The sequence below is a fragment of the Diospyros lotus genome, unplaced genomic scaffold (genome assembly GCF_014633365.1).
Source record: "Diospyros lotus cultivar Yz01 unplaced genomic scaffold, ASM1463336v1 superscaf2, whole genome shotgun sequence".
Classification (NCBI taxonomy): Eukaryota; Viridiplantae; Streptophyta; class Magnoliopsida; order Ericales; family Ebenaceae; genus Diospyros; species Diospyros lotus.
This window is the reverse complement of record NW_026267105.1, coordinates 458,537-529,919: the sequence shown is the minus strand read 5'-3', so window position 1 is coordinate 529,919 and position 71,383 is coordinate 458,537. Positions and strand designations below refer to the sequence as shown.

At 36.1% G+C, this 71,383-nt stretch overlaps 1 protein-coding gene and 1 non-coding gene across 3 annotated transcripts; both read right to left on the bottom strand.

Moving 5' to 3' along the window:
- Positions 1 to 24,410: 24,410 nt before the first annotated feature.
- TRNAT-AGU (transfer RNA threonine (anticodon AGU)) lies at positions 24,411 to 24,484 on the bottom strand. Its single transcript has one exon. It is a non-coding gene; the product is annotated as a tRNA-Thr (tRNA).
- Positions 24,485 to 25,016: 532 nt separating this feature from the next.
- Positions 25,017 to 57,552, bottom strand: LOC127793296 (proteasome subunit alpha type-2-B-like). 2 transcript variants are annotated; one of them, XM_052324146.1, is made up of 12 exons: positions 57,388 to 57,552; positions 45,289 to 45,360; positions 45,075 to 45,151; positions 40,990 to 41,054; positions 39,167 to 39,213; positions 38,217 to 38,292; positions 36,227 to 36,294; positions 34,114 to 34,183; positions 26,789 to 26,874; positions 25,959 to 26,021; positions 25,411 to 25,476; positions 25,017 to 25,313 (listed from the first exon to the last, which is right to left on the bottom strand). In XM_052324146.1, exons 2-12 carry the CDS (start codon positions 45,327 to 45,329, stop codon positions 25,265 to 25,267), a joined length of 708 nt encoding a protein of 235 aa, XP_052180106.1. In that variant the 5' UTR covers positions 45,330 to 45,360; positions 57,388 to 57,552; the 3' UTR covers positions 25,017 to 25,264. The 2 variants fall into 2 exon arrangements, with proteins under 2 accessions (XP_052180106.1, XP_052180107.1); XM_052324147.1 differs by lacking the exon at positions 57,388 to 57,552 and adding an exon at positions 57,251 to 57,305.
- Between the last annotated feature and the right edge of the window lie 13,831 nt (positions 57,553 to 71,383).

The following is a 71,383-nucleotide window of genomic DNA, read 5'->3' as shown; positions in this document are numbered from 1 at the left end:
GTGTAGTGTAGTTGCAGCATTATATGATTGTCATGACATCTTAAACACAAAATATCTAGATATAATTATGTACTATTTATTCATTGGTTATCATGCAACAACAACAAGACCACCACCATACCAGGTCTTAAATCACATTAGAGTATGTTTGTTGATTAGATACTTTTTATATCCCATATACTACACTAGACAGTATGTGTACATAAAAACATATAAGTCTATGTGTTATTCTGTATCTATTCTATTATGCAAACAAATACATCATTTTGATGTTTATGAAACCTTGTTAATAAAATTATTTTTTTTAAATATTATTTGTATATTTTATTTAAAAAACAAAAATTATGTGAACTCGTGGTTTTTAATCAAATATATAGAATTAACTTTAAACTAATTTTATCATTAGTTTATAATGAGCCCCTTTTACCTCTCAATTTAAAATCTTTGCATTCTTTCTACAATTTGAAATGAATTTTAATTGAATTGTCTGGGGGAAGGCATGGGTGGTTTCTGCTTTAGAGCCCAATGGTATGTTCTCCTAATCTTCTTTATCATAATCACGGTTACCGAGTCAACCTTACACTCGAATCTCATCATCGGACACTAACTTTAATAGCTAGATTATTTCGCTTGCCTCAGCTTCCATCAGGCTTCCACTATTTACTGAAAATAGTAGTCGTATACTGGAATCGTGTCTGTTCATGAATAGTATACCAGGTAAGTTCCCAGGAAAGAGAGGTGGGTCACAAACGGACACACTTAAATACCAAGTCTTTCATTCATCAGAACTTTCCTAGACATGCACTTCCACTACATCACACTTAAATCCAGTAACTTTTGAGACTTCGATTATCCATCCCTAAATCTCTAAATAGAGATTTCTAGCTCTAAGTTTTTCTAAACCCCAGGTTCATGGATTCCTGATGATCTTTCCTAAATTTTCTTATAGTTCGCTCTAATATCAATTGTAACGCCCTGTTTTCTGAGCGCGTTATAACTCAGGACAATTCTGGGATAATTTTTTTTTATATATACTACTAAAACTAAGACTAAACCATATCATTGCTCTTATCCATCCCAAAATTTCCATTCATTTATCCATAAGGAGAATCATCATAAACATTAAATGTGGAAGCTAGAATCGAACCTAACATCATAATATTAATCATAAATCAGTTCTTACATCACGGGAACATAAATTTCTCAACATGACTTAATGCATAACATAAATTCTCAACTAACTTTAACCCTAAATAGGGTTCTACATCATCATTTCTCAAAATGTTCAGAATTCGAAATAACAGAACTTAAATACATGAGCAACATAACATACGTTCAACTGATCATACAACTCATCATGCACTTTGCTAAGTGGCATTACATGCCTCATTCATCCTCGTTTCTGCTACTATTTTCATCTAGAACGTTTGAATATTTCAGGGGCAAAGCTCAGGTTAGATGATGAATCATCTAAGTAAGGATACAAAATATTTAATGCTCATATATGTATGTAATGCACATAACATCATAACTCTCATGTTTGGATCGACTGCATCTTAAGATTACCCACTATTTTTCCAGTCTCCCTACCAAACCGAGGTGTATGGGTGCACCCTTGGCAAAGTAACGGAGCCAGTACCTAATCCCAAACCCACTCAACGTATGATCGTGAATCTCATCATGCTCATATGCATATTTCATAAATCAAACATGTAAATGCAATCTATATGACATACTCACATCAAGACATGACAACATGATAAAATCATTTACATAAAATCAGGTTTTGGATCGAACAACTTACAAATCAAACATTTCTATAAAACTAAATCTAGTTAGAAAGTATCACTTACCTTGCAAAAAGATAATTTTGCCCCTGACATAACTTTGCCTCAAAATTTGCGTCGGACTTCCAATCATACTCAATTATGAACCTTGGCGTACCCTGAGCATCATAATTATTTAAGAAAATCAGATTTCTAATTTTCCTAATTTCTCTCATTTCCTCCTATTATTTCCTCAAGATTATGAAATAAATACTTATTCATAAAATTTTCTCAATTTCTCTTCTCAATAATTCCTAAAGCAATATTCCTAAACCCCATAAATTTCCTCATAATTTTCAGAATTCGTGTTCTATTTATTTCTCATTTTCTCTTTGATTTTCAAGCATCTATTACCTTAAAAAATCCATAATAAATACTAATCATGCATTTCTCTTCCAATTTCATCATCAAAAATTCTAAAATATCATTCTCATATTTCTGAAATTTTTGAAGAAATTTTTTAAGATAACTCACCTTTCTGCGGAACGATTCGGTATTCTTTAATATTGCTATGAAACCTCGATTTGCGTATCCAACAACGCCTTTTGTCACAAATTTTCACACAAGCTACTAAACCCAGTCTATAGAATTTTTCTAGAAATTTCTTGGTATTTTTCTCTCTCTATTTTTTTTTTCTTTCTCTTTTCCAAATCTCTCTCTCACTCTCAAATCTTTTTTTCGTACAATCTTTCTTTTTCTAATCTAAGTCCTCAAAGCTTTCAAGTTTTCTCTATTTATAGAAGGTTGAGTTAAGCTTAACATAATTGTAGTGTCCAACTATCTTTAATTATTTTGTCATATTTCTTAATTATTTTTCACTAAATATAACTAAAAATCTTTAATTATTTATCCACACCTTACTTTGTCTCTCACATTTCTCAATTATTTCACCCATTATCTTTGATTATTTGTCCACACCTTACTTTGTCTCCCACATTTCTCAATTATTTCACTCATCTTCTTTAATTAATTTGTCATCTTTCTTAATTATTTTCCACTAAATCTCACTCATAATCTTTAATTATTTGTCCACACTCTATTTTGTCTCCAACATTTCTCAATTATTTCACTCATTATCTTTAATTATTTGTCCATACCTTAATTTGTCTCTCACATTTTTCAATTATTTCACTCATCATCTTTAATTATTTTGTCATCTTTCTTAATTATTTTTCAATAAATCTCACTCATAGTCTTTAATTATTTGTCCACACTCTACTTTGTCTCCAACATTTCTCAATTATTTCACTCATTATCTTTGATTATTTGTCCACACCTTAATTTGTCTTCCACATTTCTCAATTATTTCACCCATCATCTTTAATTATTTTGTCATCTTTCTTAATTATTTTTCACTAAATCTCACTCATAATCTTTAATTATTTGTCCACACTCTACTTTGTCTTCAACATTTCTCAATTATTTCACTCACTATCTTTAATTATTTTGTCACCTTAATTATTTTTCACTAAATCTTCTTCTAAATAGATTGTTCTTTTATTTAATTCATTAATTTTAAACCTATTTTCTTATCCTACTAATTAGCTCATTTACTTAGTCTTTTATTTTTTTCAACTTAGCCCACTAACTCTAAGACCATTTACTTAGTCTTTATTTTTTCAATTTAGTCCACTAACTCTAAACTCATTTACTTAGTCTTTATTTTTCCAACTTAGCTCACTAATTTTAAACCTATTAATTTTTTTTCAATTATAATCTCTAATTGATGTTAAAAATAAAAAAATTAATTATTATTATTCTCAAAATACTAAGATATTACATATACCCAACGAGCTACCCACAACGTTTCTAGCTCACTAGCCTAACCACTCAGCTCGATCGGTCAAACTATTCAGCTAGCCTAGCAACAAGATTGCTGAATAACCGGAGGCAGGGACCCACTTACTTTTGTGATGCAAACTAGATCCCTGGTAATACGGAGCCCCACTCCCGATTTTATGGAGATGATAAGGACATCTTGTCCTCCATGATATCATCTCCACACTTTTGTATTTTATGCAATTACAAACGCCACTCACTATAAATAAGGGTCAATAACACCATTGTAAAAGGGAAGAAACGGATAATATGATACTGTTATTCTATCGGAATACCCAAAGAACAATCATGAAGTAGGCATCGTTCTGGCCAAACCATGTAAAAATTCCTTGCGTCCTTCCTATTTTGTTCTTCCTCCTTGCACTTTGGCTCATTTTCTCATTGCGAGCCTACGAATTACGGTCAGTTGAATTAGAACGTCGACAACTGCCTGTTGATTTTCTGAGCCATGGTGACCTATAAATAAGATCACTTATCACTGATCCCTAATTAAGGTAGTGAGAATAATGGAAACAATTGCACAATTGTATGATACAAAAAAAAAAAAAACAAATTAAATATAAACTCATGTAAATTTTTATCCAACCACTCTAGAAAATCAACTCATCCAAAAGCAAGCAAAATGCAGGACAGAAGCAGCACACAGAATATAGATCTAAGGCAACCAAATCTCACTATTGATCAAACAAAATCTTGTGTTTCAGAGGTTGTATAAATTAAATGGTATATCAAGTTGTAGTTTCTTCTTATTAAATTGTACATTTTTTCTCATCTTCACATTCATTATCTCTTGACTTTTCTCACCCAAAACAGCCATGCCAAGATCAAAAAAGAAAAACCCACCCTAATTAAAGACAATCGAATATGTTGATTAAAGGCTATTTCAATCCAATGAGTACAACATGTTGGAAACTAAAAACAAAATAAGGAAGAAAATGTAGAGAATTAAAGACAATAAAAGCATGACAAGTACAAAGTCAATGCCTAACCCACAGATTGATTAATAACAAGTATAATTTTTGCCCCTCTCATTATATTGGTTAATTCTCTATTCTTTTTCTTTTTTGATAAGCATAAAGTATGTTCATCACAAATTTAGTAATGATCTTCACTTTTTTCTTCTCCATTTCCCTTCCTTGATTTTCTCTTTTTTTTCCCTTTGCACAAAGTATGTTCAGTATCCAATTCCCTAAAAATGTGAACAACAAAACTTAAAATTTATTAAAGAAGTAAAAATTGCTATCAAACAGATGCCACAACATATTCCAAGGTGTGCCCAACAGAGCTCCCATGTTTTAACTATATGCTACAATGCAATGTAACAGAGAAAGGTCTAACGATCAGAATTGAAAAATCAGCACCCCTACCGATGCTCAACTTCTCTATCCCTAACTTCAACACCCCCTAGATGCCTGATGTTCATCACAAATCGTGAATATCCAATCATGCATAAGATACAAATCGCGAATATCCAATAGACGAATATCCAAAGATCTAAGCTTAAACCTACAATCTAATACAAATCGCACATACATACATATATATCATGGATTTGTGCTGAAAATAGTTGATAATCAAACTAAAAGACTTACCTCCTTGTAGATCAGGGTCACTTTCATGGTGAAAATACAATCGAAGGTGATGGATCTGGTCTTGAAGAGAGGAAGAAAAGGAAGCGGTGGCGGCGGATTTGGCCGACGATGGTGATGGCCTTGGAGAGAATAAGAGAATGAAGCGGTGGAAATAGATCTAGCTTGAAGAGAGGAAGAGAAGGAAGGAAATGGTGGCCGGTGGTGATCGCGTGAAGAGAAGGAAGAGAGGAAAAGGGGAAGAGGAAATATCAAAACACGAAAAATGCACCCTATTTTTCGTGTTTTGGGGTGGGGGTTTGTTTTGGATGAAAACACCCAAAATAACTTTTGTTGTTTTGGGTTTTCTTTATATTTTTTTTTTCAAAAAATACATTTTTAAAAACAACGAACAGAACGCGTTTTCATTATTTTAAAAAATCAAAAACTAAAAATGAGTTGAAAATGACAAGGAGAACACAACCTTAATGCCTTGATAATGAATATTTTGTGTAATCAAATGGCCTATGGCACTTAAAGTATACTTGAAATGATATCTTGAGATTCAAGCATGTGTTAATCAAGTAACACACAAAATGGGCTTAAAGTAAAACATTACTCTAATAGATAGCATTACCCAAAGTTTAAGTATTCAAGTAACCACTTGATGTTTAGGTGATAAACTTCAAGCTCTTGAGTGAATGAATGAATACTTTAAGAATGATCACTAAAGTGTAAATTGAATGAAAGACTTAAAGGTTGAATGTTGTAGCTTGATTAGCAAATCATTCAAGTGTTTAAAAGAATCTAAAACATGAGTCTCAAGATAAGACAATAAAATTGAAAGTAGGATATTAATCAAGTAATAAGTTTATTAATTGATTAATATTCCTCTTACTCGAGTAAAGCTCAATTGCAACCGAGTAATAATGTTTGGGAATGTTAGTTGTAACTAAACTTTCAAATATTACTCGAGTATTAAATGCTAGTAATCGAGTAAGATATGTTAAGGCTTAAAGATTACTTAACTAACATATCTGTGTAATCAAGTCGAGTACGTTGTAACTTAAAGTTTAATCAAAATCAAGTAAGAAAATAGTTTAGTTGAGTAACACTTGAATTACTCAACTAACTTATGGTTTTAATTGAGTAAGACTTGATACTCAAAGGCTTAATCGAATATATATGTGTTTTACTCAAATATGTGTTGGAATAGCATTAGTAAAGTAATCAAAGATTTAATCGACTAACAAGTCGAGTAATAATTTGAAACAAAATAACAAGTCTTTGTATTGGAACAGTTAATTGACTAAGAAGAAGTTTGAGTCGAGTAACATCCACACTTAGTCGAGTAACTACATTATATATTCTAGTAAAATTAATTCACAAAGAGTGAGTCTTCATTTAAACTATTAGTTAACTAAATAAAATTTGTAGTCGAGTAAAGTCACATCTTACTTGAGTAATACCAAATCTTAGTCAACTAATATTTAAATTAAATGTGCATAGAGTTAATTTTTTCAATTCCATTCTAATCATTCTTGAATGTGGCATTAAATTTGAATTACCAAAGAGAAAGGAATATTTTTGTTATCTCCTAAGAATGGCATTAAATTTGAATTCCCAAAGAAAAAGGAATGAAAACTGAATTGTCGAGGAAAAAGGAATTAAATTTGAATTTCCAAACAAAAAGGAATGTTTCTCATATAGAATGAAATTTAAAATATATATAAAAGAGGAATTTTTTTGTTATCTCTCATATGGTATGAAATTTAAAATATATATAAAAGAGGAATGTTTCTGTGACATGAAATTTGAAATGTGTATCCTGCCAAAGAAGATGGAAAATTCTCTTATATGAAATTTGAAATATACTAATTGTTATTTTGTCAAAGGAATAAGAATTTTTTTTATGCAAAATTTTAGGATTGAATATTCTACCTAATGGACGAGAAGCCAAAGATATATATATATATATATACTCAAGTCCTAAGAAAAGAGTTACAAACACACTAAGTTGATCTGATAAAATGTTCTCTAAAGGAGAATGAGAAAGAAGAGAAATAAAAAGAAGTGTTGTGCTTAGACCCATTTGTTCTCCTGCCTTCTACAAGTGATCTTATACCTAAGAAAAAGTGTAGTGTTTCAATTCCCTATCTCTTTATTCTCTCTAATTGTAATGTTCTAATACCTCGCAAACATTGAAAAGGTTTGCCTTATCCCTTGAAAAGGTTTGTAACAGTTATTGCTTAGCCCATAAAAGCAGAGATTCCAACTTAACCTACAAAAGTTGAGGTTTCAATTGAGCCTGTAAAACTTGAGGTTATAGCTTAACCTGCAAAAGCTAATACAATTAGTAGATTGTTCAAATCCTTAGTGAGAAAGTAAGATAGTGGATATAAATATTATGTGTTGCATTATTTATTTTGTTTTTCATTTCAACAAGCATTATTTCAACACTTGTATCTTTCCATTTTATTCTTCATTTTATATTGATAACATTACTTTCAAAGGCTTAAAAAGTTTAAAATAGTTTTTGCCTAATTATTTATCAAATAGAAAAAAAAATTTAAAAGCCCAATTTACCCCCTTTTGGGGCTAATCGTTTCTAACAAGATGTTTGAACACTTCTTATATATACTCTTGTATTTAGCCTTATTCAAACGTTCAAAGGGAACCCTTCAAATGTTCAAATATCTCCAGAAATCATGTCCCTATTTTAAGACTTGTTCTGGCATCCAAAGGAAACCCTTTAAACATTCAAATCATTCTAAAAGCCCATATCTTATGGCAAGTCTTATCCATACATCTAAAAGAATGCCCACAAACATATGAACCTTCCCAAAATGGTTTCTAAATGTCTCAATAGAATCCATCAAATATTCAAATCAAAGCATACCCTTGACTAGACTTTGTGTAGAAGTTTGAACCAAGAAAATTCAGACGTCTAAATAAAGATAATTCTGAGTACTTTCTCAATAAGTTTTATAATCTTCGTAAGCTGATAAACAAAAACATATAGTTGGTTGTTTGTGATTGATATCTGTTGTGGGGTGCCCTAAGAAAATCCAAAAATTCCAAAATTTGGAAAAATATTTTGCATAAACACGGATGACCACGGAGAGTCTCCCGAAGAAGAGTCCCCCAAAGCCTCCGGAGAGTCTCCGGTGTAATGACCCGCTCCCACTTACGGGCGGCACCGGTGAATAATCAACCGAATTAGTCACACGACAAACCAACAACTAAAAGGTTGGACTATGTTTCATCATGAAACACTCTAGGTGGGCACTAGGCTTTGTCCTTTCCTTTTACTCCACTTGAGGAATCAGTCCCAAAACAAGAAGAAAACACAACGGATTGAGACCCAAAACATGAGTGAGCTTCACCTTTCTTCAGCTTGCCTCACAACAAGCCAAAGGTGACCCAAGCACAAATCTAGCATAACAAACACTTCGCTGAGTATTAGGGATTTATGGGAACATACATTTCTGATCTTTACCCAATCCGATCTTGACTCCACCAACTAGGACCATATACATCCAGCCTTCACGTAATCACCTACCACACTATGGTGATTACAACAACTAGGTACATTTAGCGCCTAACAACATATACATTCAATCACAGGGTTACATACATGAAAAATGCATAACATACAACTCGGGCAACACCGCTAGTTGCCATAACAACCTCATGGCATCATCCCAGCTTGCATCTGGACTTGCATCATCTATAACATGAGGTAAAACCTCATGAGTCATAAAGACTCAGTAAGGGTACAATGCATAAGTAAATGAAGCATGAGAGAGCATGTAATGCAAAATGCAATGCAAATGGGTAGTCTTCCATGCCCTCATAAATTCATTTTCGTATGACTCATTAGGCTTTCGAATATGTTGGCAATGTGTTGGTATGAACACATAAGACAAGATTGTCCTCTAACAAGGCATCATGCCTACCCAATTATTCAAAATGATTGATAATCTGTAAACAACATTTCACAAGCATGGTTACTATGTAATTTGATCCTTTCATCAATGTATCTTTTTGTGATCTCAAGTTTGGCGATGTGTTGCTTGAGTACAATCACATGAACTAGATATCCTCACTAAATAGAAAGTGAATCAATTTATCTTTATTGATCTCTTTCACCATGGCCATGGATTTAAAGTGAATATCCACCGAAGGCGCCTTAGATACATCATCCTCTATCAAGGGATGGACGAGTCTCATCTTGGTTATGCACCCTTCTTTATAAGCCTCGCGATATGCCCAACGATCGCCCACATGCAGCCTTTGTCTAAGCCCATCGAAACGGTGTCAAAGCATACCAATCCTCTTATGAGATGATCGTAACAACCTCAGGTCCAAGGATTAGTTACACCCACCTCGTATGAGAATTCTATCAACATATAACCAAAATGGATTCTCATATCGAGTCATGTCTAGTGACATGTTCTCCAACATTAGTCACCTATGTACTTATTTAGGCATCCCCATACCTATGGGTGTGAGACCTCCATTTCTATCACATAGCACAAAGATAGCACATACAAGCCTTATCGTAATTGTCAATGTCCATTCTTGACATTGCTATGACTTGGGATATTTAATGATGTCTAAAAACTGTGATGCATCATCTCATATCTTTATAGATTAATCACAATATACATCATATGGACTTCTATCTAGTTTCATCGTGTCATTACAATAATAACAAGAAACTAATAAAACGACTTCTTGTAAAATTGAATAACTACTTATTGAATAATAAATATGATTGCAATTGTTAGTGTATAACATGCCCAATCTGATTGGGTCTAGAGCACCTACACTAACACTTTGGTTGTTCCCAAGACAAATAAAGTTAATTGTTGTAGTTCAGTAACAACAATATCTTTGATAAAAATCAAAATTTCTTTCAATTACTTTATAGCAAAACAAGTCAAAGAAAATGATCTTTCCCAAATTGGATGTGGTCTTTTTTGTTATAAATATGTCATTATTTTGATATTCTGCTCTTTGCACTTGGAGTTTGACTTTCTCATCTTTTTTATCTCCATCTAACTTAAAGATATTTCTTCCAGATTATATTCTTCTCTTTTAATCTCATTTTTGCATATTTTTTACATTTTATTAATAAAAAAGATATGGTATTAACTTAGAGTTTACAAAAAATGTCCCCTCATTTTCATTTTTCTCTACCAACTATTTTTTGAATTGAGGATTATGAACAAAGACTTCTATAGAGACTTAAGGATATACTAATATACAAAAATTTGTAAGCACTTGTAAGAACATTTAATTCTCTCAAACTAAAGAAAGCGTGTTGTTGAGGTTAGAGTATTTAACGAGATCTTCATTTACACCTTCTTTGTTTTTGTTGTACCCAAACCTCTATAAGTTATAATGTTTTTTGTTGGTGTAATAACTCACTTAAGTAAGTAGATTCTCACTTTGGTATAAGCAACTTGTTCTTGCTTACAAAAAGGTTTTTCTTGGTTTGATAAGGGATTTATATTATGAGGAACGCCAATATTAGGTGTACCAATGCAAGGGTTTAACCGATTTTCAGAAACATTTTTCAAAAACACATAAGAAGGCAATGGAAACATAAACCAAAATCACCTCGCAAGATTCATTTTCTATGTCCAAATGCAAACCAAAACTAAATCATCCCATAAAGGGTTTAGCAAATATACCTTTCAACATTTAAAGGTCGATGTAGAGGCTGAAATGTTCATTAGACAAAAACACCTTGCTCTTGAATAGCTCCCGAACAGATTTTGGTTAGACCAAACCAGCTCTCGAAAACACAGGAGGCCTAGTTAGTCCACGCTCCGGTAAATGGTCAAATCCCTTAACTTACTCTATGTGCTAGACAAAGAGAGTGAGAGAGATTGGGCTGAAAATGGGCTCAAAGGAAAATCTCCAAACCAATATAGACTATCTATATGGTTGGGTTGCTATAATAGCAATGGAGAAAACAAAGAAGAGCAATGGAAAAATGGGGCAAGGGCTTCTGGAATTAAGAAAGAGTAGAGGCTGAGAGAAATTGCAACAACTTGCAAAGGCTAAATCTAATTTGTTCTCTTCTCATTTTGGCTTATATATGAAATATATAAACCCTAGAATCCCAAAACCCACCGAATCGAACAAAACTGATTAGGAGAGAGAGGGATCCAAGGGACGACAAGAAAGACACATGCCTTTGAGCCTCTCGTCCTCATGTCATCCTCTCGCTCCACGTGGCCCCAAATCCTTTGCACATATGACAAAAGGATCAAGGAATTCACAACCCTTTGTAATAGGAACGATCGACCATTCGCAAGGATCTATCGACCATTCGCAAGGATCTATCGACCATTTCGGTCCCTTATCCAAGACTTCCAGAAATTGCATCCAGGCCCGCTATTAACACTTAATGACCCTTTTACCATCCCATGATGAAACCGAGGCCCCTATTAACTCTTAACGGCATGCCTGTCAACTCTTAACATGTGCTCCTTATTAATTTGATTGTTGAGCCCAATTCGTTAACTCTTAATGGTAAACATCATTAACTCCTAATGATAGTTTCAACTTTAATTACTTAGTCAACCATCACACCCGGATATGCATGTGACCTTCTAGATTCACTACTAAGTAGCAATCATGACACGCTAAACTCCTTGAAGTTGACCAAACATTTTTGGTCTACAACGAGGATCTCTCCATCTCCTCAAAGTACCCTAAAAAATCCTGAGTGACAACTAGCATTATGTTAGGGCAATCCTACCAGTAATAAAGTCTTACTTCAGTATAGAACCTATTTGGGCTTTCGATTCTCGTGTACTATATTCCCTCCATCAGTTATCATTCCAATCGAGTAAGATTCATGGACTGATCAAACTCACTAACTCGATGACTATGCCAAAATCAATGTTGTGAGATTGAGATGACACATCGGAACTCTTTCTAACATTGGAACACTTTCCAATCAAGTGTACCCTGGCCTGGGATTTCTTTAATCAAGATCACCATTGATTGTATAGGATGTTCACCTCACTCTAGAGATCGATGGATCCCATTTGCAATCACTTGCCTCCATACGCCACTAGACAGGGACCACATAGTGCATCTCTCACCCGACAACCAAATGATTCTTACCAACAGCAAATCCCTAGAACCGACATACAAGACAACTTGTTGCCTCTGGCCTAAGGACCAGTAACACAATCGAAGCCTGTGATGGACCATAGATTATCTCATCCATGTGATCTATCATGTGCGTCATATTTAGTAGATGTTTCACTAGCATCTACCCATATGTATACTATATACATCTTATGGATTATGTCATATGACTCACCATCCTTTATCATTAGCATCTCATACTAATCAAATGTAGTATCCCATGCGCCAGTCCGTAATTGACTAACCATAGTCCCCTTCTGAGAAGTCTAAGGACTAGGAATTATCGTTAACATATTGTAACACCCCGCATCGCCAAGCATTGTTGTTGTACTTTTTGTATATTAGTTTTGATGATGAAAAACATATTTTGTTTAATTCCTAAGTCATGAGTCAAGGTTGTGGTTTTCAACATAAATCAATTTCAATATCAAGTATTACTTTGTGAGAATGAAAACCAAATGAATTTCAAGTATCGAGATTTCAAAGTCATATTTTTTCTAAGTCTGGAAGGTTAGCACCTTATAAGGAGACCTATAAGAAAATGTTTTCTTTTTAGAAAACTATCTCCCGATATTTTGATATATAGTATTCATTGTTGTTAAAACGATTTTTAATGAATTTTTCAAGAAATGGAAAGTATGTATTTTGGAGGTGGTACTATTGCTAAATCTTGAGTTTGTACTAAAACCCAAATTCTACTTTCTTATTGATAAGTATTTTGATTTTCTAGATATTTTTATTGAATCCAAATAAGGGGTACTTTGTTATTTACATTTATGTATTAAACTAAAGAAATGTAAATATGTTGTAATGTATTGGATTGAATTTGCTCTTGATTGGTCGACTAACAGTATGTTCATTTACCTTTAAAGCTTGACTTGGTCGACTAAAGCTATGGGATCTGTCGACTAACAGTGTATTTGATACGTGCTTTGGAGCTCTAACACCAATTGATGTGAACCCGCGATGGAATGAAGCCAAAGGAACCCACAAAAGATTGAAACGAACCCCAGAAAAGCCAAAATCGGATATAAGGCAAAGAATTCTCGACCCGTTGATTCACGAACCAAGAACCTAGATTATGTTAAAATCTAGACCCGTTGATGTGCGAAAACAAGAACCAAGAATTGTGTTGTTGAACGCCACAAAGATTTTCCAGATCTTTGATAAGTTCAGGATTTGAACTCCACAAAGAAATCACTCCTTTGATAAGTTCGAAGCTATGTTCATTGAAGAACAATATAGAAAAAAGAAATCTCTCAAATTCAATTTATAATCTTCTCTCCTCTTTTCACAATGGAAAAGCCTTTAAATAGGCAAAAATAATTAAATCCTAATTCTACTTTAAAACTAATAAAAATCCAAAACCTAGTCATAAACTAAATCCTAAATCTAATGGGTTTTATTTAGCCCACTCCAAATAGAAGTAGGAATAACAAAAGTAACCCAATCCAACTACAAATAAAACTAACCTAATCCAAATCCAACTATTAGTTGGAATAATAATAAAACTAACTCAATCCTAAATTATATAGGAAATAAGTAAATATCTTGTTAAACAAGAATCCTAGTCAAAAAGGAATTACTATTCATCCAATTCTGACACAGTTGATTGGATTGACTGATCTAATTGCATCATTATTAGTCGGCCCTCCATGATTTTCATCATTCCCTCTCTCTTTAAGACGATTCGTCCTCGAATTGTAAACTGGAATGATCAGCTTATCGGCATAGTCATGAATTTTCCCAAGCACTTGGAATGGTTCACCAAGTTCAAAGGTCACATCCTCGAAATCCTGCAACAAAGAATTAACCAAACTTGGAACAGATTTGTTAGTTTCTCTGCATACAAGGTAGGGCTCCTCGTACTCATGTAAAATTATTTGTTGATTTTCCTTGAGAGCCTTCTCAAATTCACTTTCTTCAACAATGAGACTCCTTTTTATCTCGCCCTCGTCTTCTTCTTTAACCTCAATGGTATGAACATCCTGATCACTACTATCATCCTCACCTTTTTCTGAACTCTCAATCTCATGTTTCTCTTTGATCTTCTCTTTTTCGAGACGTTTCACCAATACTCGCATGAACTTTAATTCTTCCTCAAATTTAGCCCAAACATCACACCTATGTTGCCAATCGTGATATTTTTGTGGTTGCCTCCTTTCTAAACCTTCAAGCATCTTTCATGATATAGGAAAAAAAAAATAAGGATAGATAAATACCCGATTTCAAAACCTAAGCTCTGATACCAACTGATACGCGCTTCGAAGCTCTAATACCAATTGATGTGAACCCGCAATGGAATGAAGCCAAAGGAACCCACAAAAGATTGAAACGAACCCCAGAAAAGCCAAAATCAGATATAAGCCAAAGAATTCTTGACCCGTTGATTCACGAACCAAGAACCTAGATTATGTTAAAATCTAAACCTGTTGATGTGCGAAAACAAGAACCAAGAATTGTGTTGTTGAACGCCACAAAGATTGCCCAGATCTTTGATAAGTTCAGGATTTGAACTCCACAAAGAAATCACTCCTTTGATAAGTTCGAAGCTATGTTCATTGAAGAACAATATAGAAAAAAGAAATCTCTCAAATTCAATTCATAATCTTCTCTCCTCTTTTCACAATGGAAAAGCCTTTAAATAGGCAAAAATAATTAAATCCTAATTCTACTTCAAAACTAATAAAAATCCAAAACCTAGTCATAAACTAAATCCTAAATCTAATGGGTTTTATTTAGCCCACTCCAAATAGAAGTAGGAATAACAAAAGTAACCCAATCCAACTACAAATAAAACTAACCTAATCCAAATCCAACTATTAGTTGGAATAATAATAAAACTAACTCAATCCTAAATTATATAGGAAATAAGTAAATATCTTGTTAAACAAGAATCCTAGTCAAAAAGGAATTACTATTCATCCAATTCCGACACGGTTGATTGGATTGACTGATCTGATTGCATCATTGTTAGTCGGCCCTCCATGATTCTCATCATTACCAAAATGATGCGAACCCCATATACCAATATGGCACCCACAAATCAAATCGGAACAAAACCCCAAGAAAGATTGAAACAGATTTATAAAAGATAGAAAGAAAGAACCTTAACCCGATGATTTTTGGAGAATCATGAACCAAAGGTATAGACGCCACTTCCAAGAAAGAGATGAGAAGGTGGAAGATAAGTCGGATTTGATCGCCACAAGTATTAACTTGATAAGACCAGAAAGTTCTTCAAAAAAGAACAAGCTCTCAAATTTGCCTTCAAAATTATATGTCTTATTTACACATAGATGTAGTCTTTTTATAGGCAAATATAATCCTAATTCTACTTCAAAACTAATAAAAATCCAAAACCTAGTCATAAACTAAATCCTAAATCTAATGGGTTTTATTTAGCCCACTCCAAATAGAAGTAGGAATAACAAAAGTAACCCAATCCAACTACAAATAAAACTAACCTAATCCAAATCCAACTATTAGTTGGAATAATAATAAAATTAACTCAATCCTAAATTATATAGGAAATAAGTAAATATCTTGTTAAACAAGAATCCTAGTCAAAAATGAATTATTATTCATCCAATTCTGACACGGTTGATTGGATTGACTGATCTGATTGCATCATTGTTAGTCGGCCATCCATGATTCTCATCAGTATTTGTTTGTGCCTTGGTCAACTAACTATAAGCATTGGTCGACTAACAGTATATATGTTATGGTCTTGGTTGACTAACCTTAAACCTTGGTCGACTAACAGTGCTTTTGATATGACTTGGTCGACTAACTCTTTGAGTCTGTCGACAGATGGGTACCCTTGGTCGACTAACTGCCATGCCTATTTTTGTCTTGGTCGACTAAGTGCCTTGTTGTCTTTATGACTTGGTCGACCAACCTATTTTCTCTGTCAACTAAGCTTGTTATTTTTCTTGATTCTGTCGACTAACCATTTTCATCTGTCAACTAAGTTTCTTTCGTAGAAAGCACAACGGCTAGTTTTTCAAATCCCAACGGTCACAAATGGCTAGTTTCCTCTTCAATCTTCTGGGATGCCTATATATATAACTCAAGGATGATCAAGAAGAGGCTAATGGATGGGAATGAAGTGAAGTGAGCTTAAGGATTATTTTATACTTCTCGATTTACATTTGTGCTTCAACTTTTCTCTCAAAATGCTTTGTACTAAATTTGTTTCATTTGATTCAAGCCTTGTATATTTATTGAGAGTCATTGTAACTAAGAGGATATACTCTTAGAAACTCTCTTTTGTATCTTTCTTGTTTTTCCTAGCTTGTATTGCTAGAGGGCTTGCTTGAAAGCAAGAGGTTGTATTTCCTAGCTTGGTGCTAGATGGCCTATCCAAAGTGATAGGAGGTTTTAGTGGATTGTTTGCAAAATCCTTAGTGAGGAGCTAAGGTAGTGGATTAGGCTTGAGTTAAGCCGAACCAATATAAATCCTTGTGTCCATCTCTTGCTTGAGCTCTTTGTTTATTTATCTTTCCAAGCATTTTATTATTCCTCACTTAGTTCACTTATTTATCTTTGTAAACTTATATTTGTCATTTTATATGCTTTACGTTTTTAAATCACTAAAACCTCAATTTGTATCAAAAAGTTTTTCAAGTTCAATTAAGTTTTTAAATCATCAAATTCACCCCCCTCTTGGTGTATGCCATAGCACTTCCCAATCTAACAGTGTCACTATAAGGGAATTCCTGGGAATCTTTTTTTTCCAAGTTCATCACGTGCGGTGCTTCATGAACAACCTTCACATGCACACACAAGATCCCGAAAACCCCAGTCTTGCCCATTTAACTAACAAGATCAATAGTCTTAAACTAAACGAAACATAATATTACACAGCAAATATAATAATATCAAAATGTCGTGGCCTTCCACGAGATTCTTACATAGTATTTTCACAACAAAATATGTTGTACAAGGCTACCAAATGATAACAACATTATCATATAGTTGTTCATACATATATCAAAGTAAATACTATTTCCTCAAAATGCTACAACAGTTATCATACCCGTTGGCCTTCAACTGGCCACGTCCTCGCCTTCGTAGCAATCCCTAGCTGGAACGTTGAACGTTCCAGGGGCATAACCCAAATTAGATGATAAAACATCTAAGTGATGGCATGATACAGCTTACTGAATGCTTAAAACACACACACGAGCATGGCATATATAGACAACGACAACATGCAACACGTCTAACTTGAGAAATCTCCCTAACATACTCAACCTCCCGTGGAAAATCCATTCCACACACATTTGGGGTTGACCTTGCTGCGACATACTAAATCCCCGAGTGCCCTACCATGTCACCCAATTATTAGGATTAACCTTGCCCCATTCTCAAGAAAACCCCATCCCGTCCCCCACGGACATAACCACAACACGAAAATCAATACCCTGATGATATGAAAAGCCACACGCCATGCACCAATTATTTTACAAGTAAAAACAGTTGATGCAATATACATGTTCAATATGCATACGATGCCACAAGTACATAAGTAAAATGCCTACATGATATAACCCAAATTCCGAAGGGTATAACCGCCCGCTAAAACTAGTTTAAACACATGCGGTTACCTAAGCTCGGGAGGGCAGAACCGCTCACCTGGACCCATTTCATGCACACCAAACCATTTTCAAGACAATGGGTTAAGACTGGAATAGAACCACTCACCTTATTCGAAAAGTCGATTTGTGCCTCGTAATGCATGCTAAGCCTCAAAATGTGCGTCTGAATAATTTCCTGACTTTGGAATGCTCCTATAGCCTCAAATTATTTCTCAGAATTTTCTGGGATTTTTTGGAAGCTTTTTCCTAATTTTTCCTATTTTTCCTCATTTATTTTCTTTGTTTCCTTTTTCTTTTCTTTTCTTTTCTTTCTTCTCCCTTCTATTCACCTTCTTCTTCCCCTACTTCTACACGAGACCTGCGCCCGCGCACTAGCTCTATCGTACCACATACCAGTCGGCCTTGCTGCCACCCTTGCCGGCTGCTGGCGCCTCCCGCCGGCCGAGCACCAGCCTTCTGCCTCATTGGAAACTGCTCGCAGCCACAACTAGTTGCTACCTCGATGCAACCGGTTGTAGCCATGGCCCTCCCCTGCTTCCTCGGCAGCCTCCCGGGCCTCCACCAAGCCCGTCGGTCACCGTCGTAGCTTACTTCCCTCACTGTGTCGTTGCTGGTCGCCTTCCGCCCGCTTGAGCTAGTTGTCTAGCCGCTGGAGCTCGCAGCCATGACTGTCATGGCAGCGACTTCGCTGCTTCTGCCCGCCACCGGCCATGCTTACAGCTCCGCTACCGGCCTCACCAACCACCACAACGACTTCGCTCTGCATCAGCCATCCATTGTTTCCATTGCTCTTAGCTTCACTTAGCCAGCCTTCCTTCCATCTTGCTTCTTCCATTTTGCTTCCTCAACCTCTTCCACGCATCCTCTATTTATAGAGGCTCCACTGCCTCAATTTGCCTTGGCCACCACTCTTTGAAGCCACTTGCATCAAGGAGCCTTTGTAATACCCCAAGAGCTCAAAGGAGGGTAGTATATATCGAGGATAAGTAAGGAAGAAAATAACACCAGCTGGATACCTTTTGGGCTGAATGTAAGTAAAGAACTCCCGGGTTAAGCGTGTTTGAGCTGGGGAAGTTCAAGGATGGATGACCCCCTGGGAAGTTCACGTAAGCCCATCAGGGTAAGTTGTTACGGTCCTTCATATCGCTCGATGTGGGATGTTACAGGTGGTATCAGAGCCGAACCTTTGAGAAGGCAGTCCGATAAAGGCGGGGAGTGGCGTTGGGGTGCGAGGGCCTGAATAAGAAGCAGCTTCTGGCAGGCTTCTAGGATGGCAGCCTCCAAAGGGGAGAAGATCTAGGATCAGTTATAAGGTCGCATGACGAGGATGTCATGTGCTCAAGGGGGGGACAATGTAATACCCCAAGAGACCAAAGAAGGGTAGTATATATCGAAGATAATTAAGGAATGAAACAACACTAGCTAGATACCTTTTGGGCTGAATGTAGGCAAAGAACTTTGAGGTTAAGCGTGTTTGAGCTAGGATAGCTCAAGAATGGGTGACCCCCTGGGAAGTTCGCGTAAGCCCGTCAGGATAAGTTGTTCCAGTCCTTCTTATCGCTCAATGTGGGATGTTACAGGTGGTATTAGAGCCGACCCCTGAGCCTCTGAGCCCGGTGGTGGGGCAAACCTCAGCGAGGACACTGAGTCCCTAAGGAGGGTGAGTGTAGGCACCTTAAGCGAATCCCACATCGGCCATGCAAAGGGGGGAGAAGATCCGAGACCAGTTGTAAGGTCGCATGACGAGGACGTCATGTGCTTAAGAGAGGGAGAATGTAATACCCCAAGAGCCTAGAGAATGATAGTATATATCGAGTCTAAGTAATGAAGGAAACAACACCAACTAAATACCTTTTGGGTTGAATGTAGGCAAAGAACTCCCGAGTTAAGCATGCTTAAGCTGGGGAAGTTCAAGGATAGGTGAGCCCTTAGGAAGTTCTCGTAGGCCCATCAGGGTAAATTGTTCCAGTCTTTCTTATCGCTCGATGTGAGATGTTATAGGTGGCATCAGAGCCGACCTTTAGAGAAGGCAATCTGATGAAGCCGGGGAGTGGTACTGGGGTGCGAGGACCTGAACAATGAGCGACTCCTGGCAGGCTTCTAGGATGGCAACCTCCAAAGGGGAGAAAATTTGGGACCATTTGTAAGGTCACATGATGAGGATGTCATGTGCTCAAAGGGGGAGAATGTAATACCCCAAGAGCTTAGAGAATAGTAGTATATATCAAGGATAAGTAAGAAATGAAACAACACCAGCTGGATAACTTTTGGGCTGAATGTAGGCAAAAAACTCTGGGGTTAAGCGTGCTTGAGTTAGGGTAGCTCAAGGATGGGTGACCCCCTGGGAAGTTCGCATAGGCCCATCAGGATAAGTTGTTCTGGTCCTTCTTATCGCTCAATGCGAGATGTTACAGCCTTAGCCATGAAGTCTTGCTCCCACTTGCAGAAGATGCATCTGGAAGCTTCACAGAAGCTCCGTTGCAACCATACGCACGCCCAATGTATTATATATATTATATAACTATTATATAATATATCAATATATAATGGAAATTACACTTTTAATCCCCATATTTCATCTTAATATCACTTGTGCAATTTCTTTATTGCAATCGTGCCCTCAAACCTCAAATTAATTTGCATTTCAATATCGAAAACGCAAAATTAATAACCCAAGATTAGTCAATGCAGACGATTCCGCCCCAATGTCCTCACTGGACTATTGTTTCATCTCGAAACCACTGAAAGGTTATTCGAATCTTTTAAAAAACCAAAGTCCCCTCAGGGTTCCGTTGATTTCCCGGGGGTTTCTTACAACAATTCGGTAATTTAGGCTGAATCGAATCTGTACCGAAAACTGTCTCTATTTTGACTTCTCTCAATGTCAAAAATCACGTTTTGATATGATTGATGACTTCATCCCCTTTCTTTTAGATATCTAAGTCCCAAGGCATTCCCTGTCGCTGATTCGATGACTTACTTTGCTATTATAGCCATTTTTCGGTATCCTAGACTCATTCGAACAACATGGCAATCAAACGAAACATGGGATATTATTTTCATCCACAACATACTTTTTCTTCTTGAGATACTTATGCTCCAGGGCATTCCCTTAAATTGATTCGATTGTTTATAACTCCAAGAGATTATACTTAAACCCCAAAACTTCTAATAATTTCATTTTCACCCCCAAATAAATTACTTTTGAGTCCTTTAGAAATTCCTGGGTATTACACATATCCTTATCACAAAGGTCAATTGTCACATATTCTTAACACTTAAGAAAAAGACCTTCAACAGGAAATCTAGGGACTCATTCATATATAATTATTAAAGAGTTATGAATAAATATATAACCTTAAGATATGAAAACATATTTTATTACATATTGCAAGAATTATATCATTAGTCTCATAATAATAAATGTTAGATGCTATCTAAATCTAACATTAAGGCACCAATACTAACATTATATTGGTTTTTAACTCCATTAAAAGTTAGTAAGAATTCTACTTATAGAACATTTAAGATTTCCTTTGAAGAGAGATGATGTAGGTTTGAAAGAGTTAAACCTCCATATGCTCATTTATGTTCTTGGCTAAGTATGCATTCTATTTTCATATTTGTTGTTGTTGGAATACAACAATTAAAATTTATTTGTTGTGAGAAAATTTAGCTAGTAGCTAGAAGAACCCAAGATGTCCCTTGGCCTTCCTACCCTGACCGCAAAGCTTGGGGGAAAAGGAAGCCATCTGGCGAGGACTTGGTCCACTAGTCTAAAAAGGGCTCAATCCGCTGGTCAGGAGAGTAGTGGAACCGAAAGAATTGGGTTTGCTAAGAAGTGTTAGGAGATTCTTCATCTTACAAGCAGGTCTCAAGAAAAACGCAATCAGGGCATGTAAGGATTTCTCCTACGTGGGCCCTCTAATGCTTAAGTCAGATGAGGTCTCCGGGCAATGTAAGATGTAGTCGTAAAATGCAAAAAAAGGGTACTAGGGAATGTGCGATGAACAAGAAGGGTATTGCTCTAGGGTTGTTGCTTAGCTTAGGCGTCATTCGCTTGTCCTTTAAACTAAAGAGTTTGGGGCTACTTATAAGTGTCAAAGGGGGATAGGGACACATGACACATGCATCTGAGGGTGTGGTGTTTTTTCTTGAGAAAAGGTGATGTCTCCCCCATCCGCAATGTTGTCATGTGATTAAGCTCAAAAAGGTCTTCGGGAGAACTCCCTCCCCCCCCCCCTCCCCCTCCCCAGCGAGTGGAGAAGGACCCCCAAAAGAAAGTGGGCCTAGAACAAGCGAGCCACATTGCCATAGGGTAATGCAAGTTAAGGACATGTCTCCTTGGGTTCCTCTTAGGAGCATGGGTCAACTAGAAGGAACCATGTAGGTTCGAGAAGCTACTCTCAAACAAATGATGGGTGATCAATATGGGGAAGATACTCTGACCCTAAGAAGATCTTTCATGAAATGGATAGCTTCCTCCGGGATTGCAAATGCACTAGCTACTTCAAAAGGCTCTACCAAGGGGCTATGCCACAATAATATTAGAGAATCATCTCAGATCATCATAAAATTTTTAAGCTAAATCAACAAATAAAGTCAAATTTTATTAAAATCAAAAAGCACCAATTCACTATCCCTCACATATTTATTGTAAATGTAAGGGTATTTTTTTTATTTTTAAATATTTAATTAAGATTAACTAATTGTGAAAGGAAAATTGCAATACAGTTTGAACAATAAGGGTATTCATTGAAAGTTTTGAAACATGTTATTATGTATCATGTACTATATTTGGTATACAAAGGCAAAGAGATACACACACGTGATTTGTGTTATATCTCATTCTAATAAATAATACTAATTCAATAAGGAGGAATCAACAAAATCTTCTTAATTTTAAATTTAAATTATTGTATTTTAAAAATACAAAAAATGTATTATTCTTTTGTGTCCCTATCCGCATCCAATTGTCAATTGGATTGATTAATTTTGACATATAAATAACATGCATGTAGGTAAGTAAAGAGACGGATTCTCATTGGTTAGGCAGCCAAAAATATGTGACCGACTGGTCTTGTCTTGGATGCCATCAGTGCTTGGTATTGAAGATGGATGGATGGATGGATGGATCGTAAGAGAGGGTGGCTTTAGTTTGAACCTTAATTTTTGTAACCTATAAAATGCACAACATTAATATTTGTCAACTCAAAATTCCACCACCATTATTATTATTATTATTATACATAATATATAGCTGTTTAATTAATTATATGGAGGAGGGTGATGATTGTGCTTGTTGTATATATATATATATAAAAATATATGTAACCAAGTCAAATGAGTGCCAGCACATATACTAATAATGTTGTTTTCAGACCAAAAAAAAAAAAGCCATCCCAATCCCCACTAGGCCCCTTCTAATTAATCTACCTTTCTTTTCTAATCAGCCCCACCTGTTGAAAATTGCTCCCGAGACCACCTTTGCTTGCTTTGTGGCTGGATGGATCCCTCTCTCTCTCTCTCTCTCTCTCTCTCTCTCAACTTTGCATCATCTATGATTGATCTTTACCCACGTACGTTACGTTGCTCCGCTTCTCTTTGCTTCTATATCTCTTTCAAAGTGAAAACAATTAAATGCAAAGTTTTTGTGTATAAGACTTGTCCTCCATTTTAAGTTAAAGTCCACATACGTACAAGTAAAGAAAATTATAAATGTCTGCTTCTTTTTTCTTCTTTTTTCTAATCAAGATGTTGGTTTTAAAAGTGGGTTACGATAATTTTGTTCATAGAATTAGAGTAGTGAAACACATTTTCTTAGTTTTCTTGTTCTGTCCATTCTATTTATAGAATTCTCATTTTACTTTAAAAATATTATTATTGTCATATTGTTGGGTTATAAGTAGTATTTAAATTTTTTAGAGAATAATGTTTTATGTTTAACTAAAGTAACCGCCGAGTATATTATATTTTGAAATGGCACAATTGACCATGATGGTGGGTCATGTTTCATATTGTTTTTCCTTCTTTCTTTTCTCTTTTTTTTTTTTTTTTTTTTTTTTTTTTTGGGGGGGGGGGGGGGGGGGGTTTGTTGCACTGCAAAATAAATGTTTAAATAACAACATTAAGTAACAGATTGTGATATTATACATATTGCTTATTAATGTTAAAAATAACTAACATATGTAAATTTTATTATAGGCTATTTGGCTTTCAACCTAACATAGGGTTTAAGAGCAAAACTGTAATTTAAGAGAAAATTATTAAAGGCTCAAAATGTAAGATCATTCATTTCTCTCGTTCTTGGAAAATAAGACCAACAAAAGTACAACTAAACTCATCAATTGATTGTCATATTTTGTAAAGAAGAAAATGAATGGCAGAGAAAGGACTTTTGCTTTCGTTGAGAGTCGAACTCAAGACCTCCCGCTTACTAAACGGGTGCTCTAACCAACTGAGCTACGAAAGCCGCTGTTGTTCTTGGAATAATAACAAATATTAAAAGATACTTTTCCTAAGTGATTTTGGGAATTATAGAAATTATACAGGGTGATCAAAACCCACTCAAGAGAAGAGAAGATTATTAAACCACCCTCTCTCCCCATCATTTCTACTTATTTGACTTCATTTCTCTCCAAGAAGGCCCGCTGGCTTGTTTGCTTTTTGAGAGTAGTAGAAAGTAAGGTTAGAAAAAAGTCATATTCATATATAATTATATACTTTCTAACTTCAAGATCCAAGGATCATACTCACACTTAACCTTACCTTAGCTTTAACCCGTAATTTCGCAATCACAAAGCCAGCTTTACCATTACTACGTGTAAACTCACCCTCTTTTTCACCACCCCAAAAATTGACTTGGCCAGATTCTTTCCCCAAACCAAATTTGGGTCCAGCAAACCAGAATTTATTCTCCATGAACCCAGATTTAGGTTTGGCTGAACCAAAATTTGGGTCCCAAAACAAGTTGCCAATTAAACGAGGCCAATGGAAAAAGCACAGCATCAAAAACTGAAATAGAGATTGATCTTTGATAATTCATTTGGGAAATAGTTCCTGAAGTAGAACATGGGGAGCCAGATGGCCATAGACAACAAATGTTCACCACAACACAAATGTCACCGGTTTTCAATTCATAATTTTCTACCAACAGAACCGGATATAGATTTTGTAGCAGAAAAACCCAGCTTCACACCAGGATTGCACGAGCCTTTTTACTGACAAGATAGATAGATATCAATGCTTTAAGCTACTCAACTTCCTCCAGGTAATCGGCAATTTCAGAAGGTGTTAGCACTCTGTCATTCAAACAAAAACATGCCCCAGTGATTATTATCCCCAAACATGGCAGAGTCAAGGACTCAAAACCACCAGGAAATAACAAGGGAAACTTACCTGAATTTTTTGTCAGTGCCAATTATCCCAATCTCGATGTTCTTTTCAGAGATCTGCCCTTCAAATCTGGAGAAATACATCAAAGACAGGTTACAAAATGGCATTCAAAATGACAAAGACGAGAAACGGGCTAAGTTTTGATTCTTTTGAATGGCACCAAATGCCAAACCCATTCCTGTGGCAGCACATGCCAAAAGATACAAGAGTTCTATATGATCACGAAGAACATACAAGTTCAGAACTTGAAAATATTTTATATTTGTTTACACTTGCACCCTACTGACAAGTGTTTGGATGCATTCATCCCTTCGAAACAAAAATTTATTAAATCATTTTTTGGGTGGAAATGGTCTCTACCGCAGTCCCCCCAAAATAAATATGTTTGCAAAGAACGAAGGCCTAAAAGATTTATTAAAAGAAAACATCAAACACTGAGCAGGGAAAATATTCATGTGCACAGATAGAGGAGCCTGAGCATGATAATCGAAGAGAAAAAACATCATAAGCAGCCCTTATTTATCATGCATTACATAAGTTCATTTTCTTACCCCTCCTTCAGGGTCAAGATTGCCGTGTGGACAGCATCATCAAGCTCCATGTCATCCGTGTACCTGCACAAAACATTCAAATTAAGTCCATATCATGAATTAAGACTAAAGGACTGGTTCAACACGATTTCTAGAAAACAAATTATCAAATTTTGCTGCATTCATACAACTTCAAAGTACATACAGCAAAGCCCAAGGCCTCTCTGGTTTAGAAGGAGAAGGGGGGAAATGACAATCACTTTAGAAGACCATTTAGGGATTACCATGCCATATAAATCACAAGAATCATTTGGAACTCTGATCACATTAATCTCACTCAATCAAAAGAAAAAGATAAAACAAACCCAACCAAAAAAAATACAATTTCTGTGAGATGCAAACTTAATCATAGAAGAAAAGAGAGCTAATGCGTCAGCAAGAAGCATTTCACGATCTCGAATGATTGTTTTATGGGTTTGGAAGGATTTGACAAAATTGAAATTCAACAAAATACAAAAATAACAATTTGGCAGCTAACAAATACAAAAGATTTTGTGAAAGCTTGTAGCAGTTAGGAAGCTACAAGCCATGGAGATCACAGTTTACACTATAATGGTCATACCTAGATGAAGGTAACAAAGTAACAAACAATAGAGAAAAAAGTTCATGCCAAAAGCTCAGGTAAAGTAAGAACTGATATGATTAGTATGAAAATGGGGACAGAATCCCGTGATCCAGTCAAGTGTCAACCGTCAACCATTCATAGGATTTTTCAATTCACTAGTCAAGCCAAAAAAGGAGTTTAACAAAAGAAATTTGCACAAATCGTGAATGCAACCAAATTATCTTACCTCTTCTCAAGAAATGTCTTAGCATTAGAGACATTCTTCCCCATCGCTGAAGCTTTCCAAGAGAAGTATGAACCTGATGGATCCACCTACAACCCAATTCCCCCAACCCCAACAAAAGGAAAAAGAAGGGGTAATGTAAAATCTCACATCAAAACAGCTTGTAAAATGAGGAGGAACCAAAAAAAAAAAAAGAACAGAAGGAAAACAGTAACAAGATAATAATTATAAAGCAAGAACACAAAATGAGTACCATAATTATGTCAACACAAATATCATTAGACATGTAAGAACATGGAGCCATGCCAGTGACATGTCCAATACTTGCGTTGGTTGGAGTTGGGTCTTACTTGAAAGCTAAAAGTCCACTGTACTTCTTTAGAGTCTTCATGAACTTTGGATGTTAAATGATATATATATAAGATTATAATGGTATATTTGCAATTATCTTCTTAAGCTTCTAGCATATTTACTTTTAGTTGACAAGACTTATATTCCATTTACATTTATTGTCCAATACAATATGATCAATGCTTCATATAGCCAATCCAAATGGTCAGATATAGGCTTGGTATGTTGTTATAGTGTATGATTGATGCCACCCTATTTCTCAAATGGGTAAATAGCAAAGAATCTGTCATATCCCTAGGAGCAATAGAGGGGCAATATTGCAATGGGATTATAATAGTTTGTTAGGAGACATTATGCAATCTATTAGGAGCACATGGGTGCTATTAGGTATTCAGTTATCAGCCAGTTATGCCTATAAAAGGGCTACTTGTAAGAGAATGGGATATTATGTGAAATGATATAATTGAATTCTTGTTTCTCTCTCAACTCTGATCTCTCTAGTTCTCTTCTGATTTCTCTGTACTCTCTCTATTCTCCCTCTCTTTTTGCTAATTTCTCTCCCTCCTTTCAATTCTCTTGTTCTGATTTCCCCCAATTTAGTCTCAACCCTAGGTAACCCTAGGAATGTGACAAATGGTATCAGAGCCAATTGATTCTCGACTGTTATTCTTGCAATTCATACCAATTCTCAACTCGGAATTGAAGGTGAATTGGGCCAATCATCCACAGCTGTGAACCCTGGCAGTCTTTGTTTGACTTTTGAAGACGGAACAGGCCAACAATCATCAACTGAGAAATCTAGAAGTTTCCAGCAATGATTAAGGTCTAGATTGTGAAGACAAGCGAAGGCAAAACAAACCCAGGCAACTTCAAAGGTGAGTCTGGAGCAATTGGATCTAGGTCGCTACAGGTGACTGAGGTGATTTAGTGAAAGCTCATTCCGGCAATCCTCAACTCCAAAATTGGATTGAGGGCTTGTTGATTCACGGCCATTGGTAGTCTTGATTGGCAGTTGAGTGCAAATCAGAGGAGAGTAGTTGTCGATCGATGGTGCCGATCATTAGCCATAAGCCATAGAAGGCGATTATAAGTTGCCAACTGCTCTAAGGCGATCGATTACCCTAGGCGACTACTATGAGGTAATCGATTCCACAACAGATCTAGGCAAATTCAGTTCTTTAGGTGTATTAAGTTTTCGTAAGACCTAGGTGACACTGGAAGTCATCCATTCTAAGACGATTCAAGAAGACGAACTCAAAAAAAAAAAAAAAAAGTGAAAGTCAGGCGATTGCTAATTATTGGTGGTTGTTGAACATAAGCGATACCTAGTGTCTATTCTTGGTTGCTTCTATTCTTTAAGCCTAAGCAATTTCAGCAAGCTATGAGAAAGGAGATCTCGATTGCGGGTAAGGCACTACCTAGAGGCTGTTCACAGAGACTATTAATCAATTCTCAATTTTTGAGGAGATCCTTAGAAGTTGATACAAAAGTGAATTTTCAAGGATTGAACCTGTCAAGATGGCCAAAGGACTTCTTGAAAGTGCACAACCATTTGGGAAAACATTCAAGGAAGAATGTGATGCAACAAAGAAAGTAATCAAGGACGTCATTAGAAAGTTGGACAACTTTTTTATTTTATTTTCACATAAATTTTAGATTAGTATTCCGACCAAATGCTTTTCTGAGTACTTAGTTCCTTAAATCAACTTAGAGATGAATTCAATAACCTCACACAAGAAGGGTCTGTAATGGATTATAAGGTTAAATTTAGGGAATTGAAACCGCTAATGCTTAATTCTCAACCGATCTTGAAGGAATCTTACTTTGTGTTGAAATTCATTTTAACAATGTGTTGAGACCTATTGCGAAAATGATGTGTCCTGCCACGGTAGAACTAGCGGCTAATAGGGTGAGGCTTCATGGAACGGCACTGGAAGCCATTTCTAGAAAGCACAGGCGACAGCCTAACGGTTACACTAAGAGCATCTAGCAAATTGGAGGTATTCCTAAGACTACTAAGGCCCTAAGATTCGGACTGGTTGTTGCAAGAAGTAAGGAAAGACTTGAAATGAAGCAGGCCATTCAGGATGACAAGGGAGGAAGGGTAGCTACTAGAGTAATTATTGAGGCTCCAACGGAAGAGAAATCTGTTGAAATGAATCATATTACAATTGCCAAGAAATCTAAGGACAGCTAATAAATCATGATGAAGTAACATGGGAACAAAACATTGATTCACTGGTGATGTTAGCTAATAGTCAGGCTGAAGATGAGGTGAACCAAGATCCAGATCCTGCAGAAAAGGCTGGGGTTTCTTTAGATCATACTGGCCAAGTTGGTACCTACTTTTTCTCTGGACTGGAAATTGATGATGAGTGGCCAAAAATTGATGAAAAGGCTCACAGGTACAACTTAAGGGTTGTCTTCTTTCCACAGCTAAATAGGGGTACTATCAATTTTTTTATTCAAGGAGGAGACAAGATTGAGCTTGGCCACAACCTACAATTACCCTTTGTGAATTGGTTTGTTGCAAATCAAAAATCATCTTCCAAACATTATGAAATATCATATGTTTATCGAAGAGCAATTTGGTATGGGGCAAGAATAAAGGTAAAGCATAGGCAAAAGGTGGCAAAGCTTTTGTCTTGGTTGGGCTCTTTGCATCCTCCGTCATCCAAAAGAAAGTAAAAAAGGGTGGTAATAAGACGATAACTTCGGCAAGAACTCAATCTTATAGAAGCAATTGCAAATAGGTTGGAGGAAGGAGGACTAAGGTTCTGTGCAGTTGCAAACAAGGGTCTTCCTAGGTTGCTATGTGCCCTTCTTACTGATAGGCTTACACGCAAGGCACTTGATGAATTGTCAGAGCTCTTTAACTATTTAAGAGAGTGGAAAAGTGAGAACTATGTGTTTGTTAATGCCCTAATGCCACCAATTAGGGGATATCATAGTGATTACCAATCAATTCATTCAAATACTGTTAGGGTCAGCCTTACCCTGGAGATAATAATTCAACATTCTCCTATGGATATCGAACCATTTAGATATGATGGAAGTACTAGTGTGCTAGTTTGTTCTAGAGGAGGAGCTAGCTTACTGGAAGAATGCATGGAACTAGTCGTTGAGCTGTCGAAGCATAACATTAGGGCTGAACAAAGGAACTGTCGTGCAATTGGGAAGATGTTGAGAGAAAAGCTTGCTACCAGACTATAATAGCTACCATGTACTGGCATAGTTCATGTATGAAGACCCAAGACATTGTTGGGACTTACAGATCAGTGGAAAAAGAGATCATTTGCATGGAGATCTGCAAAGACAACATTTTACAAGCGCAGGAAAAGCAAAAAAGAAGGAACATAAAAGCAAAGATACCTAGAAGGAGAAAGAGAGATTAAACAGATAATGAAATGGGAATTGGATAAAGAAACCACGCCTCGGCGGTAATAAGTTTCTTGAGAACAAGAAACCTCTCAAGAAGAGGGGAATTGTCATGACCTTAGAACCAATAGAGGGGCAATATTGTAATAAGATTATAATAGTTTGTTAGGAGATATTTTGCAATCTGTTAGAAGTACATGGGTGCTGTTAGGAATTCAATTAGCAGCCAATTATGCCTATAAAAAAGCTACTTGTAAGAGGATGGGGATATTATGTGAAATGATAATTGAATTCTCGTTTCTCTCTCAACTCTGATCTCTCTGTCGTTCCCTTTTGATTTCTCTATACTCTATCTATTCTCCCTCCCTTTCTGCTAATTTCTCTCTCTTTTCAATTCTCTCGTTCTAATTTCTTCCCTAATTCCACTCTCAACCCTAGGTAGTAACCCTAGGAATGTGACAAAACAACCTTAAAGTTTGGCAAAATTGTAAGAAACACCTTGGTGTTTGAGAAATAACAATAAGTACCCCAACTGTTAAATAAGGGGATAAAATGATCAATTTACCCTCCATTCTCTCTCCTCTCCTCGCATATTGAAAAATAAAAAAAATGGGTAAATTTCAAAGAACAACCTTATGATCAATTCCCTTCATTCTCTCTCCTCTCTCCCCATATTGGAAAATAAAAAAACATGCCAAAACCCACTTCCGTGCTGGGCTGGCAACAAACCTAGATATGGGTTCTAGATGTGATGAACCCATAATCTAGGTTTGAAATAGCGGAAGGGGGGGAAAGAGAGAGAGAGAGAGAGAGAGAGAGAGAGAGAGTGTGTGTGTGTGTGAAACTATTCATCTCAAAGAAGAAGAAGAAAGAGAGCACATGCCCATTGTCATCGTTGTTGTTGCCACCATCGCTGTCGTGAACAAGCTTGGTTGCTACCGCCGTGACTAGATGCCCCAACTATCGCAACAGCCACTGCCTCTATGACCAGCCTCCATTGAGACATATTGAGAGTGAGAAGAGAGAGAAAGCAAGAGAGCACATGCCTACCATCGTCGTGAACAACCTTTGTTACTATTGCCTAACCAAATGCCCCCACTGTTGCAGCAATCGTTACCTCTATGACTAGCCTTCATCACTACAAACTGAAAGCAAGAAAGAGAAACAAAGGAGAGAGAATGAGAGAGAAGACGAACAGCTATAGTCGTCGTCGTTGTTTGCCTTTTGTCATCAGCCAAGAAAAAGAGAGAGAGAGGAGAAATTTAAGAAAAGAGAGAAGAATGAGAAAAGAGGAAAATGGGTTTAAATATAAAGGTATTTTAGCCATTTTATAAAGTTTAATAGTGGTTAACTAACGATAGGAGATACCATCGTCGTGAACAACCTTTGTTACTATTGCCTAACCAAATGCCCCCACTATTGCAGCAATCGTTACCTCTATGACTAGCCTTCATCACTACAAACTGAAAGCAAGAAAGAGAAACAAAGGAGAGAGAATGAGAGAGAAGACGAACAGCTATAGTCGTCGTTGTTGTTAGCCTTTTGTCATCAGCCAAGAAAAAGAGAGAGAGAGAGGAGAAATTTAAGAAAAGAGAGAAGAATGAGAAAAGAGGAAAATGGGTTTAAATATAAAGGTATTTTAGCCATTTTATAAAGTTTAATAGTGGTTAACTAACGATAGGAGAAAATTGCAACATAACATTAAATCTCAGGAGTACTTTGTATTTTCTCAAACGTTAAGGGTAATTTTGCAATTACCCTAAACCTTAGGGGGTACATGTGGAATTTTCCTTTCTTAAATTGAATGGTACTTAAATTTACAAGTTGAACGATACCTTTCATGTTAATGTATTCATATTTCCTGAACATTTTGGTTTTATGTGAATACTATAGCTAAGAAGTATAAGAAATGTGTTATTATGGCTATAACACCACCAGATCCTCATTCAATAGTAGCAATCAAAATGTCATACTTCAACTGATTGCAAATGAATGGCACACTAACATGGAAGAGAAAACACACCTATTACCCAACAAAGTATGTTCCATGTTGATACCATATTGTAATTACAAAATACTACGAAATGTAGCAATTGGTGGGGCTACAAATGGTAGGTTGGTGGCCATTCTAGATTTACAATACTTGATAGGTTTGTTGTAAAGAGTGGAACGAACTAAGGTAGCCTACAAAGGTATAGACTAATAGTGGGGGGGGTCTTCAATTGATAACAAAATTGTGTGGTTGCCTTGTCACACTTAGCCATTAAAGGTACAATCCTTGTCTAACAATATGGTATTGTTCATTCCAGGAAAGACAAAGTCAGTTATTATTCATGGCCTAATTACTCATGGAGTAACACTATTAGTGAAGGAGTGACACTAGACTCACTAGTGTCTTTAGATCATCAAGGCCATAAAGACTTAACCAAAGTGTGTCTGACAATGGGATGTGTATCCACGTGTTTTCTTTCAATGTCTTTTCATGGGAATCCCCTCCTTTTATGTATCAAATTAAGGTAAAAATTATCTTAGAGAATAATCCTTTGCTTGATTGATGATTCTTTAATTCAAGCCCCTCCATTAAAGAAGGTCCTCGAGCAAGGAGTTCCTAGGCATGTGGTCTGGTCAAGGGGGTCCTGCAACAATCCTTATAGTTAGTGGGTTGTAATAGGGCAAACCAATCAGCTGAGAATGTACATGAGTGCTCAAGAGTCAAGACGACTTAGTTCAAAGGTAAGGCGAGGGATATGATACCAATAGCCCATTTGAACTGATACAAGTAAGAGAGTTCAAGGGATGAGCACATAAATATGAACAGGACATCATGAAGATATGCTCAATCATCAAAAGAGTGCTTGTGGAGGATACTAAGATGTTGCCCACAAGGCCTGTGCACAAAAGTCATATTAGATTGCGCACAAAAGTCATATTAGATTGCAATTAGAGTAACAGAGTGATAGGCCACTGGTGCACTGGACCTACCAAAGACACCACAAACAGCAACATGCATGAAGGTTAGAATAGGGAATTAGCACATGCAGGTTGTTACAATCAGCATGTGCGCATGGGGGGTAGTTTTGTAATCCATAGGCTGAGAGATTAGAGAGGGGAAGAGGAGAGGTATAAATAGCTGAGAAGAAGAGGGAGAGGGTAGCTGGTTTTTGATAGAAGAATTGGGAGAGTTAAGGGCCTCTCGAATGCCCTGGTTTATTCTTGTTTTCTTGCTGAAAAGTATTAAAAACTATTGATATTTGATTGCTATTGGAATTCTATCTGGTATCCTATCACAGAGTTGACGGAGTAGGAGTGACAAGCATGTCTACAAAATAAAAGCTTAAGATAACCATGGCATATATAGAACATATGAGAGATTGAAAAATGTCAATTTTTAAGTAGACAAAATTAATTGATCAGTATGCCTTTCCTAACCAAAAGTGATTCACTTCCAACCTGCAAAAGTAAGCAATGTTTAACTAGTCAATAGTTGTTATTTCCTCCTGCATGGTAAAGAAAGATTACCCAGCTGCACCTATACAGAAATAACTGAATCTGCTTATGTCATAAGTAACACACTAAAAGCCAGGAGCTAAATGCCATACCTGATACAGCTGTGGGCCCTTTTCATCAAACCCAGCAACCAACAGCGAAACACCAAATGGTCGGACACCACTGCAGAGAAAAAAAAGTGGCTGTAACAAAAAGAAATATATACAATACCCAAGCCATGAGGCACAAAGGTTATGAAATGGAAGAGGGATAAAAACTAGTCAGTATAGGGTCACAAGTCCGTTTGACTCTAGTTCAATTACTTGAGATCAATTTAGGCTACATACAAAAACCTTCCAATTATATTTTTGCTTTGCAAGCAATGGCTTCCAATCTCAAGGAGTGCTATACAGATAGGACAATTAAATACATTATTTAAGGTTTTCAAGAATTAAAAGGTCAAATTTCAATTGCCACATTAATGAAATTCATCACAATTAAAAGAAAGAAAAGAAAATGAAAAAAAAAAATATCCTTTCCAATCAAGCAAGTTGCTTGGGTCACAGCATCTTGTAACTAAGTTGCAGTCAGTCACTCTTGCTACCATGATTTTGGTGGCCCCAGAGAGAGGAGGAAGAAAAGGAAAGGGGGGGGGGGGGGGGCTACCTATTTATAAGTGAGGCTCAACCCTGAGACCACCTAGGGTAAGTACCATAAACAATTTATCCCTCTGTTTCTTCTGCTCAGCAAGATCAGCTGTAATAGGAAGCACGGCATTAAAATCTGTAACAGCAGACTCAATTTGACTTAAAGTAGCCACATCCGAATCTTCCCCCTGAATATAGAACAAATTATTAATGATAGTGTATAGGCGCACAAACAGGTCTCATAAATGCAAAATGGAGGGACTAAATCAGCATCTACTGACTGCCACAACAATGTAACCGACCACTCTATCCCATAAATTCCTATCTGATTCATCTATATCAGACAGCTGTTTAGTCAGAAGATCACTTCCACCTTGCCCTCAAAACCACATTAGGACAGAGGCAGACCAGGAAAGATAATTCTTGCAATTCAATTTGTCAGTTGTAATAGCAGGAATACCAGAAAATGATGGCACAGTCCTACGAGAAGATGAACTCACCACTCCAGAATTTGATGAGCTCAAACCTGAAACAAAATTGACTAGATATAGACTGATTGGGAATCACCTGAGACAGAATCCAGGTGCAAAATCTCAGATTGAACAAGAATCAACAGATCAGATTGAAGAAGCAACCAAACCACTCCAGACCAGATCAAGATCAGATTGCTCCAGACCAGATCGCGGAATTTCCAAATCGATAGACCAGATCAAGTGAATATCCAGTTCTAGGTCATATTGCAACATCTTATTACAGAAGTTCAGATCCATTACTGATCCCTCACAACAGAGCAGATAGGGTAACACAAACTGTAGGTTATGAACTCTCTCTCATGTTATGGCCCTGATACCATGTGAAGAAGAGAGAGAGAGAGAGAAAAAAAGTAGTTCTCTATTCACTGTTAGGTATATATACAGCTCTACAAAACAAACTAATTAACTCCATACAACTAAGAGAAACAGAACTATGTACAATAGTACTAAGCTGTATCCTTCAAACACTAGCAAACAGTAGACAAAATGATGCAGTATGGGAGGACGAATCAGCAAAAACAAGAGCAAAAATTCTGCAAAAACAGTGTTAAGATCAAATCTGAAACGAAGATATGAAATTAGGGTTTAAGAAAACCTCAAAAGTTGAATGAGAATAAAAATAGCTGCCTACAAAGTCTCTTAAAAGACTATTTATACTAGGTTACTAATCCTTGATCACATAGGATCTGGTCCTTGATCACAAAGAATCCATCTAACATAAGGAATCTCTCTTTTTATAAAAGTCATATGCTAGTCACATGACTACTTACTAAAACTAATAAATAAGAAAATATTTAAAATCTAATAACTTAAATACTAGCCATAATTAAACAAATAAAAACACTAATAACAAAAAACTGCTCCTGCATCACAAAATATCTTGCCAAAAGCAAAAACAATGCCACATTCAGAAGCAGAAGATAAAGTACCTTGCTTTGCAAATATAATCCAGAAAGTTAATGAATATTTTAATAGAATGGAAAAAAAACCAACATGTATTAGGCCTATAAGATGAAAGGATAAATCATGAAACCATTAATACTTACCCAGACTGAGTAAACTCCTGCATAACAGCAGCGGTTTCCCTTACAAGTTGAGTGACTGGAATTGGTTCCTACACAGTACCATCATGCCATATCATCAAGCAAGTTATTTTGGTTGTTAAAGCTGTATTGTTAAGTAAAAGGAAATTAAAAACATAGAGGCTGTTCTAAATTTCATAAGAGAACTGGTTCTCTCTCTCAATCCTTCTCTCCCTCACTCTCTGTTCTTCCAATTCCCCTTAAACCCTTCTCTAATTCTCACTAAATTGGTGGCAATTCACTGTCAGATCCTTAGATCTGACAGGGTTGGTAACAACAGTAAGGCTGCTCCATTATGAATGAAATATCACAAGTTCAAATTGTGGAAACAACCTTTTTGTTAAAAAGCAAAGGTAACACTACCTGTATAAAACAACCCTCGCAAAGTGAGAAGCCTTGTGCATTGAGAGCGCTCTCCATAGAATCTCTTTAAAACTAAAAGAAAAGTTTTATTAAACTGCTATAAGACCCAGCCCTTTTGTATAATACAGTATGTTGGGCAATAAACAGCAACATGTGAAAAATCTGAGTACAACTGAGTTGAGAATGTTAAGGTCAATGTACAGAGAGAGAGATTAGGTTATCTACAATACGATTAAAGCAAAGCCCCTATTAAAGACAAAATGCTCGAGGCACCTTTAAGATGATTTAGACATGTAAAACAAATACTAATAACTCACCTATTAGGGTAGTGGATAAAATACGTAAACTTTGTGGCAAGAGGTACAGAATGAAGAGAGAAACATTATAGAGAACTCTTAGGCAAGAACATAAGATACATTGGCCCTACAGAAGATAGTCATGGATAGAGATGATTGGCACACTAGACACTATGTAGTCGACCCCAACTAGAGCAGTTAAGGTTTGGTGGTGTTGCTATTATATGAAACCACAATAAGGTGATGTTCAAGAAGAGGAACACTTCTTAAATGGAAGAGAACTTGAAAACCTCCTAACAAATGTCTGAATATTGTATTCTAGCAACTTCAACACATACAAACATCTGAAAGACGAAGTTCACACACTGTCAGACCCATTATTACTAATCATTCTAAAACATACCACAATTAATAAAAAAAATCATGTAATAAGAAGCAAAAAGGAAAGTTCCTTTTATTTTCTTCAGCTAATAAACATTCAAATTTCGGTAGACAAAGCAGGTACATTTGACAAAAGTATGCTAGCAATGCGAGAGAAAATGAGGAAAAAGATGGCAGACATAGCCACAAAAACAACACACTTTGGGACTTCCAAATATATCCTGTAGCAAAGCTTAAGGGCATGCATAACAAAAAGAAATCGATTGCTGATTTTAGCTGTTGACAGGTGACAGTTGCTAAAATTTATTAGATACGGACAACTCATTTTTGTATTACTATGATGATGATGCTGAAGATGGTAAAAAAGATGGACTTCTACATACACATTTGTGAATGCGTCCAACAAAAACCAGTTGTCTTCATCTCATAAAACCTTTTAAAAAAATCTTTTTGTGATAATACAAAATCCTGAAAGGCAAAACTTATCAAATAAGACAAGGAAAGAAAAGTTGAACGAAAGCTCATCTAGAATTTTTCATATTTACTCAGGTCAGTTTATAGTTTCAACTTGGACCAGCATGTTCAGAAATTGCTAAACCAGGCAGCAGGTGTGGCGGTAAATAATATTGTCCTATATAACTTGTTGGAGCCAAGAAAAGTGCATGTCATTTTATATCAATTTCCTTCATAGTAGCCAAACAGGGGCAACAACCTTGAAGCTAGTGATTTCTAGAAGCAAGTGGATTTATTGAGCCAAGAGTGTGTTATGCCTAGTAAAACGCTCCTCTATCTTGGCTAAAAGGACTTCATAGAAAACAAACCCTTGGAAGGAAAGGGTGTTTAAGGCCTAAAATTCAACATATTCAGAAAGCAATAAGGCAGTAGAAATAAAACAGTAAGAAACAGAAACTCACTTTGTATAGTCGATGATATTGTTCAGCTTGCTTCCTACTCTTCCTAACTAGAACTCGAGAGTCAGGACCCATCCCACTGCATATGAAAAGAATTCAACTGGGATAAAGGCACATGCCGAGGGAGTAAATGAGATGAAAAATGCAAAGGAAAATAATTATAACATCAAATAACATGACTCAAAATGAAGGATCCAGTCACACAGGATACTCAACAAATTGCAGTTCAATTGGGGCCACCAAAAAGATTCACCACCTAGTACTGCTGAAAGATAAACATCTCAATGCTCCAAAAGCTGGGTCTAGGAGATTTAAAAACCAGTACATCATAAAGAGAAAAGCCGATCTGAAATACAGAATCACCAATCTCCCACTCACTCAATGACTTCTTTTTAGTGTTTAAGACATTAACAAGTTTCTCTTACACCCTGTTTGAAATGAATGAATTCGCAAAATTTTGTGGAATTCATTTTCAATTCTAAATTTCATGTTTGGAATGAAAAAGAAAATTGCAGGTTTCAATTCTAGGAATTCAATTCCATGGAATTGAACATAACTAAACCAAATTCCACCAAAATAGGTGGAATTTGCAAATGAATTCCACAAACATAAACAAACAAATTTTGTGGAAAATACCCACCTTTCTTTTCCCATCTCTTTCTCACTTATTATATCAAGGCTACTTTAGGAAGCAAGAGCAAATGAAACTTCAATTCTAAAAATTTATTGCAAACATAAGTTTGTGGAATTCAATTAAATTCCATATTATAAGTTCTCATACCAAACATAAGAATTCATCTGCAGATTAATTCAATATTTTAAATTCATTCATTCCAAACATAGCGTTAATGTTGCTCTTCCATAATCCAAAGTTTCTAGAAAACAATAAGGAAGGATAGACAGTATCAGGACAATGGTATCAATGGAATGAAAAAAGCATTAGATGTTTAAACCTGTATACGACTCCAATGTTGGGGGTCAATGTCTGAATCTTTTGCACCTGCAATCCAATGATCAAAGAATCATAGCTAACATCTGCCCATTTGTTTTAAACAGAAGAAAAGACAGCACTAAAACTGCAAATGCTTAAAAAAATTATTACCATAAAAGACAATACATAAAGTTACTGAAAAAACTCAATATTGAATAAATAAGGAAAGTAACTACACCTTAAAATAGAATTAAACCACAAGCTTGTTTCTTTTGTTCTTTTTTATGTGATAAATTACAGACCCTGGTCTTCTAACAAATACATCCAACAAAACATGCTGCATAATGGTGTGATAGGTTTCAATTTAATACAAAACATCATCCAGGCCATAGCTGCCAAAGGGGTGCCTAGGAGAAAGGCACACAGACATCACCACTGAGGCACAGTGCCATGCTTGAGGCACTGCCTAGGCGCACAAGGCACAAGACACATGCCTTGATATGTAAGTATTTTGTAAGCATGTTGAATAAATGTGCCCCCCATGTGCTTGAGGCTCACACTTCGCCTTGCGCTTTGACAACTATGATCCAGACAGCACTCATGCATCATTATCAGGTAGCCAATCTAACTACCTATTTTGTTCTTTTTTGATACAATAAATATTTCTATAAAGGTGTCAAGGATAAAACCTATACATAAAAACTAGGCCAACCAACACTCAAACCTAGAAAACCACAAATCTGAAACCCAAAAAAATTGGCTTATAGCAGACCAACATTATACAAAAGCCAACTATACAAAACAGCAAAACAGAACTCTTCAATCCATAGGTAACTCAACATCTCAAAAAGGTCATTGATACATCAGCCCCCAAATAAGCAAATAAAAAAAAAAGCATGGGGCATTCACCCTCTGCCCCACCCGTAATTCAAGTCTTCACTAATGGTCCTTAGAAACACCCAAGGCATCCCAAAAATGGTGAGCACAAAAGCTGTATTTCCCTCTCTAGTTCATCCATCTAACTTCTGATTGAATCCATTCAAAAAGCACGTTTCTAATAAATAGTATCCAAAAAAATACTAAATACAAGTTAAAAGGGAATGGAATTTAAGCCAGAGAATGTCACCAACAACAAACCTCAATCCTATTAGGTGGGGGTAGGATTGGCTACATGAATTATTAGTCGATTAAGATAAAGGCATTTGATATTAGATGATAAAATGCCTCAGTTGTTAGATAAAAATTAACAAGATATAACATTTCAACAAAATTGCAGCATGCGTTGGCATAGATGTTGGACCATTCAATTCAATTTTCTCAACCAATTAAGTTTCTTAAATAATTGCCTCATCTTGGAAAAATTAATCAAATAAAGGATACTTTTGGATACACTGTTTTCAGGATAGCTCCATCAAATGACATATGAGCTCAGAAGCACTATTATGGACAAACAAACTAAGAAATTTTCAAAAATCAGGACATGAACCTTGAAGAGCATGAAGAAGTACAAGAAAATTTAGGACCACTCATTTGTATACCAATAAAATTTAGATTGATAGGCAAAAGAAAAAATAGGTGCAATGAACCACAAGAACAACTGAACATCAGTGAGGACAAAAGTCGGCATCACCAAAACTCCTCACCAATTTGAAATGGGGAAGACAACAATGTACACTTGATCCAATTAGAAATTGCTAAAGCTACATATTCAGAATTCACAAATCAAGAGAAAAGAGAGTGGGGTGGTGCCAATGACCATGAAGAGGTTTATTTGCAATTAAAAGAACAAAAATGAGAAAAAAAAATATGAGCAAGCCATATCCATGGACAAAAGTGTAAACTAACCGATGTTTCATCAACTAAGATAGATGGTAGCTTTTTCTCTGTTGCAATAACAACGCCATTAGCAGCTGCAAACACCAAAAACATGTAAGACACATAAAATAAAATTAAGCACAAGAACATGAACAGCCATAGTGAAGATTCTAAGCAAGTAAGCAGCATAAATCTCAAAATTCCCTGAATGTACCATGATATGTAATTAGATTGGAGAAATAGCTATCATACATGCACACTTTCAGGTGTGTATTGGATATTGGGTAAAATCATTGGACACATACAATAGCACACAAACTATGCATAGCAGGTAAGCACACAAATTTATGTGTGAGCTTGTCATGCCCCCAAACAAGTTTAGACCCTAATTGCAGAAGAAGCCACTATAGACCCTTACCACCAGGCCAACCATCGGACATGATATAAAAATGTTTTTTTAACATCAAAAGTATTAGTTTTTTCCTTAAAGAAAAGAATAAATTTAAATTTTTTCATGATTCTCACTGCATGCAATCGTACAAATTTGTCTGTCCATAATACAGTGAAACCATTGCAACCATACAACTTCTGAAATTATTGTATATTTGTAATGGAGACAGTTGACTTCAACATGCGAACTTAATGCTTAAGACCTTAAAGATATAATTCCTTTTTGAATGGAAAATGTGATCAGTACATATTGCCAGATCCAAGATCTGACAGAGGAATTCTCAACTATTTAGAAGAGAATTAGGTGGGAGAACGAGGGGGAAATGGGAAGAGAGTTTGAGAATTGGGAAGGAAGAGTCGAGAGAGAGAGAGAGAGAGAATCATAGGAGGGAAATGAGATCACTGAAATTGTATTCCAAGATTTCAAATGAGCTGGATCAGATCTTATATACTGATCCACAGCTGGGAATTGGCGCCAAAAACGGTTACCAATTCCAAGTACAACTTGTAATGCATACATGAAGTACAACTCCTTACAACCATAACTACCCTCAATGTAATAACCTCAATCTAGGTACATGACAACTTTCCCCCCTTTAAAATATATCTTGTCCTCAAGAAATGCTAAACAAATTGGCAGAGCTACGAAATTGCTTGAGGAGGTCGGGTAGATATTCCCAAGTATTGTTATCAATGCATAAAGAAGACCACTAGACAAGTACTTGGGTTATGGGAGCTTTGTGCTTGTAAATTCCTTTTATCCAAAATCGTTGCCGATGCAACTGCTTCTACTTCTACATTGACGTGACGGGAAACACCGAGTGGACTTCTTAAGACATGGAAGACATGGAACACCGGGTGGACGTGAATTCCTTCAGGTTGTTGTAACTTGTAGGCCACCTTCCCAATCTTCTTATGAAAAGGGTATGATCAATAGTATTTTGGGTTCAGCTTAGAGATTGGTTGATGAAAAGGGGCTTTCAGGTGGGGGTGGTTGAGCCTTAAGCATACCTTTTCTCCTTCTTTGAACTCCCTCACACTCTGCTTCTTGTCTGTCATCTATTTCATCCGATTTTGGGCATGGACCAATTCATCTTTCAATGTCTGCAGTATGTGTTGTCTGTGCTGCAAGTAGGCATCCACTGTTGCCACTATAGTGGGCTCCCCGATAGATGGCAATAGGTTTGGCTTGTAGCCATATAGAGCTTCAAATGGTGTCATGTTGATAGAGTTGTGGTGGCTGGAATTGTACCACCACTAGGCTAGTGACAACTATTTATGCCATCCTTAGGCTACAAAAAACAGAAGCACCTCATATATGTTTTGAGAAACTGATTAACACTCGGATTGGCCATCCGTCAGGTGGTAGGTAGTGGACATGTGTAGTTTGGAGCCCAAAGACCATAATAAGTCTTGCCAAAATAAGCTAGTAAACATCTTGTCTTTGTCAAATACTATTGACTGAGGTACCCCATGCAACTTGACCATGTTGTCCAAAAAGAGCTTGGCCACTTTTTGGGCTATGAAGGGGTGAGATAGGCTCAAGAAGTGGCTAAATTTGGTAAATTGATCCACAACCACTAGGATGCAGTCCTTCCCTTCTGATCTGGGCAATCCCTCCATAAAGTCCATGGTAATGTTGGTCCATGCTTGTTCAGGGACGGCCAAAGGCTTAGCATGGTTACCCCATGACCATATGCTTAGCATGGTTGCCCCTTGGTCATGCATGTTGTTTGTGTTATATGACAAGCAATGCTCAATAGTCTAGAAATCTTAGTACTCTAGCAAGGTTAATGTTGATGTTTTGCTCGAGTTAGTTTGTTGGAAGCTTAGAAAAAATCAGAGGAGTCTATGATGATGATCGAATGGCAGTTAATATGCAGGACATATCTGTAATTAACTGAAAATATTAGGGGTAGTTTAGACTTTATAAGAGTCGATTATGTCCCTAGGTTGGTCCACCCTTTTAGTTTATAAATATGAAGGCAAGGGGATCTATTGTGATCATCAATCATAAATCATTTTCATTCTCTTGTTCGAGTGCAATGAAAAAGACACAGAGAGTCGTGAGAAGGATAGTTCTTGGAATCTTTTTGAGCGAACTGTACTCGAGTTGTAAGAGAGGGCGAGTGATTCATTGTACTGATTTCCTTCATTCTTAGTAGATTGTTCTCTCGGTGGAGTTGCTGGATGTAGTGCCATTTCCATGGCATGAACCAAGGTAAAATCGGCATGCAAGATTTGTGGTTTGTTCTTCTTTTCTATTTCAAATTCTGGCTTTCTTTTAATTTTTGTTTTGTGTATGCATTGTGATTGATTCGGTGAGTATTTGAGTGAGTTATTGGGTACAAACTGTGTTTCGGTTTTAACAGTTACATTTCATGATCCATGTTGTTATTGATTACACACACTAAAACAGATTTCTAGAGTATTGAGCTTTGCCTCATTTCATCCAACTTGCAATACACCAATCAGACAAGGGAGGGGAAATTTTTGGACTATCTTAGTTGGTACCAGCCTTGAAGTTAACATTTTGAAGATACAGCCACAAACCCTACTTGTGGGTACCTATCTTAGTGCTATAGCTATCATATATCACAATATTATTAACTATTGTGAAAAATCTTGACTACAATGTTAGAACATTGTTAATTGTCCCATAATCCCATACCAGCTCCCACCCAAAAATGGGGACAATTCATCAAAACTGAAACAACTTCTAAACATTCTGTAGGCTTGTACCAATTATTGTATACAGAGAGAAATTTAACCAACTAATTTAGCTACATGCATATGGACTTGGATTTGAGTTACTTGTTCAAATGATTTCATAAGACCCAATGGCCAAACCTTACTAGAAGTTTGTAAGAACAAACCATGATAACAAAGTAGAGTACAAGAACAACAAAAAGTCTTGTCGGAGAAGTTCACAGTATATGTTCATCATGTATGCATTTTATCCTGTTGGGTCCCCCCCCAGCCCAAAAAGATATTGTACGTGTCTTCTTTAACTATTTGTCAAATTAAAGGTGCCAAATTCACCAGAAAATGAAGGAGATGGGAGGATTGGGCTCCTTTTGCAATTTCTATTAGTCAATTCTAGCCAACAAGATGACTTCACCTATCCAACTAAACAAGTTCCTCCATCCAACTGAACAAGTTCCTCCACAGAATAACAAAAAAGAGATCTAGGGAGCTGAAGTGGTGTTCACTTCAACTAATGGATGACATTCCATGAGTATTTCACTGACTGCCACCTCATCAAATTTGCACCACTTTACTCTCTGTGCCACTTTATCGTCTAAACAAACTGAGATTATTTTTAGGGTTTTGTGAAAATAAATCTAAACAAGGAGGCACATTGTTGAAGAGAATGTAACATTGAAATAGTGTTAGCTTGTTGTTTACCGTTTTGCTTCCTATTTTATGCTGCTGTTATGTTATTAATTGTATAAGGCGGTAATGCCTTACTGTCGGTTAAGCTGCATATATAAGCAGCTCTTGTTTAGTTGTTGGTTCATTCATTTTCAATAAAGATCCCAGTGCACGAGCTTTCTTTCTTTTCTCTGTTTCTTAGATTCTTAAGCTCTAGGTTTTCCAACTTACACACATCAACCATGCATAGACATTATATTTGGGGGGGGGAGGAATGGGTCTGATATTACCTTTAATCCCCAAAGATGTTTGGCCAGATCCAACGGCTGTTAAGGCATGTTCAATTTGGACAAGCTTCCCAGAAGGACTGTTCCATATCATATCGTTCAAAAGCAAAAAGACTATTCTGATTAGGGAATACACTCGTATATACGAAAGCAATTGCAAGTCTTATAGTGAAAAAATAGGGCATTCCAATACAAATTGAAACATTTGAGTCCATACCTGAATGTAGTTAGAGAGAATGAGTACTGGCTATCTCCCATGGTCTATTGGACGAACCCAACGGATAGAAACCTGAAAAACAAAATCGCATCCTTATAATCACAATAGCAATGTACATGTAGAGACACAAAAACAGAGATTCAGGAGAATATATATATATATATATATATATATAGAGAGAGAGAGAGAGAGAGAGGCTATAGGCAGCAGGAGTGAAGAGAGTGATGTTTTGAGTTTTTGGTCTGGGGGTTTTATTTCAGTATCAACAAGGGAAGCAGGGAACTTTGATCGGGGAGGTTTTCTTTCGGAAAAAGAAAGGGTTAATTACTTGGCTGCCCTCAACTATCACTTAATATCACTTTCACCCTCCCACTACAATGAATTTAGTATATTGTGATAAAAAAATTGTGATGAATTAAATTTTGTCACGAAAAGTATCTTTTTTGCGACAAAATTGTGACAAAATCGAATTTTCTCAATCAAAATTCAAAAGAGTGAGTAAAGTTGTAACAAACAATATTTTGTCATAATATAGAGAGGTAGAAAATTTATAGTGACAAAATAATTTTTGTTACAAAATTTTGTCAAATCAAGTTGGCACCAAATTTTTGGCGCCAATTCAACTCACATAATATAACAAAATAATTGTCACTAAAAATTTTCTCACAGTATTTAATCATATAAGATGTAATTACAAAATTTTTTAGTCACAATAAGTAATAATTTTTATAACAAAAATAGTTTGTCACAACATAGTATTATAAAAAAAAATATGACAAAAATATGTATGTCACAAGAAATTCAGTTTTTTGTGACAAAAATAATTTTATTGAATTTATTTTTTTTCATAAAAATATGTCATATTAGGCATAAAAAAATAATAATTTAGTGGCAAAAAAATTTCAAAATATTTTGTCATAATAAAAAGGACTAGTGACAAAAATATTTTATCATGATATTTTATCATAAAATATTTACCTCCAATATTAATTAGATATCCCAACAAACATATTAATAAACTATAAAAGAAAAGTAAAAAATTAAAATAATAAAATAATATTTAACTTTTGGCTAATTTAATTTTCCTTAAAAATTTCCTTCCATCCTTTTCCTCTTTAAAAATTGTATTCCACATTTGCTATTTCATTTGACACAAATATTAAATTTCTTATTTAAAAATAAAACCTAAACAAATTGACTTTTGTTATAATATTTTTTCATAAAATATTGGATCCAAATTTTTGGTGCCAATATTAATTAGATATCTTGAAAATTAATAAAATAATATTTAACTTTTGACAAATTATAATTTTCATTAAAAATTTCCCCCTATCCTTTCCCTCCTTAAAAAATTTTATTCTGCCTTTACTTTTTTAATTTCACCCAAAAAGTTAAGTTTCTTATTTAACAATAAAAAATTAGGAAATTTGACTTTTGTTTAATATTAGGATATTTTTTCATAAAATATTGGAGCCAAATTTTTTGTGCTAATATTAATTAGAAATATTGAAAAATAATAAAATAATATTTAACTTTTGATAATTTTTAATTTTCATTAAAAATATTATTTTTACAAATTTTAATAAAATAATATTTTTAATTTTTATCAAAAATATTGTAACAAAACTAATTGTGATGGATTAAATTTTGTCACGAAAAAGTATCATTTTTGTGACAAAATATAATTTTCTCATGCAAAATTCAAAAAGCGAGGAAAGTTGTGACAAAAAATATTTTGTCATAATATAAGGAGATAGATAATTTATAATAACAAAATAATTTTTGTTACAAAATTTTGTCACATCAACTTGACGGCAAATTTTATGAGCCAATTCAACTTCCGTAACGCGACAAAATAATTTTGTCATAATATTTAATCATATAAGATGTAATTACAAAATTTTTTAATCACAATAAGAAATAATTTTTATTGCAAGAATATTTTGTCACGTACACATTGAACAACTCTAGATTTAGACTAAAAGACTTGTTCCTGCAATTAGTTATTGTCTTATAGTACAACATCTTGATAAGAAAAGATAACTTCAAGTACTTCTTACAACCAGGATAAAGTTCACATTCAACATCATTCAATAGTCTAGTAAATTTCTCAAGTTCTCTTTTAGACATGCATGTGCCATGGGTATTGGAAATTTCCTCTATATTAGCTTCCATAAGGTTTCCTTTATGCATGTCATTCAACATTCTTTGAACATCATTATCTTGATCATGAACTTGATCATCAAAATCACCTCCATGATATCAATCACCACATTGATTAACATTATCTAATTGAAAAGGCTCACCATGATGTATCCATTGAGTATAGTTTTCAAGCATCTCATAAAGAAAAATATCTTGTTTGATTTCTGTTAAACCTTTCAAGATACAATTGTCACAATTTTGGCATGCGCATCGGATTCTACCAATGGAGTCAACATGATCTTGTCACGACCCTAGGATTTAGCTAGGGTCTAGGAAGGAATTGGGAAGGATTCGGGAGGGAAACGACGAAGAATTGGAGGGAGATATAGGGCAGAAATCAAGAGAAATGAGAGAAAATTAGGAAGAATGAGAGGGAGAAAGTAAGGAGGGAAAATATGAATTCACTATAATATTTCAGCATACATTTCTCTACATACTAGGACCTATTTATAGACTGTTCAACTAGAAGTAGAGTCTACGAACAACACTCATATGCACTACAACAGAACTAATAGCATTTCCTAACCAACAATGTAACCAATTACAACTTTGCCCCTATAATATCCTAAGGGTCGTGACAATTCCCCCTCCTTGAAAGGTTTCTTGTCCCCAAGAAACTTATTACAATCGAGCCGGTGTTTCTTCATCCAATGCCTCTCTTCACCAATTGGTTTCTTCTTCGTCTTTTCTTGTTCTTCTCTCGTATTTCTCTTTGCTATTGCCTTCTCTTTTCCTCTTTCTCAACAATAACAGTATTATGACTTGTTGCAACACCAATCTCAGCCATTGACTTCTTTCTTATTGCCATTAAAAATGGTTCTAAATGAGCTTTCAGTCCTGCAACCCTATCTTATCCAATCATAAAGATAATTTCAAACCTCTCTACATGCAAAAATCTATACAATACTTCCAATTCTTCTAGCTACAATGTCACCTTTGTCTTGTCTTGTGTGCCCATGCCAATGACATTTGTATGAGATGCAAGTTGCCCCGTACAATCCTCTCTTCTTCCACCTCCTCTTCTTCCTATACTTCTTCCTCCAAATCACCCCAACGTTTGGTCTTATTAACTGATTCTTCCTCATAGTTGGGCTAGTCTTGTCGCATAACCCCAAAAACATCACCATCGAGAGGAATACCATATTCATCAGCAAGAGGTTTGCCCCAACCTCCTACTTGTTGATTGCTGAAGTATACCCTAGGCACACTTTCAGCAAGTATTTCCTCATGTAGAACCTCAGTCTCTTCTTCAACAACTGCCTTTTCTTTCTTGTCATTCAAAATTGCCTTATTCAGTTCAGGTTTTCCTCATTCTTTGCAGCTACTATTCCCGTTGTTATGACCTTGTCAATCTCATACTCCGCCTCAGCTGAATGTACATCATCTTCCTTTTCCACTACTACTTTATCAGCTTCCTGCACTATCTGATTAGCAGTCTTAAAAGTTCCATTAATAACATAGGTTCTGGTCTTTTCTCCAAACCGGTTACACAAGTCGATCACAAACTGTGGCCAGCTCAATTCCACCCTCCCATGGCTCCAATTCTTAAACCAAGCATCTATAATGCCATCTAAATAAGCTGCAACCATGTTCACTTTCTCCCTTTCAGCTACTCGGTATTGGTAGAACACCCTCTCACACCTCATAATCCACCATTTAGGTCTATCTCTTGCAAACGTCGGAATCGCTATCTCAGGTGCTAGGGATGTGGGAGGGCTTCCTCCAACTCTTCTGACCACATCTCCCTCCTCTGCCTCCAACCTCTCCCCTACTTCCATAGCATCATTAGGCCCCTGCCAAGATCTGCTCAAGGCGACATGCAACTGCTGGCTGATTTGCTGGCTTAATCCAACAATTTCCTCCTGGAGTCCACCAAAGGCTCGATCCAAATGGGTCGCACACTCCGATCGGTAGCAACTTGCCTCCACTTGGAGCTACTTGACACAAATTACCAAATTGTCTGTCTTGGTTTCCAATCGTTTCATTCCCATCCCCTCTGCTATGGTCGATTACCAAGTTGTCCAATCAGATTCACCTCACCGAAGTGGCAGCCACCACAGCGCACCTAAACCAGAAACTCAACGCTTGAAATCTGAGTCCTCTCCCTGGATTACCTGAATAGCTTGGCCTTGCTTGCTGCCAAAACTCACCACACCAACTAGCCACCTGCCTCTAATTTCCGATCAAAATAAATTGCTTGGTGATAGACCTAGCCCTCGCCTTCAATTAGGAACCTCATACGATTGGGACAAGAGAGTTCGGAAGTCACGGAGCTGCTCCGTTGCAGTCCTTTGAGGAATCAACTTGAATAGCACATCTCGAGTTACTTGCTGCAATCATTTCTTGTATTCTCCATCCAATTCCGAGCCTCAATTATCAGTCAAGAGTCACCTGATCACCGCCTCCAATAATCGCCTAATCCAGCGACTCGGAATTCACCAAGATTTGATTTGCCTTCCTCGAATCTAAGTCCCACGGCCTGAGTTTGCAAAAACCACTACACATGCAATGTTAGACCTGGAAAGATACAATTGAAATCGCCAGTCTATTTCACCTTCAAAATTGCAACAGCCACATACTGATCGGCTCTACTTCAATTCGCCCCAGCCTACGTCCCTTCTTACCCAATCATCGACCAAAGCTCCGTAATCACCGGAATTCTTTATCTCTGTCTTGGCTCAAAATCGCGCAACTTCGCTTCAAAGGAACCAATCCGATCTGATATGCAATCCTTGAGTTTATCCCCACTTCCATATTGCAGTTAGGATCAAGATTAGGTGCATTAGATTCCTCTCCGAGGAATGTCGCCCCCAAAATTCAAGTCGGATCGAATTATGAAATCTGCTCTGCCTACTATCAGCTCCAAATTTGCCTCCGATAATCGCCTATGTCCGCAGTTAGCGATGATCAGAATGCTTAGGGATTTGCTTCCAACACTCGCCTTCCTTCTCGCTATTTACTCACGAACAGAGCCGAGAATCGCAATAGATAAACACCCTCTGGGCTTGCTTGCTCACTACAAATTCAACGATTGTCCCTAGCCGCTTCTCCTTCTCCACAACCAAGGTCACCTTCATCACCTAGGCCACATGCACGCCTTCCTTGATCGAACAATACTTCTTGGATTTCTCAAGTCGGAAGCCAATCCTTCGTCGGAATCACTGGACTGAATTCGCTTGAATTCTGTCCGCTCTACCTAAACATCCACGTTCTATAATTGATCGACTCAGTTGTTTGATCAATTCTACCACCATTTCTAGGAACGCCTATTGCACTCTGTCAGTGTCGTAATCTATCATCTTCAAATTTCCTAACTCAAATTACACCCAAGTAATCTATCACCTTCAAATTTCCGAACTCAAATTACAGCCAATGAATCGATCGGAATTCACCTGAAATTTGGAATCATCTTGGTTCTGTTCGGACTCAGATCAAACGTTGCATGCGTTATTTCGACTAACAGCAGAGGAATGGCCTCCTCTTGCTATGACTCAATTGATCCTGTGTTGACACTTGATCACCTCTGTTGTGGCTTCCTAAGCATTGGAAATTGCCTGGCTTGTCAAAATGTGCTTCCAGTGACCAATTTACAGTGATCGAACTACCAGTTTCCTCGGAATCTTAGTCAAGAATCGTCGGCTCTGATACCAAATGTCACGACCCTAAGATTTAGCTAGGGTCTAGGAAGGAATTGGGAAGGATTTGGGAGGGAAACAGAGAAGAATTTGAGGGAGATATAGGGCAGAAATCAAGAGAAATGAGCGAGAATTAGGAAGAATGAGAGGGAGAAAGTAAGAAGGGAAAATATGAATTCACTATAATATTTCAGCATACATTTCTCTACATACTAGAGCCTATTTATAGGCTGTTCAACTAGAAGTAAAGTCTACGAACAGCACCCATGTGCACTACAACAGAACTAATAGCATTTCCTAACCAACAATGTAACCAATTACAACTTTGCCCATATAATACCCTAAGGGTCATGACAGATCTTTTGCAACATCTAAGAAATCTCGAACCCCTTGAATGTATGCAGGGTAGAATTTATTCTTGAGTTTTTGTCACGACCCCACGGAACCCCAAAGATATATTAGTAATACATGTCATATGCTTTATTTATTAGTTACATTAGTTGCATTTTCTATTGTTGTTGTTAGCATCTTCAATTGTAAGCCTATAAATAGGCTTGAGTAGTTAGAGGAAGTTAGCTTAATGAATTATTTGAATTCTCTCATTTTCTCTCTCTCGTCTCTCTCTTCTTCTTCAATTATGTCCATTCTGTTATTTCCCTCCCTTTCTACCCTATCTTCCTTTAATTCTTACCAAATTCCTTCCTAGACCCTAGGTAAATCTTAGAGTCGTAACATTTGATATCAGAGCCGACGATTCTCGGTTGTGATCTGGAAGTTTAGCCATTAACGAAGGCGATTCCATGCGGCAAATTCCGCAGGTTGATTTTTGGAATTTGAAGACTATTGCGATCGGAAGCAAAGCCTTCAACAATCGAGATCACTTATTAGAGGCAATTTTCGCAAGTGGCAATTTAAGAGATCTTGTCCATAAGCAAATTCCACAAGTGGTATCAACAGAGCTCGGCGACTCGTAGAAGCAAGTTCCAAAGCAGACTCAAGAGATTTCCGAATACTCGAGAGATTTCCGAACAATTGGATTTCAATTGTCGAAATTGATAGCGATGAGTGTCGGCTCGGATATGAAGGAGAAGTAGGCGGATTGGCTCGGCTAGGATTCTAGTGATTTTGTTCGGAATTGAGGATGAGCAAGCCAAACGATTCAAGGAGCAACGAATTTCGAAGAATTGAAGGGGAGCATTGAGCTAATCAAGATTGAGGAGAATTCCAATCAAAGGTTGGTGATTGGGTAAGTGGACGCAGGCTTGGGACGACTACAAGCGATTACCATAAGAATCCAAGCGAGCTAGAATCCGCAACGAATATGATACAGAACAGGAGGATCGTGATCTACATGCGCGACCATCAACAATTGCTTCCAATGACGAACTTAGATCAGGTAGGAAGAAGAGTTGCGCAGTGGAAGTAGCTTTAGAAGCGAGACATTGGACGATGATTGGGGGGCTACTCCACTGGAGTTATTGGATTCACGTGAATTCTAATGATCATTGGACGGTGATTGGGTGGAGAAGAAGGCGCTGGTTGGGGCGATCATGGAACTTGCTTGACTGTGGGTCGATAGCGATCAGTTGTAAGCAAGTCCGATCATCAGTAATTCAATTGCAGATTAGAGGAATTGAATTCGTGAGACTAGGAAGCATAACCTTGAGCGAGGCGAGAAGGAAGGTGCGGCCGCTGCGTGTGACTTCGGTTGTTGTTCCAAAGCAATTGGATCTTGGTCACTGCATGTGACCGAGCTATGAAGGAAGGTGCGGTCAGAAACGATCCACAAGGGAATTCTGAGCAGCTAGATCAAGGTGATTCTCCCAGGCAACTACTGTGAGATGATTATTGGAGGCCGTTCAGCAATAGCTGAACTTTGGAGGTTGTTCCTGAATCAAAGATTCAGGAAGATTGTACAGAACGATTGATGGAAGATTGATTTCCGAGGCTATTGATCATTCTAAAAAACAAAAAAAGAGGAACTATCGTCCTTAAAAGTAGCTAAGGCGGAGGTTTCTGGTATACTTGGAAGCTCACATGGTCACTCAAGCATGACAAATAGAGATGGAATTAGTGTTGTTGGAAACCCTGGATTTTGTAGTAGCAATAATGGAGTTGGTGGTTCTACCCCTAGCATTCTGCCAACTGCTGCAGCGATGGGTAACCGTAGTGTTGTTCCAGGACTTGGAGTATCTCCAATTCTAGGAAATTCTAGTCCTCGAATAACCAGTTCAATGGGAAATATGGTAGGTGGGGAAAGCATCGGGAGGAGCACGAGTTCTGATGGAGGATTATCTATGCTTAGTCTTGCTTCTCGCCTAAACCTAGCTGCCAACAGTGGCTCTGGAAATTTAAGTGTTCAAGGCCCTAACAAACTAATCAGTGGTGTACTTCAACAAGCTTCTCTGCAGCTAACCAGCCATCCCAGTTCTGCTGGAGGCTCTCAAGGACAATTGGGTTCACTTTGTAAACAAGGCCTTGGAGTCAGTCCCATTGTTCAGCAAAACCAAGAGTTCAACATCCAGAATGAAGATTTTCCGGCTTTACCAAGATTAAAAGGTGGCAATGCTGATTATGCCATGGACTTGTACCAAAAAGAACATGATGTGAATCAGGTTGCTAAAGCTTGACAAGATCTATTGAGCATTCATGGAGGCCCAATAACAAGATTTGGGGTTGATAGATTGAATGAGTAACTGATTGACAAGATTTTCAAGATTACAAGATTTGGGGTTAATAGATTGAATGAGTAACTGATTGACAAGATTACAAGATTTGGGGTTGATAGATTGAATGATTGAGAAGATTTGCAAGATTGCAAGATTTGGGGTTGATTGATTAATCGTTGATTGATTGACAAGATTTGGGATTAATTGATTGGTTGGTTGATTGATTAACAAGATTTGCAAGATTTGGGGATGATTGATTGATTGAGAAGATTTGGGGTTGATTGATTGATAAGATCCAAGCGCATAAAAGGGAATGGTTGAATATTTGACCACTTCCCTTATTTCCTACTTTGTTTTTAAATCTTTTCTATTTTAGATAATTCTTGTTTCTTTATTAACAGATTATGTTATTTCCTTCTTGTAATCAATTCCTACTATGCCCAAGATTTGATTTATTTCCTTCTAGTTTAGGATTTATGTTCGGTTATATAAGCCCATGTAACCCAAGAGGAATTTAGTTTTTGGACAATATTATTAGTGAGAGTTTTTCTCTTTGGTTCTTCAACGAACTACTTTGAACTTATCAAGATTTCATCTTGTGGCGTTCATCATTGACTTATCACTCACAACTCTTCTCGTCTATCTTGAGTGTGGCATCATCCCTACCTTCTTATACCTTTGGTTCTTATCTCTTTATAGATAACGGGTCAAGGTCCTTTGTTTTCTTTATTACGAATCTGTTTTAGAACGATCCTTGGCAAAGGAACCATTTTTGATCGTCGGGTCTCACCTTCCTTCGTGGGGTTCACATCAGAACAGCTTCATGATAATAGTATGTCTATGATGCAATCTCAGCATTTCTCTATGGGGAGATCTGCTACATTCAACTCAAGAGGAATTGAGGAAACTAGGGAAAGTGTTGTGCAATCGTGGGAGAAAAGTTGCGCTAACTTCAAGCAAAAGCTGGATCGAATGGACGAATTGCTGGTTCGATTTGCTAGGATGTATCGGGTCAGTATTCCGACTGAAATGGAGGTTAATCAAACTGAGTTTGTGGATGATCGAGGTGACCCGTTTGGAGAAAAGTTAGTGACTGAAGCGATTGATGAATTTCACAAACTTAAACAAGTTAGATCGGTGATGGAGTATCAGGATAAGTTTGAAGAATTAAGGTCTTTGATGTTGACCTTGCAACCTACCTTAACAGAAAGATACTTTGTCTCCAATTTTATTAAAGGTCTGAAGGACTAATCGAGATCATTGGTTAAGATGATAATGCCTGTAACTGTGAAACAAGCAGCTGAGAAAGCAAGGGATCAAGAATGCGCCTTGGAAGCCATATTTAGAAAGAATGAGCTGCAGCCTAACAGATCTACTGAGAGCAGCCAACAAATTGAAGGAGCCTCTATCTATGGTTGCAAATCAAGTCGAACACAAATATGAGGAAAACTTGGAGTTGGACCAGCCAATTGTAACAAAAAAATCCAGCAAGGAGGAAAGAACGAGCAATGATGTCAGTGGAAATCACAGTTTATATGTGCAGAAAGTAAGAGATACTCCAATGAAAGAGACCCCTACTGAAGATGAGGAAGGAACAGATGCTGGGAAGACGATGGAGGAATTTGTTGTCGAGGAAAATGAGACTCTTGCTATTGTGCTTGTTCAAATTTTTGTTGGAGAGCAACTGCATCAATTCTAGTTTTGGCTTGCAGAACAGTTTGAATCCCTCTCTACTATTGGTGATGAGATGGTGGAAGGTATGATAGGTCAACTGGAATTAATTCTGATAGCTACAGAGAAGGGGTGGATGGCCAAACTAGGTGTTGCAACAAATCCTAGTACTATTGTTTTTGGAGAAAAAAACGTGGAAAGACAAAAGAAAAGGAGAATACAAGATAAGCACAAGAAAAGGCGAAGAAGAAACTAGATTGTTAAGGCTGAGATCGGCTGAGGAATAGGGTCGACAACTGTCAATTCTTGGGGACAAGAATTGTTTGAAAGGGTGGGGATTGTCACAACCCCAAAGAACCCCAAGAATATATTAGTAATACATGTCATGTGTTTTCCTTATTAGTTGCATTAGTTGCATTTTCTGTTGTTATTGTTAGCATCTTCAATTGTAAGCCTATAAATAGGCTTGAGTAGTTAGAGGAAGTTAGCTTAATGAATGATTTGGATTCTCTCATTTTCTCTCTCTCCCGTCTTTCTCTCTTCTTCCTCAATTCTGTCCGTTCTATTCTTTCCCTCCCTTTTTGCCCCCATCTTCCTTTAATTCTTACCAAATTCCTTTCTAGACCCTAGGCAAATCCTAGGGTCATAACAGTTTTATCTAACTTCTATCCATCAAGTTATCCTAATATTAAAGAACAAAAAAAAAAAAAAGAAATGAAAACTAAGCAATTCAATAACTCATAAAAAAATTACAGCAAATTAATTAAAGGTCAGTAAATTATATATTGGTTTAGTTAATCACTATCTTCTCATTTCGAACCCCTTGAATGTATGCAGAGCAGAATTTGTTTAACAGTCATAATCTCTTTACAAACAACACAAACTACAAGATGTAGTTACGATTTGCCCTCTTATTTACAACAAACAATAAAAAACATCTTTATGACAATCAACTAATGCCTTATGTTAATAGCCCATTTGAGTGTGAAGTCATTTTATATTTTCTATTTTCTATTTTCATTCACTTACTGAAAAAATAAACAGAAAAATTCCTTTACTACATTGATGAATAAAATTTTCATTTTAAAAAAGTAAAAATATCAAAATATATTTTTCTACTGATATTTTATTTCCAGTCTTCATCCATCTAATTTTAGTCACCAACTAGCTACACTCTATTCATCAACTTAAACCGTCTTTTATTAATAGCCATTATTTGCCTAATTTACATGATGGCATTGTTAAATAAATAAATAAAAGTAAAACAGAAAGTAATTAGATATGTGAAGGAGAAAAGTTGCTAGGTGAATAATTAAAAATAATTACTTACAGTAAATATAAGTGAAGTGGAGAAAACCAAAATTCCCCCAAGTTCAAACATATTTAGTACTAAAATAAACCAACAATAATCCTTGTTCAAGCATTTGCAGTTGTAAATACAAACCAATCACCAATTGTTCAAGCATTCTGGGTTACAGTCCAGCCATTTTGGGAAATTCTAGAATTCACAGTTGCAAGCGCCACTGTTTCTATGAAAACGCTCGTGTTTTGAGTTTCAACACCAATCATTCTCCTACCAACATCACACAAAAGGAAAGAGGAAAAAACAACCAAAAAAACCATACATAAGCCCTCAAACTTCTAAAGAGAGGGCTTGCACGAGCAATGAAGGCTCCAGAAAACGAAGAGGAACACTGCCAGTCGCCGCCGGCCACCGCAGCCGGCCGTTTCCGGCGATCAGAGGCAAGCACCCGACACCCTTACCCCCATCGACCAACATACCCAAAAACCAACAAAATCCAACGGTCGGATCTCTGTAGATATATGTTTAAACTTCCGGCCAAACACCCAAATCCCGCACGTATATATATCATGGATATATACTGAAAAAAATGTGCTGATGAAACTGAAAGACTTACCTGTAGATCGAGGTCACTTTCACAGTGAAAACGTGGTTGGATCGACGAGCGGACGATTGGATTTTGCAAAATCGGTGATTTAGAAAGGTTTTTTTGAGAGAAAATTGAGAGCGAGCGGGGGAACTTTCGGCTGGGGCCGTCCACCCCATCCTATTTATAGCCGACCCGATTGGCACGGGTCGGCCTTCCCTCTTGGTAGCGGATCCGACTCGGTCCGCCGCCTTCTCTCTTTTTTTTAATATAGATATATGTATAAATATCTCTAATTATTATTATATGTTTTTATACCGTTCTGGCTGGAGAGTCTTTCTTCATTGAGTTATTAAATAGCATAACATAAGAATAATAATAATGAAAGCAATAATAAAAATATACAAAATTTATAGTGGTTCACTCTCAATCTGAAAGTTACATCCATTTATGCCGTTGCAATTCTTCTTCACTATAACCAAATTAAAAATTATAAGAGAATATTGTCCTATATATTGGTAAAATTATGGCAACAAAAATACACGTGTGAAAAAATTTAAAATTGTCCTTGTAAAATTACATATAAAATTTCACCAAAGGGCTTTGTCTCCTACATCCCCAGGTCAACCTTAACAAGTCAATTTGCGTATCGACTCTGGATAAGAGTAATATGTGCCAATGTAATAATTAAGCTCCACACACTAACAACATACGTGAATAAACTATTAGTTGGGCATCTAACGAATGTGACTCAAATAACAAATCACATAGATAAAAGAGTTAATGATCTATTATTGGCTCTGATTATATTACTGGTCATTCGATCAGAAGTAATACAGTTATCTTATATGTTAGTGTCAGAGATTTGTCATTACACAAAAACGCTTGTATATCACGATTAAAATGTTCTCTGTGTGACATCTGTATAATAATATATATGGAGGCATGTGATTGTTAGTGGAATTCAAAGAATGCAATATTTTCGGGAAAGGCAATTCTTCCAGAAGAGTTATTCTGAAAGGATCTCACAACAACTTTCTTATGATTAACTGTTCGAAATGTATTTTGTAAGACATTTATCATCTTGATCAAGCATAGTCAAGTAGTAAAATCAATTCAACAACTTATAAGAATTATTATTATCACCGACTTTTGAGCCATCTCGTGATTCTAATAATTAGAATCGATCATTACATTTTCCCAACTGTGAATCATCAGAATCGATGATTCATATATTTAAAAATAAGTATCATCTAATAACTGATTTTTTGTAATTTTAAAATTAATTTTTTGATCGTCAGAACTTACTTTTTGAAAAAACGTTATATGATGATTAATTTATTTGATTGTAGATTCAACTATTTCATATTATTTACTTGCCTCCATTATATCAATTGATGATATCAATAATCAATAATTATATGCTTTGAGTGAGTTTAAGGTAAGTTAATTATATTTTTTTCTTATTTTACATAATCATAATATGTATTCCATTAATTTTCATATATATAACTATTGTTGTAGTCTTTTTGTAACATCTTGAAATTTTGAAAATAAATAATAATTATTAATTATGACGTTTTAGAATGATTGATGATTTATGGAATATTTGTGAAATGAAAAAATTTAAAGGAAGACATTAAGGGTGTGTTTGATTACAAAATACGGAAAAGAAAAATATTTTCCAATTCCATGAAAAACAATTCCCATATCTTCTCTAGTTGCATTTTTTTTATGGAAAGTGAGTCAAAATATGCTTCAATGAGTTGTACCATACAAATTTTTCATGAAAAATGTTAAGCAATCAAATATGCAAGCATGGCAAATTTTTCATTGATATGACATTTTTCATGGAAAACAATTCCAATCAAACCCACCCTAAGGGTGCATTTGATATGAGTGGAAAATGGGAGTGAAATTCATTTTTCATTCAAATTTTAGGAAATTCTCTCAAACAGTTTTTTTTTTTTTTTTTTTTTATGAAATTTGAATTCCATCTTAATTCAAAAAATAAAAATTTTCCTTAAAATCAAGGAATTAGAATTTTTAAAAGGTGGGGTGAGAATTGGAATTCCATCAAATTGAAATTTCGCCCTATTTTTCACCCTCAATCAAATACACCCTAAATTTATTATATTTTTAAATAGAAAAGTGATCGGAAATTTGTAGAATTTTTAGGATTTAGATCATTATTAAATGTTTAAGCTAAATAAAATATTATAAATATTAATACGTTTATATATAAAATAATAAATAATTAAATAAAGAAAGCGATAGCAATTTGGAAAGGGATGACCGTGCCTAATTGTGTGGATATGTATATAATGAGATAATATATAATATTTTTAAGTTGATATATTAGGTTGTATTAAGTTAGCAATAGTGTGTGGTGGAGGCGGCTCCCACGTGCTGCCATCTGAAGTCCTGTATATCTAAACATAATATAGAGAGGAAATTGGAAGCAGCAGCGTGTGGGACGCAAGGGGCGGACTTATCCTCCCATTAATTTTACTTTTGGATTGAAGCTTAGCCGAGAAATTAAGGGGAATTAAAGTAGAAAAAGAAGACGCGCTCAAGGAAAAAAAGTGAGAGAAATTCAAGCACCTTGAGAGAATTTTGAGAGTTATTTGGTATTTAAAATAGTTAGGTAAGTGAAATAAATTATTAGAAATTTTGTATGTGTAAATTATAATCTTTACACAACTAAATTATGTATTTTTTGCAGCTAGACTTGGTTAATTTGGAGGCAGTGGCAGCCAGAAATTTTAAGCAGGTGGGCAAAAATTAAACCCTAAACTCTAAATTTTATCTAAAATTAAATAATATAATAAAATTAAAATAATATAATATTAAAAAATATATATCAATGAATTATACAATCGACATATTTTCATATTTTAATAATGTCGTATAATAATATTATTATCAATTTTATTAAATATTTATTTTTGAATATATACAATTAAATTGTTGTTCAATCATTAATTTCCAATTTGATTATGCAGCCAAGTCTTTATAAGCTTCATGATAGGTTGCCGTTCAATTATTGATCTCTAATTCAATTACATAGCTGAGTCTCGACAAACTTCATGACATAAAATATATTTTTGTTGCCACAGTTTCAAATATGTAATTGATAAATTTGTAATAAAAAATGAAAAAAATTAATCCCTCTAATTAAAAATAGTTAAAGAAACAGTCAAAAGAGATTAACATACACAAAATAAAAGTGGGTCAAATTTTCATATATCTTATTTTTAATTTTCGACTAATACTGAAAAAAGTACTGGCAGTCGCCACCAGCTACCATAACCGGTGATTTTCAGCGATTAGAGGCAACCACTTAACACCCTTATTCTCATCAACTAACATATCCAAAAATCAATAAAATCTAACGGTCAAATTTCATAGATCTAAGCTTAAACTTTTGGGCAAACCCAATGTGCGTAAACGCATTGGCAATTGCCACCAACCAAAGTGGATGGTGGTTTTCTACAATTAGAGACAATTACTGAACACCCTTATCCTCATTGCCCAATATGCCCAAAATCCATAATTTTTTGAAAATTCAAGATAGGAATTTAGAAAAAAAATATTAAATTATTATATATAATATATATATTTTTAAATCCAGATGGGCAACTACCCACCCTTGGCTGTATGTGGCTCCGCCACTGTTTGGAGGTGTCATCTTATTATTTTCTATAAAACATATTATTCCAAAGCGGGAAGGCAGAAAAGACAAGAATCGGCCAGTTAAAGGCATGTTCCAACTCTTCTCTTCGTGCTCCTTTATCCCTACACAGGTCCCCACCATTTTACATATTTTACTTCCTCCTGTACTGATTCGATTTCACACATTAACTATATAAATATGCATGGTAACCACTTTCTAATATGTGAGCTATTTGTTGAGTCTGTGAACGGTAGGTTTAAACTAAATATGTGACTCCGTGATATTTATTCTTGTTCGTCACGAGGCTTTGTATCGCCCTAGTTCTTTGAAAATGATGTCGAATCGATGTGAGGCTAAGTTCTTAGAGAATCGAGGAGACTCGGTGTGGTTGTGGCAATACTAGTGTGTCCCCACATGGTTGTCTTATAGGGCTGTGACAGTCAACTGACCAGCCTCTGTCTAATCTTCAATATTATCAAACATGCTAGACCAGTCAATAATGTGAGTAACAACGGGCGATATTCCTAATCTTGAAAGTGAGGTGGTACAAATACCTATCCATATGAGGGATCCATAACTGTAAGATAGAAGCATGTCAAACATCAACGTGTTGACTTGTGAATATGGGGCTAAGTCTTATGCCATATATGTGTTGGGAACATACAAATATGGGTTCGATAACATGATTTTCATAACGCAGAACATGTGGGTTTTTGCCCTTGAACTATCTGAATAAATGTTCTCATAACAACTATGTAAAGACCCTTGCATATATATGGTGGTGTGAGTTGCATATGATCATACATGATATTGTATATATGTTTATCAAGTGAGGTTTATGATAGATATTTGTTCCATCGGCCTCTGAACAGGGGCACTACTATTGTTGTGCCAGTGATGTCCAGGCAGGATAGGCATGTGTTGTTATGCCAAAGAATGTGACACATGATTAATGAGTATTATGGGTTATGATATTACATATGGTATTGTTGCATATTGACAGGTGTGAGCCTAAGGGCTATTTGTATTTTGTTGAGCATGTGCATATGTTGCATTATGACGTGAAACCTTTCACGGGGGTACATGATGAAAAAATGAACATGAACAATATGAATTGGGCCTGAATGGCTATTTGCATAATTATGAATATGTGTCATACAAACCTGTGGAACCTGATATGGGCATATAATGTAAAACATAATGAATATATGTAATAACTTGTGACATGACGTGGGAACGAATGTGGGAAGCTTGGTTAATGCTAGTTGTGGTGATTCCTTCAAGATACAATTTCCTATGATGTCTCATTTATTTCAGATATGTTTACTAAATCTTGTGACTCACTTTACTTTTAACATTATTCTAGGTTAAGGAATGAGAAGTTCGAGGTCGAGTGTAGTAGTCTCAAATCCTTACTGATAGCTATATGTACAGGGCTCTCATGACCAAAAAGATTATTGGAGGTGAATATGGACAGGGGATCAGATGGGGTGTTTTGTTAGATTTGTTTAGTTAATGCTATGATGTGTGTGTAAGAGCCTCTGCAGTGTGTAATTTTAATCAATTTGCTTCTGCAATTATAAATAAAAATTGAAGTAAAAATCTATATCGTTACACCTTTCTCTCCCAAAGAATATAGTATTTTCAAGAGAAACAATTCTTTTACGAGAGTCTTTTCAAAAGAATTTCATAGCAACTTTTTTGGAACTAACTTTTTAAAACCATATTTGGGTAGCATAGGAAGCACAATTGATTATTGCAAGTCCTACGTTCAAGTTGTATAGAAAGCACCATTTTTTTTGTTAATTCATATATAAAAATTAATTTTATATTTTTAGTACATAAAAATTAATTTTATTTATTTTGCATGTCTATAATTTTTTTATTTAACATTTTTTGAATTGATTTAAAGGTCTTTTAATTATTTAATCATCTTAAGTCTTAGATTGATTAATTTTTAATTATATTGTTCAATATTAAATTTCAAATAAATAATATTATTTAAATTAATTAATAAATTATAAAATAAGCACTAAAAAAATTATTTTAAAAATTTCCCTCCACACATTTTCTCTCCTTATTAATTTTTTATTCACCCCCCCAACACATACTCAACATCCATTTACATCCATAATTTTTGTAGGGACCTCGCCTGGAGATCCCGGAGTCCTGTGAGCCCCAGGCAGAAGTCTCAAAAAAATAGTAAAGTGATGTAAAAAATTTTCAAGCAGAATGACATGCAAGATAAGTACAATAGTATTGTGGAAGCATAGTATATACATACGTACAAAACCAAAAGATACGGGGGTGGCAAACACATGGCACACCCCGAACAAAAACTTGGGTACAAGATTACGACATCAAAAACTAAATACAACCCATCAACTACTATGATGGAAATCAAAGTGTAATGCCATGCTTTATGATATTCAACCATCAACATGAATAAATAGACCAATGCACATAATGATAGTCCTTGGGGCCCACACAAGAAATGCACAACCTGACACCCAAGTTCCGGCATACAAACTTGCTGCAGCCATGAACTGGCTAGCATAAATCATATGAGCCCAAAACCCTAGCTAACATAGATCATATGAGCCTGAGGTCCTGGTTAGCATAAATTATATGAGCCCGAAGTCCTGCCTAACATAAATATATGGTAATGTAACTATGCAACGCAATAAATAATAGATGTAATGGCGTAGTAAGCACTAACGTGATACATCGACCTCCATAAGTCAGGCATTACACCATGCTCCGCCCATATAAGAATACGCATCCAATGCAATGCAAGTACACCTAGTCAATCTAAGATGCTTATGTCCAAGCAATCATAGCTCATGATCCCGCAGTGATGCAACCCAGTCCCATGCACTAATATGTCATACAGTATATCACAGAATGGCAGAGTCGATCGACAGTGTCCAGGCACTGGTCGACAGTCCATGACTAGGAGCAACCGGTCAACAGCCTTCCTCGGGCCTGTCGACGGTTTGCTCTGGCATCACCAAATGGTCGACATTTTGCCTTGCTGCTCAACGGTTCACACCTGTAAGAATCTTTAATTGTATCCCCAATCTCTAGAAACCTAGTTCTAACGGGTTCGGCATCATTCCCAAATGAATAAGGGTGATATAAACCCCATTAGAGTTTAGTAGTAAGATCCCTAATAATTTCTTATTAAACTTAAATTTACAACTAACTAAGGTAACCAACAACTCATATAAATAAAGCTAGAAGCCGAATTAAAGTAAGAGATGGGATAAAATACAAGAAACAACGGGAACTTACATGAAGGTTGTAGAGTTTATAAAGGAGGTTTAGAGCTTGCAAAATAATAAATTTTTTTACTAACACTAGTAAAGCTGTAGTCTAAAAATTAGCTAATCTAATCGTCTAAAATTTAATTCAATTCTACAAAATTCAATACAAATATGTATTCTCACTCACCTAACTTCCTTAAACCCCAATTGCATAAAAATTCTCCAAATTTCCCCCAATTTTCACTGCTACTCGATGCTGCTTTCTCTCTAATTTTGCCCTTCAATTTGGCCTATGTTTTGCCTGATATGATGCTATATATATGAGAGAAATTAGGGGCAAAAAAGTCACAAATAGAAGCTCCTGGTTAGCCGCGTGGCGACCAAATTTGTTGTTTCCTTAGCCCAAAACGACGTCGTTTTGATCTTGGAATTGGTTGAAAAATTCAGCCTTGATTTCTTTCAGCTGTGCAGCCTACCCAGCTTGATTCAGCGTCCGCGTCCCAACCTCCATGCGCGCCTGCCACCTGATCAACTAACCACCTTATTAATAATATGCACTTCATGCCTCCAGGGCATAGCCTAGCGGTTAGGGGGACTCCAATAGATGGATATTCTGCTCTCACATTTGTGGGTGTGGTTGGGATTGAAACTTGGCCATTGGGTTCCTGATTTAATCCTCCATTGTATTGTAGGACCAGTTGATGGGGGTGCCAGTGATAGGGCGTAACCTAAAACAATAATAATAATAATAATAATAATAATAATAATAATAATAATAATAATAATAATAATATGCACTTCATACCCTTATAAGCATTGTGTAGTGGTAAAGCACCTGGAGTTTCACATAGAGTATCAGAGTTCAAATCAGTATGGAGACTTGCTGAAAGGCTTAAATCCTGCATAAATTGCACTGAATGTCCAGTTCTAAGTGTGTATAGACTGTGTCCGCATTCGAATTTACTCGGGGGTGCATTAAAGAGAATGTCACCTGCCCCTAGGGATTAGTCAAGCGAAGCTCGGACACCTTAAGTGAAGTAAAAAAAAAAAATGCACTTCATTAAATTTAATGAGGCTCCCCAAGTAAGTTTCGATAATTACACCTAAACCCCTCACAATTTTTGAAAACCACACTTACGCCCTACGTTAAAATTAACACTTATACCCAAAAAATTCAAAAATTAAGTAATTTAATAAGTTTTAATTTAATTTAATAAGCAAAATAAATTATGATTTTCCTTTAATATTCAAATATTAATTAAATCATGAATAAACAGTCGTTACAATTTTTTCGTCCTCAAAATTTTCTCCTTATTAATATTAATTCACCCGTCTCTAACATATTTTTATGGATTAAGCAAGTTTAATTTTTATGTTATCTATTACATTTTGTATATGTACCATATATGTGTTTTTCTTGTATTGAAAAGTAGATTTGGATTTATTTATATCCATCATCTCCTATATAACTTTTTTTTTAATCAAACAGATTTGATTTCTACGTTTTTGTCTATTATAGTTTGTATATGTAACCATGTATGTGCTTTCTTGTACTAAAAACTAGATTTCGATTTATTCGTATCAACTATCTCCTGTTCAACTTTTTCCAAATCAAACAAATTTGATTTTTACGTTTCTATCTATTACAATTTGTATTTGTAGCTAATATATGTTTTTCTCTTGTACTATGATTTGCCATTTGTTTCAAAAAAATTCTTGTGCCTGTACATATGTAACCATATACTTGTGTATATTTGTTTTAATTCTTAAATTCATTAACTTTTAATTTGATTATTTTTTATTATATGATGAAATATTAAATTTTAGATCAATAATATTATATAAAAGTTATTAATAAATTATAAAAAAAATACTATTAAAAACTTCCGTCCACACCCTTTCCCTCCTTACAAATTGTTTATTTACTCCCTCAACAATATCCTCAAAATTTTGAAAACAAAACAGGAGCAACCAATTAAGTGCCATTGTGATTTTCATAGTCAAAATAGTAAAATTGAAATTGATGAGCAGAAAATGAAACGCCCATCAAACAATCCCAAGGTTTATTTCTAGTTTCCTAGGACTAAATCAACTCCATTGTTGTAAAATTCCTAATTAGATGCTTGATTTCTTTGAATTAATGTAATTTAGGAGTTAGTTTTCCTTTCAAGTTATAGATCTTATTGTTTTGTTATTCTTACTTCATAAAATTTTGAGAATTCAAAGGGACGGGGCCGGCTTGTCTCGCTGCTTCTATCTCCGATTGATCAACAAGGTGACTATGTTTTGTAACCAAAAAAAAAATTTGGCCATTTAACAGTTAAACTCGTCGATTAAATTGAGAATTAGATGCTCGTTCAAGACTTTTTTTATTTTTTTATTTTATTTTTAATTGTAGTAAAATGTAATTATATTGGAAAGAGTTAACCTGGAATCAATCTTTTAATAAATTAGCATTTTTTTCTGCAATATTGTGTTTGTAATTTTTACTAAAATAAAACTGGACGTTACCAACATTTAGCAACTTTTGCTATGTATTTAGATTTAGCATTGAAAAGGCAATTACACTGCCAAGTTTGTTTTGCCTTATAAAAATTGATATTTCTAAGACTCATTAGTTGAATTGGCTAATTCCTCTCAACCCAAACTTGGAAATATATGATGTTATTTTAAATCACAAAACTTATGCTACTTATGTAAAAAAAAACATAAAAAAATTAATGCTAATTTATTTAAAATTTTAAATTAAATTAAATATTATAAACAAAATGATCTTATTGTAACTTGTCCTCTGCTTGCGGTGGAAGGTCTTCCTGAGAAGGCTTCTGCTCCAAGGGAGAAGTTCTCCCAAAGAAGGGACAACTTCCAGTAGAAAAAGTTCTCCTGAATGACTTGACGCGATTCTTAGAGAACCTTGACAAGTTGTTATTAGGCTTTTTTTTGAGTTTAACTTTAGAACAACACCGCATGTAATCGGGAGAACATCGCGTCTTGCACTCGGAAGAAAATTGCACATGCGTGCTACGTATCCCAGTCACGGTCGAAGGCTATAAATATCTCTCAACCTTTTGTGTTTAGGGGATTTTTCCAACATTTCACCTCCTAACACTCGTATTGTTGTTGCAAAAAATACAACAATTAAATTTTATGATGTGAGACCTACTCAAACTCAATGTTGGGTGAAATAGAGTTGCCGTAAGAGAATTTGCCACAAAGATCTTCGTTGCAAGGATTTCGTTATAAGAGTTTCGCCACAATAATCTATCTCGCCACAAAGATCTTGCCTCAAGCACCTTCCCCTTAAGAATTTTACTGCGAGAATTTCGTCGCAAGGATCTATCTTGCCACAAGAATCTTACCTCAAGCATATTCGTCTTAAGAATCTCGCCGTAAAGATCTGTCTTGCCATAGGGATCTATCTTGCCATAAGAATCTTGCCTCAAGCACATTCGCCTTAAGAATCTCACCGCAAGAATCTATCTTGCCACAAGGATCTATCTCGCCACAAGGATCTTGCCTCAAACACCTTCGTCTTAAGAATCTCGCCACAAGGATCTGTCTTGCCATAGGGATCTATCTCGCCACAAAGATCTTGCCTCAAGCACTTTCGCCTTAAGAATCTCAGTGCAAGGATCTTGTTTCAAGCACTTTCTGTAATATCTCGGAAATTAAGAAATAGTTAATAATTATTAATTATGGTATTTGTGGTGATTATTGAATATTTATGGATTAAAAAAAAGAAATATTAATTTATTTGGATATTTGAAGATTTAGGTGGAAATGGAAATTAGGGTGTATGTGGAGGTTTTCGGAAGTTAGGGGTTTAAAGCGTGAGTTGTAGAGATGGGCTAGGATTCCCTTAAATTTATTTATGTATGCATATATGTATGAAGATGTGGGCTAGCCGAGTGGTTGGGTACGCGTGAACGGCTACTGGAGGTCGCGGGTTCAACCCGCGGGAGGCATGCTCGGCTAGAGGAAAAAAAAACATTTTTGGGGTAGTAAAGGGCGGCCAAAACGGCATCGTTTTGGGGCGCCAGTGCCAGCCCACTGCGCGGCCACGTGGCACGCGCTGGCACGCCCAAGCGACTGCTCTCCCATGCCTCTGTTTCGCACGAATTTTTAGGCCAAATTGGCCATGTATTTTGCCGATTTTTCCATGGGATTAGATGGCTATTTAATGCTTCAATTGAAGCTTAAATTGGAGGAAAACAGTGAGCAAGCAGAGAGCTTTCGGAAGAAGAAGAAGGTGCGTTGAGGCTGGAAATGGTGAGGAAATTGGGAGGTTTAATTAGCCGGGAAAGTAAGCAATTATGTATTAATAATTTTGTACGGTTAGATTTTAATTATAAGTTTGATTTTGTTAATTTTTGGTTGATTATGCTGTGTTGGGTGTATTAATTTGGTGTGCAAAGAGTGGGCTCACTGTATGCGTGAGAGAGTATATTATTATGACTGTGAGAGTTTGTATCGCTGTGAGTGTGCCAAGTTATATATTTATACACACACACATATATATATATATAAACAGTGTATTGGCGTGAGAATGACTGTGTGTGAGTGTAAGGGAAATAAAAGAAAAGAAAAGAAAAGAAATGGCCCTAGCCGTGTATACATATTTGTGGAGTTACGTGTGTTGGAAATGTATGCCCTAAAGACACGTTTTGTTTAATTTATGGTAATGATGTTTCTTTTATTCAGTTTATGGCACATATATTATTTGCATTTAATTGTTGGAAAAATGTCCATGCTATTAAGTAAGTGATTCATGTGATGGGTCGTTCTTCACAGTTAGGCATGAATCATGGGTACTTAATAGGCAAGAAAATATTACTCTTGATCTTTTGATAGAACTGGGCATTCTATCATGATAAGATCATTGTGCAATAGATCCTAATGGAAGATGGCTTGCCTTAGCCAGTAAACAGTCCGTTTACTCTAATTGTACAAGCGCATTCGGAATGCGTAGAGTGGACCTGTGATAGAAGCTAATGACAAAGTACTAATTATCATGGAGCTAGTCTATCACTGCTACTACGTGGACGAGTACTCTAATACTTGAGTATTAGTTGGTGGTCTAGTGAACCTAGAGCTATATTCTTAGATTCACTGTAGGTGAGGTCTATCAAAGATCAATAACCTTTTGAGTTGGGAGTATGGTTTCTAATTAGCTAAGACAGACTAATACAAGATAGTTTCTGTGATTCACCCCCTTGTGATTGTCCAAGAATAATCAAATAATCCAGGGCCCTAGGAACGTGACTTAAGAGTGTGTGCTTCTGGATAGCTCCCAGTGATAAGCAAATACATTCGAGTAGTCACGGATTATTGGACTAGTGATCTAAGGATGGTAAAAATCATTTAGAGAGGTGTTAGTACATTATTCCTTTCTAAATGATGGGTGTTACACAGAGGGGTATTTTCGTCATTACACTAGTAGGTCAAAGACATGGCATATGCAAAATTATTCGTGGGGTCAGTGTTACCATATGGTGATAGTTGGAACACTTAGAATGACAAAATATAGCTACTAGGTAGCAGGGATATTTTGGTCATTTTAGTAGTCGTGAATAATTTGTCTTTTGGTCCCCAGGGTAGCTCGATATAACTCATGTATTATTTAATACATTTGGCTTGTTGGGTGAATTACATTGAGAGAGAATTATTTTATTCAGAATGGTCTATAATTAATTGGGCTAGAATAAAATAATAGTTCATTAGTTTTTAATTAATTAATTGGGCTAATCCAATTAGAAAATTAATTAAATGGACTTGGCCCATTAAGGTTTGGCCCACTAGGGTTTTAACCCTAGGGTTCTCCCTATATATATTCTCTCTTTGGTTATTTTTCATCCAGGGTTCTTTTACTCTTCTTCACCGAAAGAGAGGCCACGAGTTCGAGTCATACTTCGGAAGATCGAAAGAGAGCCTTCAAGTTCTGATGCGAATGAGCCGAAGGATTGCAGGACAGCCGTCGTCTCCACCACGCAAAGAAGCTCCCGCTCATCCTCCTCCTATCGCTCCATTCTGTCCAGTAATCCGAAGGAAAAGTAAGTTTCCTAGATTCTAATCAATACGAGGAAAGTTTTTTTTTAAAAAATCGCTTCCGTTGCATGCTATGTATCCTCGTTTATGGATCATTCAACGTGCTTATGCCATTAATAAAAGATATACGCTTTCCTATGTGTATAAGCTAAGCAGGAAGTGATGTTGCATATTAGTGAGTGTTATTATTATATATTAATTATATACATTGATGATGTTATTGGCGTGATTTAATTTAAATTAAATATAAGATTTGTAGGGGTTTTATTTATGGTGTGCCTACGTGGGATTTTAGATGGCTAAATTATTTATATTAAATGGTTAGATTTAATTAATGTGTGACATAATTTTATTAATCGCTATTAAATGTCTTACTTCGCAGCGGGAGTGCAAGAAAGGCAAGAAACGACCATGTAAAGGCAAGCTCCTAACCCTCTCCTCCTATTCTTTAATTCCCGTGAGAGACTTCGTAGTTTCTCATATTTTATCCTCTCCATTACTCTAATTCGGCGCCTAGCATTGTTTATTGAGTTATTATTCATTTGTCTTAAATTAAATCCATGACTTCTTGAACTTTATTTGTTATGAGCCTACGGGGGTTTGTACCGCCCCCACTCTTCTTGGGAATGATGTTGAACCCAGCTTGGGGACTAGATTCCTAGACGTGCGGGTTTATTTACAGTTTTTTTCAGATTTATTTATGGTTCGGTCGAGCTATCAAGCAGTGGGGTGGGGATCGGCTGTTTGGTGACGTTGGGGTAGACTTTTGTACGGTCCTACAGTGGACCGTCGGGTGGACACTCCTAGTCGTTGGCCATTGACTGGTGTCGGGCACTATTGGCTAGCTCTGCTAGTATGTGATTCACTGCATGATTTGATATGTTGTATTATTGTTCATGATTTGATATGCACATGGGTACGGGTTGCATGTTGGGATATTCATTTATTGAGTATGCTTGGACACGGACATTCTAGTTTGGTTATGTTGCATCCAGCACGGGTATATGCATCGCGTGTGGTTTACTATGTGGGCGGAGCA

Excerpts from the sequence above, each read along its gene's own strand:
- LOC127793296 (XM_052324146.1), bottom strand. The coding sequence starts at position 45,329 with ATGGGAGATAGCCAGTACTCATTCTCTCTAACTACATTCAG. Across the intron at positions 39,214-40,989 it reads TCTTAGTTGATGAAACATCG|GTGCAAAAGATTCAGACATT; the intron begins GTTAGTTTACAC and ends ATTGGATTGCAG. Across the intron at positions 25,477-25,958 it reads ATCTTGACCCTGAAGGAGGG|ATTTGAAGGGCAGATCTCTG; the intron begins GTAAGAAAATGA and ends GTATTTCTCCAG.